The sequence below is a fragment of the Leuciscus leuciscus genome (genome assembly GCF_965113295.1).
Source record: "Leuciscus leuciscus genome assembly, chromosome: 5".
NCBI lineage: Eukaryota > Metazoa > Chordata > Actinopteri > Cypriniformes > Leuciscidae > Leuciscus > Leuciscus leuciscus.
The window spans coordinates 31,814,013-31,886,101 of record NC_138729.1 but is presented as its reverse complement, the minus strand read 5'-3'; the positions used below and the strand labels follow the sequence as shown (position 1 = coordinate 31,886,101).

Here is a 72,089-nt window from a genome sequence, read left to right as displayed (position 1 = left end):
AGAATAGCAACAACTTTAATGGAGTCAGATTAATTATATTGGAGTCAGGTAAATATTTGAATTATACACATCATCATTCAACTGCCTTTTGTTCGATTATTGGTTCAAAATAGCAGCGTAAGCTTCCAGACTTACACAATCAATGCCTAGGGCTTTTGTTTGGTTGTTGTTGTTTCAGAGCCCAGGCTATACCCTCTAGAATATCTGGTTCTTGCTTGATAGGGTCTTCATGACCAGCTGATTGGTTTGGTTGGTTACCCGTGTACAATTCCACTGTGTATTCTTGCCACCTACGTTTAATTTGGTTTTCATCCTAGAACTTCGCCATCCTGATCTTTGATGGTCACTGCTTTGCGGGGCATAAATGGAGTCCATGCCTGTTTCACAGGTAAAGAGCTTGCGAGTGTGACCTGGTTTGCACACCTCTTCCAATTTTGTGCACAGTTCATTCCAGTAATGCTCCTTATCTGCTCGTCTCCAGCAGATATTTCAGTCGTCGCATCTGATAGCCACTGCTCTTTTTGCTGAATTTTTGGCTTTCAGCTGTGTCCATTATGATTGATCATTTCAATTATTCCTCTAGAGATTTTTCAGCTGTATTTAGCAATTCAAATCTGTTCTTTACCTCAACTGCTTACTGTGTTGGGATGTTACTAGTATCAAAACTTCTCATTTCAGGTGGTCGTTTAATAGTGTTGAACCAGAGTTTGACTTTTGCAACAAGCAGCTGATGATTGGAGATGTGATCGGCACCAGGGAGAGATTTAAATATGTCAAAGCTGACCGAACACTGATGAGAATATTGCTTCTGAATAAATTATATTTACAATAAAAAAAAAATCAAATTTTTTTTCATGGATAAGTGAATGACCGATTTACTTGTTCAAAGGACAAGCACATGAAAACGCTTAATGTCAAGCCCTGAGATATATTTTATATAGCATTATGGTTTTGTGGCGAGCCTGAGTTTTACACATCAGCCCAGTCTATTCTGTAAAGTTAGTGATACGCAGGGTCAGGGTTTTTTGCACATTAATCTGACAATAAATGTGGCACACCCAGGGCCGGCGCGTGCACTTCTGCCGCTCTAGGCGAAAAACATTTGTGCCGCCCCTAGGGCTGGTCCGAATACCATTTTTTGAGCTTCGAAGCTGCGGTAGTAATGAACATCGAATATTCAAAGCTTCGAGAGGGTGCTGAACATCTCTAATAAAGGCAGGAATCTCTATGTGTCTATATGTCCGTTTGCATTTTGATTATTTCGAGAACCGTTCATCCAATCGACTTCACAAGGGAGTGCAGTGTAGCATTTGGTGGTGCAATATAGATGGACATGGACACGCGAGACACGACACGTTCAGAATTAATAAACTTTTAGTAAACTACAGAACACCGCGAGCGGGAAGCGGCGCACCTCAAGCGGGCAGGGCTTATATACTTGACGCACGCTGCACTAGCAATATAAAACGCACACACACGTCTGTTAAATTAAGCAATACTTTAAGGTAGTCTATATTTTTTTGACTAACAAATTACTGACACAGTAAAGGGTAGATTTAAATTAAGAAAAACAAAATTTCAATAAAGAAAAACAAAATTTCAATAAAGAAAAAAACTAAATGTAAAATTTAAATAAAGAAAAAACGAAATTTAAATAAAGAAAAAAAAATTTAAATAAAGAAAAAACAAAATGTAAAATTTAAATAAAGAAAAAACGAAATTTAAATAAAGTAAAACGAAATTTAAATAAAGAAAAACGAAATGTACATAAAGAAAAACGAAATTAAGTTAAATTAAAATCGAGATTAATTTAGATTGATAATAATGGGTAAAAAGGCTAATAGCCTATATTTTGTTTCTATTGTTATATTTTCCACAATGTCAAAGCAACGCAGCTTAACCCAAAACACAAGCTCAGGCATGCACTTCTGTCCATACAAACTCCGCTCTTCTGCGCTCTAGCCAGAGAACACTCCCGTTGCAGGAACACTTTAGGCCAAGAGGAAGCAAATATATACATATACTATATGCGTAGGTGGATGTGATCGGGGATTTTGGCTGTGTAACATTTAAAGCCACTTAAATTAACGAAATGACTCAAATAAAGATTCGTTCATTTTTATGAACGAGATCGAACAAGAGAGTCAGTAAAATTATCCGAACTTCCCATCACTCAGTCATGAGTCATGACTCGTGAGAGCAGGGGGCGGGGCGGCGCAGGGCGGCGCAGCGGCAGCTCAGCAAATCATATAGCCTATTTTGTGAATTGTTCATTCCCGATTGGCACACATTTTGCCGCCCTTACAAAAGTGCCGCTCTAGGCAATTGCCTAGTTCGCCTATATGGACGCGCCGGCCCTGGGCACACCCAGTTTTTCTGATGCACACCCAACACCCAGATAGGCTACGCTATAGTTCGTTAAAACATTGCACGGCCTAGAGATTTTCTTTTTTGCAATGAAAACAACACCATTGCGTCTGATGTTTTCATTCCCAAAGTAACATATTGTGCAATCTGCCTACGCTGCCTCTCCAGTGGAGCTCGCTGATACCAAGGATATCAATGTTAAGCTGTTTCATTTCAGTTTTTATGATGTCGAGTTTCCTGAAATTTATGCCACGGACGTTCAAGGTTCCAATGTTGTAAACCTTCGTAAACTGCAGACACAGATTTCACGTGGGGCTGCATCCTAATTGATTTGTCAGACCTGCGTCATAATTATCCAAGCTATTCAAAGTTCGTCCTTGCTCTTCCCTGGTTGCTTGTAGGATACTTTCCAGCAAAAAATAGTGTAGTTTGCAATGTTTTCTCCACCCCTCCCCATGTATCCAGGCTTGAGACCGGAATGCAGCTATTACCATCTACACAGTTGGGTCATTACTATTGAGCCAAACACGAGACTTCCTGATTCCTTGTTCTCTGTACAAATGGAGTACACACACACACACACACACATACACACACACACACACACACACACCACATGATGTTTCTCTGTCTCTGCATTCACTCTAAAATGCAGTTTAAATGAGTGCAATGACAGAGTGCTGTCCGTCACTGCTTCTGTCCCTAGTCATTTCCGCGCATGTCTGCTTGTTTATGCAAAGCCACAATCTACATTAATCCTTTTAATTCAGTCCTTTTAATTAAAACATTCAGTTTTCAAAGGAAAATAGCATTAAGATTGTTTTCTTAAGTATGCCTTTATTTAGAGTAAAGGCCCGTAAAGGGTCTAGAATTGCCCTGGGGAACATTAAGAGCTTATGAATTACAATAAAATCGTATGTAATCTATACAAATAATGCCTTGTATATGTCGGTGTACTGTTGCACTGCTGTAAATAATTACAGATCTTGCCTTCATCATGGTACAGAAATAACTGTGTCAGGCCATGTTAACAGGTTAGAGCAGACTTGCTCTGACTCTGCACTGAAAACAACACTGCTATTCTTGTCACCTCTCAAGAATTGTTAAAAAGTTCTTCTCAATATTCTATTAACGTGGCCGTGTTTTACTTCTTACATTAATTGCCCCATTAAAGGAACACTCCACCGATTTTTCATATTAAACTATGTTATTCCCTTAACTAAGACGAGTTGATACATACCTCTCTCGTCTCAGTGCGTGCACTCAATCGCTGTCTTGCGGCGAAACTTTGTTAGCACTTAGCTTAGCCCAGTTCATTCAATATGGGCCAAGCAGAGAAGCTACCAAACACCTCCACGTTTTCCCTATTTAAATACAGTTACTCGCGTAGTGTAACTCGACCTAGGACGGTGACACAAAACAAAACGTTGCGCTTTTCTAAGCGTGTAAAATGGATAACTATATTGTATGGCGGAATACCATAGCAAGTGCTTGTAAGCACTTCGACTTGGCGCAGTAATATCTTCACTCGTGAAAAATCCTCTCACCGGCCCCCGCTCCCTCTAGTGAAGATATTACTCCCTATGTTATAAGGGAATAACATAGTTTAATATGAAAAAACGGTGGAGTATCCCTTTAAGCCCCTGAAGCCTCTGGGGCTTCAACTTGTTCAGAATTGTGAAATAGGTGAGCTTATAAAACTGCTAATTTAAAGTGTGTCCAAAGTTTTAAACTGTTTTCAGACTTTAGACAAAGTGCAGTGAATGCGAAAAAGATCTGAAATAACATAGCCTAAGCCTTTCTGGTGTGTCTATTCCTGACTGCAACCCTGTTTCTGTTCAGATGGTCTTTTTGTGACACACAGATTTTGACAAAATGTGATTTCTCTTCCAATTAGCAATTTAGTGAGTGGTATTATTTTAACAATTTTGAAGAAAGCATTTAACCAATTTAACCATTTTTATGATACCATTTTGTCAGTTTAAACTATTTCTTTAAGGCACATTTAATTCTAGCGCTTCTTTAAACCAAGGACCTATTTTTCTTTCTGAAGATGTGTGCGACAGCATATTTCTTGTCTGAGAGCACTAGTGTTCTGTCTTGTCTTTTGAAAAGTTAACTTTGCACATATGCTGGTCATGGGGTAGAAAATAAACTTAAGAATTAAACTTGTGGCAATTTGCATTGTGCAGCATACTACATGTATTTTCCCATAAAAGTCGAAATGCCATTATTATAAAATGGTTTGTTGAAATATGGACCAAAGGATTATGTAAATGTTTTCTCTTGACATAATTGTGTGGTTTTAAATATGTACCAGAAGTCTAAAGAAATGCATGGCCCAATTATCCAAGTTTAAACAGTTTTAGTGTAACGGTCACCAGCTGGAGTGCCCTTGAGAGCCACCAGAGGGCACTCCACACCAGACTATTATCACTCCCTCATAAACTACATTTCCCATAACTCACATGCCCGGACTCATCATCACTGATTGCATTCACCTGTGTCTCATCACCCTGTTAGTCTCAGCCTATTTATTCCATGTTCACTCATTCACTCACTGTAAAGTTTTGTATGTTGTTGCACTGCATTTCTGAGCGTTTTCCCTGGTTTCATGTCTCTTGGTTTTTGGATTTTTTGCCTGTTCTGTGGATTACTCTTTTGCCTCTGACCCGAGCCTGTTTTGTTTGTTTGTTTGTTTGTTTGTTTGGACGGCCTACCTGTGTTTTGACCTATTGCCTGTATATTGGATTACGTGTCTGGATTGGCCCTTAATTAAAGCTGCATTTGGATCTCAACCTTCGTGTCTCGGAGCAGATCATAACAGAAAACTTTGCCCCACCAAGCTCCAGCAGTGACGACCGACCAAAAGATGAATCCAGCAGCACAAATTATGTGTCTCCGTCAGGGAGACCGGTCCATAGAGGAATATATCATGGACTTTCAGCTGGCACATTTGGCATTTTTCGATGAACTATGCCCAATTATATTTTTCCGTGGAGGGCTATCCGAGCCGTTCAGCTACCTTATGCCACTTCATCACCCTAGCTGGACTCTGAAACATTATATTGACTTGGCCCTGCAACTGAGCGGCTCAACTTTTTTCTGTGAGTTTGGCGTCTGCCGAGCCTGAGCCACTTCATGTCACGCCTCTGCCGAGCCAGAGACCGTTCGCGTCACGCCTCTGCCGAGCCAGAGACCGTTCGCGTCACGCCTCTGCCGAGCCAGAGACCGTTCGCGTCACGCCTCTGCCGAGCCAGAGACCGTTCGCGTCACGCCTGCCGAGCCAGAGTCTCTGGACAAGATGGCCACCGCCACGCTTCCTGTTCCTGAGCCGGTGTCTGTTCCTGAGCATAACCCCATAGCCGCCCCGAAGGGTCGTCTCCTCCCTGGCCGCCTGAAGGGTCATCTCCTCCCTGGCCGCCTGAAGGGTCATCTCCTCCCTGGCCGCCTGCACTGCCTGCTCCGCCCTGGCCTCCGTCTTGCCGCAGTCTCCAGGTCCTCTTCCGCTCCACGGGCCTGGCCCTGCTTTTGTTTGTTTGTTTGGACGGCCTACCTGTGTTTTGACCTATTGCCTGTATGTTAGATTACGTGACTGGATTGTCCCCAGAGGGGATAACCCTCTGGGGACGGATTGGGCGGTACCGCCCAAAATGGCATACTTTTACAAATGTGTAATTATCTTAAAAACTATTAATGATAGAGAGATGCGGTCTTTTTTGCCGTCTTCCTCAGACTCCGCTGAAAACATTGGTATATGGTATACACACTTCCTTGTTGCGCAATACCACTGCGTATAAGGCCAATGAAATCGATGTTGTTAGGAATATTCCACGCACAAAGACCAATGGAAAAATTGCCGCTGGGAGGAATTTTTTTCTTGCCCAATCAGAGGAAGGTTACCATGACGTATTCTAGCTAATCAGAGGACTCTGTAGCCTTGCAAGGGGTGGTACAATAGTAAATGATATGAAGCAAACAGCGTCGAGTGGAGAAGGAGACAGAGAGCGAACGGAGCGTAGAATTACACACACAGATTTGTATGAGAGAGACAGAACAATTATAATGTTTATATATATAGCATATTAGCAATTATAGCATTATTATTTTATTGTTTTAGCACTTTTATGATGGCAAGCAGTAAAAGATTTACCTCAGAACAAGCTCTGGAACAATTAACAGTTACTGGAAAGTGACGAGGAGAAATTCGAATCACTGGCATGCCTGAGAAAAAACGCCTGGGACTGTTTGTATATAAAGTTCATTATTTAATTGTTCTTTACACTTTTGATTGAACAATTACAAATGTCTGTCAAGTAAAGGGTTTGAAAAATATATATTTTGTTCAAAAACTGTTCACTATTGTGTAAGGTGTGATTTTCAGTAATAAATTACTAAAATAAAATTTTCGTTTTTGAAATTATCTAGTTTATTTAATTTTTTTTACTCATACTTCCTTTATAAACACATTACATGCATTCTTATGTTAGCTTAGGGTCTTCTGAATCCATAGATACCAAACACATGATGTTCCATCTCCATTACTTGGTTTATAAGCCCAAATGTAAAAATAGAGAAAACTGACCAAAAAGGGCTTAGTCCCCAGAGGGTTAATTTAAAGCTGCATTTGGATCTCAACCTTTGTGTCTCAGAGCAGTTCGTAACATTTAGGCCAGTGTTTGTATTTTTCTATATTTTTAATTTATTATTTTATTCTTTATCATGCAGTTTATTTACATAGTTTGAGCAATTTTGCATTGTCATGCCAATAAAGAGGAAAAAATACATTAAATAAAATACTGTAATTAAAGCCATGCACATTTGTTTCCAATTGTCCAATCAGTCACCCCTGAAACAAAACAATTGCTTTAAAAAAAAATCTCTAGACTAGCAAACTAAATATATTTATATTCTTACTGGTGTATTTTTGAACCGAGACCACCAACTGACATTTGTGGAGGAGGCTAGGTTATTTTAGCTATCAAATCCCTGATTGTGGTCATGTACAGTAATGTAGCTTTCTGCACACATAGAATGTTTTTCAGTCCTCTCTTGCCAGTCTACCTGCTTTAGAAAAAATTTGACAGCTCTCAACAATCACAGCCTTCACATAGGCTAGACCATTTTTGGTACACCCATTGAAGTCTTCCCTTGTCTGCATGACTAACTGTTCCGCTGTCAGCCAACCACCCCCTTCACAAGGAGCATGTTATAGTTATTACTGCTACCACCTGCCAGATAGAAGCATATTCGGGTTTAAAAAAGCTTTCTGATACGGTCAATGGCAGGTATCTTTATAATGGAATATGGCTAGTCAAGAGCAGAAGTCAGTCAATTTTCTTTTTCTTCAAAATCGTGTTGAAAGATCAAAAGTAGCTTGTGAAGGTTAGATTTTGAACTATGTGGCAGCACTTTTCTCCCGACAATAGGCAAGCATAATATACCCTTTGTAATTTTGATCTGATAACGTTTCTATAATGGTGACCAACCACTGATAAACAGTTTATTTGTTTTCTTTTTTTTAATGGATGAATCTAGATTCAATCTACTGTCTTGTGACAATGAAATAATTTTGAATTAAATTTCTCATTTTAATCACTGCTGCAGGGATGTGAAGTATATCCAGGGCTGACAATAATTCGTTACATTTAAATAGCGCTTTTTCTGAGACCTCAAAGCGCTTTACATAGAAGGGGGGAATCTCCTCCACCACCACCAATGTGCAGCATCCACTTGGATGATGCGACGGCAGCCATATTGCGCCAGAACGCCCACCACACACCAGCTTACTGGTGGAGAGGAGACCATGAGGAGACGATGAAGCCAATCAGTATATGAGGATGATTAGGAGGCCATGATAGACAGAGGCCAAGAGGCAAATTTGGCCAGGATGCCGGGGTTACACCCCTACTCTTTTTCGAAGGACATCCGGGGATTTTTAATGACCACAGAGAGTCAGGACCTCGGTTTAACGTCTCATCCGAAGGACGGGTGTAAACAACAATAAAGTGTAAACATGGTTAGAAATCAGTACTTATATTTTGTTCTTAAGACAGCCCAGTTTTAATTTAATTAATATCTAACATTACTCTAGAGATTGGAAATAGATATGATTTCAACTTAATGGAAAATAAACATTTATAGATCATATTTTAATAATTTGTTTTGTCTTTAGTATAAGTGACAGTGTACAGTGCTTAACTCATTTATTAGACCACCACCCAATGTAAGGTTTGTGCCACAGCTGCCCAATTGGTTATTACCAAAATAATTTTTTATGTTTCTGTAATAGTTAATCCACCATATGTGTAAGCTCTTTAGTCACAGTTGGCCAAGTCAATTCTGGACTTTTTGTCCTATTGAACAAATTTGGGGTTTAGTGGATTAAAATATAGATTGCATAAAAGTTTAATCAAAAGCAAGTCTTTGAGAACAACTAAACTATTTGGAAGTCAATAACAACAGAGATTGTACATAAAAACAATGCCAGTAAGATGGAAGCTGTTATCAAGGCCAAAGGATGGCATCCAAAATATTAAGTTTTTTGGTTATTATGTGTGAATAAAGACTATTTAGTAGTTTCAGTTCGTAATTTACATAATAAATGGCAATCATTTTTTTATATATAGTCTATATGGGAACGCTATCTTTAGTTTATAAAATAACCTGCAGGGAACTTTCTGACATTCTCTTTAGGTTATAAAATAAAAAACCCAAATAACCTGCATTCCTCTTCATCTACACATGTTGCCTCAAGTTGCTGTCTGAAATATTAACTGTGTTCATAGATGTTTTATATTCCGACTTGGATGGTTGGCGTTTGGATGATAAGAGGTTTTAAAAAGATTTCCTCATTTGGCCAGCAGAAGGGAATATAACATTATACCAAATATATACCAAATATACAACATTATATATAACATTATACCAAATATATAACAAATAACATTGTCTTGAAAGATGGCGTCATCTTTGCAGTTTTTTTTCTTTCTTAAATTTGGTCTCTAGTTTTGCCCTCTGGAGGGCCACTGAATTCCCGATGGAGATAGTAGAGACATGTGGGTGGCATTGACTTACAAGCTTTTCTGGAATCGATCCTGGCTGTGCTCAAGTTGATTTTGGAGATATAACAGCTCAGCTTGCTAAATCTTCTTTTCTCAATCGCCATAGCTGTGCCAAAAAGTGATTTGTAGTTGCAAACAGAGCAATGTAAACACTGTGAAAAAAAAAGAAGAAAAAAAAGAAGAAAGAAAAGTAAGACCAACCATTATGAAAACAACACCAGAGCCACTTTTTGAAGCCCAAAACATTCACTCAGCAACACTAAGAGAATGAATACCTTGGCTTATTGTAGTTTATATGATACTACTTTTTGTGTATATAATGTAAGTAGGCTATGCGTGCGTGTTCTTCGGAGAGCAGTCTGGTTCTATTTTCATAGTTCCCCTTTGAATATTGAAACATATCCCAGATATAGAACAGTGAGGAAAAAGGGAAATGTTTCTGATTCAGATAATTAAACACAACATTCCAGGCACATGCACGCATTACTCCATACTGCTGTCTAGAATTAGCATAGTTTTATGTTGGTATGGAAGTGAATTTTACATGTTGTGTTCCTGAGTGTGTGGTATATATTGTGTGAATAAGTAAATCGGAAGAGAAAAATTAATTTGTGCATTTGAGACATTGTGCATAACAGGTTCTGTGTTAAGTCTTAACAAGAATATTTGTCCTTAGATGTCAATTTTGTCAGCCCAATCTCAAAGTTCTTTAAAAATGACAAAGGAAGTTTTTGATGGCCTGTCAGTAGATGTATAAACAAATTTTTATTCCAAAGCTCATGAATAGCACATCAAACATAATACATTGTCACTCTCAGAGAATAACAGCATCCAGCTGCTTCTGGTACATGATGCTAGAGTATTCATATGTTAACAAAATACGTAATTTATTAAGTTTGTCACTGTCACCATTCTGTTCTGTTTGTTTTAGTTTTCATGGACCTTCTGTTTGTTTTTGATGGTCACATGTGTTCCTTATTCTAGTTTCCCCACTCATCAGTTACACTAACACTAATCATCACAGCTGTTTGTCATTGTCTCATTATCACCGTGTCTCGCATGTTGGCTGTTTACTCTGAGAATTATATTAATTATGTTAGTGTATCATTGTCTTTATCTTCCTGTAACTAAGCGTTACAGTCACACTCTTAATTTTCAACCTCTCTCTGGGAAAGCATTGAGCAATCCAGGAAAAGCTTGCATCTTGGAGGCAAAATGTTGAAATTAGAATCCATTTAAAGCTTTGCATGGGATTATAGGATAAATCAATATAATCTGATATACACCAGGTCGAAATTTCATCTGCTCAGAAGGATATACTAGTAAGGAGTCGAAGGTGGCCTAATCAGCAGAGACAAATGCAAGCGTATAAGAACATTGGGTTATTTAAATGATTTAGACAAGACATTGATGAATACATGACGATGTGCTTGAACTTCCTAAAAACACCTAAAGGCACCTTATGGCAAAAATAAACAGTGAATCATGCTGTAAATTAATGTAACTTCATCCCACATAATCAGCTCTTTGAAGCTGATGTTTGAGTATACTTATCACTATGAAACATGTAAATGTATTTTTGAAAAGGTGCTCAAAAACCACTCCATTATATAATCTAATGAAGCTATGGGAATAATTGGTTGAAATTTGTCGGTCTGTTCATGAAGAAAGCTTTTGATTTCAATTATTTATCACCATGGCACTTAGATCTCCAAGCAGCTTCCATTAAAATGGGTTGCATGAGAGAGCAGCTCAACAAGAACATCACAAGCTATTCAAAAGGCATGTGTTATCACACAGTATTCTATAAATCTATTTAGATACAATTCTTGAGTCATAGGTTAATGTGGCATCTTTATACCATTCAGCCCGTGTTGTTTCTCCTCCTCTTTTCCTCTCAGGAGCGGCAGGGCGGGAATCTCTCCATCAGGTCTTATAGTAGAGCGCAGCGCGTGCAATAGCAGTTGTTTACTAATCCGCGCGCGCAGCAACTTTACTCAGAAAAAATATCTGTTGATCTTTTATGGATCTTTCCTCGCTTTGATCTAATACCTTCTCAAAGAGAGCAGAGAGGTTCTTCTGAATCAGGAGTGGGAACGTTTATCTCACAAAAGGTGAGACGTTTTTATATTGTCTGTGGTTAGGAAAATGTTATTTCTAAAGATCACGTGGTTTGATTGAAATTGGCTCTATTTCAGATTAATGGCCATGTATTTATTTACTTTAGGCTATGTGGATTTTAATATGAAATCATATTGACTAAATTATAGGCAACAGCAATACAAAATATCAATGTAGGCTATATTTAATAGTGATAATATCAAGTTTATATATATTCTTTTTTTTATATACTTTGCTAAACACTTAGCAGCCCACTATTAAAAATATGAATTACTATTTATTACTGTAATCTTTAAAGCATGTTCCTGTCGCTTCATCTTGCCACGCGTCTACTTTCATCTCTCTGAAGCGCGCTCTTGATGAAATAAGTGAGGTAAACTCAACACACATCTATTTGAATTTTAAGTTCGTTCCTTCATCAGTAACTGTAACTGAGCATCGCGTTCACCTTCAGTTAACATTCAGCATGTGGTCATTGTTCCTCATGCCAGCAGAGGACAGTAATGTGCCAACTGCCAAGTCATAAAGGTATAGGCTATACGGGTTATAGGTCAAAACAGATCAGATCAGTCAATCAATTTAATGATTGTAAAGGAAATATATGGGAAAGATAAGCTTTCTGTTGTGGTTGCCCTATTGAAAAAAACTAAAAATAAAATAAATTTATTTAAAATAGGGCTACATTTATTACTAAGTATACAACAAATCCATTATTTACTGACAGATCACTTGAGACTTACTAAAATAATTATAAATATTATAATACAATTTTATTTGGCATATATTGCACAATGCACATTTCTTAATACTAAGCCTAAACTGTGTTTTATAGTAAGGATAGTATGATCTCTGTATAATATCAGTCTTTAAATGCAAGTAATTCAAAGTGTAGCCTATAAGTATACTTGCAATAGTTCCTTTAGCACAATCAAATCTTTAGTTGGACCTCAGCACTATTTCCGGATGACTAAAGTGCATTCTACAAAATTGGTTGTTCCAATTTAACAGACTTTAAAGGACAAATCCAGTGAAAAATGAACCTAGGCGTAATTAACACATGGTTACCGAGTCGATCGTTCCCTGAGATGCGTTTTCATGATAATCGAATATAAAGTGTTTTATCTTTAAAAACAGATTAGCTCATAACAATAGTATGGGGCACAGAGTAAGTGAAAGTGAATCGCTATTTAATACCACTAACAAGGCTCAAAATAGCCTCACACTAACACGGTAGCATAATGAGGGTCCATACATGCAAACCGAAGCATTGAGAACTTTGTAAGTGTACAGACAGTTTAATAAGAAGATACTTTATAAAGACAGTACATTACGCGTTTACATGCAGGATCCATCTTGGAAAACAGTCTCGACTAATCGAGTCACGAACGTGTTTTTGAAGATAAAACACTTTATATTCGATTATCATGAAAACGCATCTCAGGGAACGATCGACTCGGTAACCATGTGTTAATTACCCCTAGGTTCATTTTTCACTGGATTTGTCCTTTAAGTATACCAATTTAGTATACCAAAAGTACAATTGCAGGGTATTTATATTAAGTACATAAATATGTAAATGTATTTGTAGTAGGCTATACTTAGCATAAAATAAATTTATTTCAAATACATTTTAGTATTTAAATATATTTTCTCTAGGGTCTATGAAGGAAACGAAATAGACAGGTGTAAGAGCCAGGAATGGTTTTATTATTCTGAACACCTTTTTGGTCACTCACGGTAATTAAGGCACCTGGTGGTGGCGGAAGAAGGAAGAGTATATCCTGGGGCGTAGCACAAGATCCCGAGCCCTATGCACAGGCAGTCCTGATGGGCCCCCATGTTCCTCAACCCTTATAGCTTATAGGCCTACATGATATGGAGTTTTCCTCCCAGTAAATGCCACTGAATGTAGCCTAATATTAATGCCATTACACTTAAGTCATCATTTCAGTCTTTCTTAACATACTCTGGTCTACAGTCACTTTACTTAAATGATTGAAAGTGAAATGTTCTGAAAGTGTATGTTCTGCTCTTTCAATGGGTTGTCTCAGTTAATTTTTAGCACTAACGATCGCGGAGATATTCAAGCAATTTAGCACTAGATTTCGTAGTTTGTGCTCACCTTTCTTTGAAAATAAGTCAGTTGTCAATTGTTTCCCCTCATTTTGTTTTCTTTCCTTCTCTTGTCTTTCCTTTTTGTTTTGGTGGCCTGATATGGCTTTCTTTGAGAAAGACTGCAGAAGTTTGAGAAGTTCTCCACGACTCCACCAGATGCTCAACTAACTAACATAAACAAAATGCGAGCAGATGGACTAAACCATTTGGCGCATTAGCAAGGGGTGGGTGAGACCTTAAATAGTCTTTACTTTTTTCTATTCAAAATGTAGTCAGTCAATCAACCGAGTTATTCAGCCAATACACTAACGTTAACTTTGGTGCTCGAGCCCCTGTCCTTTTTCAAAATTAATCAAAAGTGCCCTTGTCAAAAAAAAAGCATTTAATTATAATTAACATGACAATGTGTACAAAACTAAAGTAGCCTAAATTCATGTTTATTTTTACGTTTCTGTCAGTATGAGGTGTTGTTGCCATAACGCGTTGCTATGGGTTGCGTCATTTTGCGTGTGACTGTCTTGCTTCGAACTTGACTGAAGAGGTCAGTCTCCGTTTTCAAGGGTCTAAAACTCTGGAGTAGTGTGTGTGGACGCCAGGTGCAACCCCGTAGTGAAGGTTATGCGTTTTAAAATGAAAATTCACTGGTGTAAAAAATTATCCAACATATTTTTTGGAGCAAGTGCTAATCAGCTAGTGTTCAAAACTATCTGCTTGCCGTTGCTCGATTCAAAATGGTAAGCTTGTAATAATGTTTTTAATTCCAGTGGTACTGGTGGATTTCCGCGGGAAATTTGAGCATGTCTTTGCGTCATTACGTCACATCTGTCCAAAGGAGTCTCGGCTAGTACCTAGTAGGCTATGAGTGTGAGGATGTTGGAGGTGGAGATTTATAGCCTTTTCTCACAGCACTTGATATAATTAAACTTATCAATTTGATGGCCGATCCAGAAAGGTTCAAACGACAATCACCAGTGACAACTGGAGATTCACCCGTTGTAAAACGTGAAAGACTTCGGACTTGGGAGAAAAAAAGAGACTGCAACCGGCCCATGCAAAAACAAGGACAAATATAGCTGCAAGCAGCAATTACCGGGGCCAAGCAGAATAAGACGACAAGACATTTCGACGTGTCTGAAAGTGTCAGACCAACTGCAACAATGAGCAATTAAAGACATTTAAAGAGGATTTTAGGCAAAATGGCTGAAAAATCATAGAAACAATAATTAAAAATATGATTTAATGCATTATCACTTTCGACCAATAGGTGGCGCAGTTATAAAACTGATGTGATGTAGTCAGAGTGAAGTGACAATGACACATACAAAGTTTGGTGTCAATATGTCAAGGCATTGCAGAGATAAAGCCTGAATAATGCTTTTAGCATCATGCCTCAACTTTGATGCTGCGCTATACAAAAACGGTTTCGTCAATCGACACGAAATCCATAAATTTTAGTCGGCACAGTCTGGAGATGATACGATTCGATTTTGGTGAAAATCGGACAAACGGTGTAGGAGGAGTTCGAAAAAGTAGGTTTTGAATGAAAATAGCATTTTATTTCACAAAACTGTATTGAAGTCAATGGGAATTTCATGTTTTGTTCTATTATAGCGCCACCAAGAGGCTCAGTCCCACAATTATTTTTTTACGTGTCCTCAGAGTGAGCCCATACATATGTGTGTCAGTTTTGGTGAAAATATCTCAATTGACTTCAGAGTTATAGACATTTATATGAAAAAACACGTAAAAAATGACTGACACATGACTTTGATTGAATTTTACTACCCCTTACTATCAATATTTTCACATTTGGGCATTGGCATTTAGCTATCGACCTATGTTTCCAAACTTCTGACGGAGGTTTCGTCTCGATCGGACAAGCGGTTTCGGAGATATAGCCAAATGTTTTTTAAGCGCTAAATCACAACGCTACACAAACCGTAAGGCGAAACCTAGCATGTTTGGTATTGTAGGACTCGGCAAGGATTCAGGAGTCTAATTAGATGAGTCTCGTGAAAATAAGTCGGCCACACCCAAAGTTATAAGCACTTGAAAAAAAATTTCACCACTAGTTGGCGCTGTTTCGAAACTTCTCATGCTCCTTCAGGGCATCGTGCTGATGACCCATACCAAGTTTCGTAACAATCCGTTTATGCATTCTTAAAATACAGCATTTTAGCACAAAATTCAAAATGGCCGACAGTCAAAATGGCCGATATAGTAAAATTGGATATCAGTCGACTCAGCATGTTGCCCTGAATTTAACAAGACCAATTTTATGATTTTTGGACAAACTGTTCAGAAGTTATAAGCAAAAATAGCCATTTTTCATATCTCCGGACTAGTAGGTGGTGCTGTGCCGAAACGCAGCATGTTGCCTCAGGTCATGCTTGGGATGACATGTACCAAGTTTGGTTTGAATACGACAAACCGTTGCGGAGATACAGCCTTACGTCTGTTTTTGCAAGCGCTACGTAAAATTTGTTTGTGCGTTTATCGAAAACGGTTTGACAAATCAACTTGAATTCCATAACTTTTGGTCAGCACTGCCTGAAGATGATCTGGTCCAATTTTCGTGCAAATCGGACAAACCGTCCAGGACGAGTTTGAAAAAGTAGGTTTTGAGAATAATTCAAAATGGCGGCCATATTTTAATGAAGGAAAATGACGTCATAGGGTGCAATCGAATCGTCATGAGCTCAGGAATCAGAGGAAAAAATAATTTTGTTGTTTGACTTTACGGTTAAAAAGTTATTAGCAAAACAAAAGTGAAACTTTGGACAGGTGGTGGCGCTAGAGGGAATGACTTAGAAACACCAAAATTGGTGTATTTAATGTTGGGACTGTCCTCTATCAGAATGTCAAACCAAAACAACTTTCCCGCAATCGGTTCTATGGGCTGCCATAGACGCCCAGTCGGAAGAAATAACAGAATAATAACTAGATGTACCGCATCGCGGTACAAAATATGACCGCCGCTCAGGCCTGCACTGGCTTTCCACAAAAATAAATGACGTGGAGTAATTTGGCTGTATTGCGTGTTTATGTATATACCTAAAAAAAGTAATAGTATGTGCATGTCTGTCTGTGTGTGTGTGTGTGTGTGTGTGTGTGTGTATGTGTGTGTATTTGTGTATGTGTGTGTCTGTGTGTGTGTGTGTGTGTGTGTGTGTGTCTGTGCGTGTATGTATGTGTGCGTACATGTGTGCGCGTGTGTGTTTGTGTGTGTGTGTGTCTGTGCATGTGGATTTGTATGTGTGTGTATGGGTGTGTGTCTGTGCGTGTGGATGTCAGTGTGTGTGCATGCTTGCGTTTGTTTGTATTCCTGCATGTGTGTGTGTGACAGTATCATCCTAAACCAGCAACCCTTCGCTCAACAGCACCATCTACAGGCCGATGAGTGTACAGTCACTAAATGTGCACATAAATTAATTTATTTTATACCCCCCCATGGATGAAATTCTACAAAACTTAGCAGAGGATACCCCCAGAGGTTGTCAAGTTAATCATACACATGAAATATGGTGCAATTCTGAACATCTCCACTGAAGATAGGGGCGATTAAAGCAGAATAATATTGCATTTTCATTTTTTATGGGAGGGGCGCAAATCACAAATGAGTGATTATGGGCTAGGTTGATGTGCCATAAAAATTTCTTCATCCTCGGTGCCACGGTTCAGGTAGTTATTTAGGAAAAACTGCATTTTTGGGGGTTTGGGGGGGCCCAGCGCGGGGGGGAGTGGCCCCCGGGGACCAAACGAAATTTTTCCGTAGAAGTCTAGTGGGGCTACATGCCCACCAAATTTCATGTTCCCCGGTGCTTCGGTGTCCCTGGTATCGTTGACGAAAAATTTACGGGGGCCCCAGCGCGGGGGGGGAAGTGGCCCCGGGGACCAAACGAAATTTTTCCGTAAAAGTCTAGTAGACCAACATACCATAAAAATGTCTTCATCCTCGGTGCCACGGTTCAGGTAGTTATTTAGGAAAAACTGCATTTTTTGGGGTTTGGGGGGGCCCAGCGCGGGGGGGGAGTGGCCCCCGGGGACCAAACGAAATTTTTCCTTAGAAGTCTAGTGGGGCTACATGCCCACCAAATTTCATGTTCCCCGGTGTTTCGGTGTCCCTGGTATGGTTGACGAAAAATTTACGGGGGCCCCAGCGCGGGGGGGGGGAAGTGGCCCCCGGGGACCAAATGAAATTTTTCCGTAAAAGTCTAGTAGACCAACATACCACAAAAATTTCTTCATCCTCGGTGCCACGGTTCAGGTAGTTATTTAGGAAAAACGGCATTTTTTGGGGTTTGGGGGGGCCCAGCGCGGGGGGGGAGTGGCCCCCAGGGACCAAATGAAATTTTTCCTTAGAAGTCTAGTGGGGCTACATGCCCACCAAATTTCATGTTCCCCGGTGTTTCGGTGTCCCTGGTATCGTTGACGAAAAATTTAAGGGGGCCCCAGCGCGGGGGGGGCAAGTGGCCCCCGGGGACCAAACTAAATTTTTCCGTAAAAGTCTAGTAGACCAACATACCATAAAAATGTCTTCATCCTCGGTGCCACGGTTCAGGTAGTTATTTAGGAAAAACTGAATTTTTTGGGGTTTGGGGGGGCCCAGCGCGGGGGGGGGAGTGGCCCCCGGGGACCAAACGAAATTTTTCCTTAGAAGTCTAGTGGGGCTACATGCCCACCAAATTTCATGTTCCCCGGTGTTTCGGTGTCCCTGGTATGGTTGACGAAAAATTTACGGGGGCCCCAGCGCGGGGGGGGGAAGTGGCCCCCGGGGACCAAATGAAATTTTTCCGTAAAAGTCTAGTAGACCAACATACCACAAAAATTTCTTCATCCTCGGTGCCACGGTTCAGGTAGTTATTTAGGAAAAACTGCATTTTTTTGGGTTTGGGGGGGCCCAGCGCGGGGGTGGAGTGGCCCCCGGGGACCAAACGAAATTTTTCCTTAGAAGTCTAGTGGGGCTACATGCCCACCAAATTTCATGTTCCCCGGTGTTTCAGTGTCCCTGGTATCGTTGACGAAAAATTTACGGGGGCCCCAGCGCGGGGGGGGAAGTGGCCCCCGCGGACCAAACGAAATTTTTCCGTAAAAGTCTAGTAGACCAACATACCATAAAAATTTCTTCATCCTCGGTGCCACGGTTCAGGTAGTTATTTAGGAAAAACTGAATTTTTTTGGGTTTGGGGGGGCCCAGCGCAGGGGGGGAGTGGCCCCCGGGGACCAAACGAAATTTTTCCTTAGAAGTCTAGTGGGGCTACATGCCCACCAAATTTCATGTTCCCCGGTGTTTCGGTGTCCCTGGTATCGTTGACGAAAAATTTAAGGGGGCCCCAGCGCGGGGGGGGGAAGTGGCCCCCGGGGACCAAACGAAATTTTTCCGTAAAAGTCTAGTAGACCAACATACGATAAAAATTTCTTCATCCTCGGTGCCACGGTTCAGGTAGTTATTTAGGAAAAACTGCATTTTTTTGGGTTTGGGGGGGCCCAGCGCGGGGGGGGGAGTGGCCCCCGGGGACCAAACGAAATTTTTCCTTAGAAGTCTAGTGGGGCTACATGCCCACCAAATTTCATGTTCCCCGGTGTTTCGGTGTCCCTGGTATCGTTGACGAAAAATTTAAGGGGGCCCCAGCGCGGGGGGGGAAGTGGCCCCCAGGGACCAAACGAAATTTTTCCGTAAAAGTCTAGTAGACCAACATACCATAAAAATGTCTTCATCCTCGGTGCCACGGTTCAGTAGTTATTTAGGAAAAACTGCATTTTTGGGGGTTTGGGGGGGCCCAGCGCGGGGGGGGAGTGGCCCCCGGGGACCAAACGAAATTTTTCCTTAGAAGTCTAGTGGGGCTACATGCCCACCAAATTTCATGTTCCCCGGTGCTTCGGTGTCCCTGGTATCGTTGACGAAAAATTCAGTAAGGTGACGAAAAAAAAAAAAGAAAAAAAACTTTGACAATCCCTATATGACCGGCTAGCTACGCTAGCGGCGGTCATAATAAGAACCGGAACAGATACAATAGGTGCCTCCGCACCTTCGGTGCTTGGCCCCTAAATATCGGAAGGGCATTAAATGTAGTCACGCAATGCTGATGTTGTTAACATTAATCACCGTGATTTACAGCAATGCTTTTTCCCCCTTACTTGGTCAGAACAAAAGTGGATGTTACTTACTTGTTCAGACGTCATTTTCCGGTGAAAATTATTATGTTGGTCATACTTCCAAAAAGTAGAATCTGTGATTGCGAATGCCAGTATCCACATTCAACACCGGCGCGGTGACTGACAGCTGCACATTGGATCAAAACAAAAACATTGAATTCATCTGCGCTGTGCCATGCAGAGGCACAACCCACGTTAAGTTGATAATTCCGCGAATAACTGCAATTGCAGATTTCGAACAGAGATGGCGACAAAGAGGAAAAACTGCGGACTGCAGCTTTAAAATATTAAATAATTCATTGAAGCCTGTTTGTCATCTATAATACACCGACCAATCGTCATCTGGCACAACTAGTTCAAATTTCATTGGACAATGTGAAGTGGAGCGGTAATTTTCTGGTAATTTATAAATCGTTTGAAAATTACATGGACAGACGAATTTACATTTATGAAGCGATCTGAATCTCGTTGAAACAATGGATGTTAATTGACTACAAAGCATTGCACAAAAGCAGCACCAAAAGTAGCATTAATGGTAAGTTGTGTTCAAGTCACTTGTATTTTGTCTATGTATATTGATACACCGTTTACTATGCAGTAAAGATAATTATGCTAGCATAGATAATTATGCAGCAATAGTAGTGTACTTCTGGTCAAAAAATGTTGACACTACTATTTTTATGGTTTTTTTTTTTTTTTAAGAAGTTTCTTATGCGCATCAAGCCTGCATTTATTTGATCAAAAATACATCTTTTTTTTCTTTTTTCTTTTTTCTTTTTTTTTTTACAATTTAAAATAATAGTTTTCTATTTTAGAAATATTATATTTCTATTTTAATATACTTTAATATATTTTATTTCTGTGATGCAAAGCTGGATCTTCAAGAGCCTTTAGTCTTTAGTGTCACATGATTCTTCAGAAATCATTCTAATATGATGATTTATTATCAATGTTGGAAACAGTTTTTTTTTTATTGAACCTGTGATACTTTTTTTCAGGATTCATTGATGAATAAAAGGTTAAATAGAACAACATTAAATTAAAATAGAAATTGTTTTGTAAGTCTTTACTGTCACTTAAAAAAAAAATCAATTTAGCAAGTCCTTGCTGAATAAAAGTATTCATTTCTTTAAAAAAAAAAAAAGAAAGAAAGAAAGAAAGAAAGAAAGAAAATTACTGACCCCAAACTTTTGAATGGTAGTTTTATATTGGTACAAAATATCTCTATTTTAAATAGATTTTGTTCTTTTTTTTAACTAGGAATCCTGAAAAAAGTATATGGTTATAAGTATTATAAGTATTGTAGTAATATTTCACAATTATTACTGGGTTTTTTTAAATGTATTTTAGATCAAATAAATGCAGCCTTGATGAGCATAAAAGGCTTTTTTCAAAAACATTCAAAATAGTAGTGTCCAAACTTTTGGCCGGTAGGCTATATACTATTCTACTTATATACTTCTACTTATAATACTACTAAATATATATGCCCCTTTTTTACATTTGAGCCCCTGCCCCTGAGGAACTCTCTGCACGTCCCTGCCCCTGAGTATATCATCTGTTCACCTGTGTGGTTCATGAGTGGAGAGAGGGATTGACGGGGGAAGTCTTATTTTTGTTGACCGCTGTAGAACGCATTTCTAACGCTGTTTAATGCTGTTTGGACACCATATTGTATGTCAGTGAAACAATTATGGAATGTATTGGATACATAACCTTGTTTGTTTCTCACGCAAATAAATCTACAAAACACAGTCTTTGGATTGATCATTGAGCAAGCGCGTCTGGCAAATTAGTTTCCCCTACTCAGCCTCTCGGCTGACAAATCTTTTGGCTTTCAGTTTGTCGCCCACGACAGGTCAGGTGTAGCACTTTTAACCAGCACTTCTGAGTGCATAATTTGCTACATTTACATTCATCTACCTGCGCCCAACTTTTAGGCTGTGATAAACTGCAATCTATAATCCATGGTGGCTGGATCATTGATCTGAATGAGTGTTTTTTACTAAAAAGCTAGCTTTTTAATCTTTATGAAATCATTAGTTCATGATGATTGAATTGTGGAGACAGTATCTTGTTTTAAGCGATCTTTAAAAGTGTTAAATTGGGAAAAAGATTTCAAACTTCTTCAGTTAACTTGAATCTATCAGTGGCATCTGTTGGACTTGCCAAACTTCATACTCATTAAAAAAAAAGTGGCACCATCCTATTGTGCTGAATGTATTCGAAGGCTTGCTTGTCATTGCTGTTTGGAGTCTTAAGCCTACAGTTATGTTTACAGTTATGAAAGAGATTGGCATTTTCTAGAATAGTGACTGCCTTAAATTTCCACAACATAAATTCTGATATTATGTTGATAATATGTTGTATGAATGAAACAGCAGCCAATACATTTGTTTGTCATGCCATAAAATATAAGCAATAGGCACGTCAACCCTTATCCTATATAATACGGCAGAAAACATGGTTATTCTGATTGAAAAAGGAAATGTTTGGGGAAAAAAGTGGGAAAAAAAATTAAACCCTTAAAAATTCAACACAAATTCTTCATATTTATTCTGTAATATACTCAAGGCTGTCAGTCCTAAGAGAGGGGAATTGACTTTGGTTGATTATACTGACAATGACAAACCTGTTAGTAAACATTTTCCACAATTTTCTGTTAGATAAATTGCGAAATAAAAATTCTGCGTGTTTTTCACATCACATAAATTGTGTAATAATGTATAGTTATATAACAAAGATCAGTAGGGGTTCAAACATTTGATCAAACAGTGCTTGGAGAGTTCAAATATTTGAGGTGAAATTGCTGCTGTTTTGGATGGGGAGCTCTGAGAAGCTATAGATTTTCAAAATTCACACTCCAGAGGAGGCACAGTGTGTACAGCTGAATACGTCATTATTTAAACAACACAGTTCACCAAAGTCCACAAGACAGTTTGACCAAAGTATAGCACCATAAATGTACAAATAATACTTTGTTTAGCTAGCTGTTGTAGAGCCCTGCCAGATGTGGCAGACTGAATAATTTTTTTTCTCTCACGTAGTTGCAGATCTAAAGTGGGAGATAAAGGATATAATAAAATTGGAAGGTGCCAGGCTGATTGAAAAATAACTACCCAACACGTATTCAATCTATTCTGTATACAAAGATGAACATATATTTTGGTCTCAAGTTAAAAAGGAACATACACACTCAAATACAAAAAAATATATATTCTTTGAAAGCTTTTCACATAAGTTGACTAATTTTTCAACGGGTTTCAACTGTTATTTGAAGAAGTAGGCAGTATGATAATAACAGCTTAGTATTTCCTGTTCTCATGCGTTTACACCGCAGGGGTGGAAAAAAAACTTGATTTTGTTACATACTGTAATAATGTTTTTTTGTTTTTTTAAACAAATGTGACCCTGGATCACAAAACCAGTCTTAAGTAGCACGGGTATATTTGTGGCAACAGCCAACAAAACATTGTATGGGTAAAAATGATCAATTTTTCTTTTATGCCAAAAATCATCAGGATATTAAGTAAAGATCATGATCCATGAAGATATTTAGTAAATTTCGCACCTTAAATATATGAAAAAAATATTTTTGTGAGTGGATGCAGCACAATCGCCTATAGAAATGGACAACTTTAAAGGCGATTTTCTCAATATTTTGATTTTTCTGCACCCTCAGTTTCCAGATTTTCAAATACATTTACATTTACATTTAGTCATTTAGCAGACGCCTTTGTCCAAAGCGACTTACAAATTAGGACAAAATTCAGCGAGTCATCATAAAGAGGCAAAAGCAACAACAACGCAAGAAGTGCTCAAAATACGAAGTTCAGGTATTATTCAGAGTAGCATAAGCCTGATAAGTGATGTTTCAAAGGGAAAGGAATTTTTTTTTTTTTTTTTTTTTTTTTTCTATAAGGTTAAGTGCTCACGGAAGAGATTGGTTTTCAGCTGTCTTTTGAATGTTGTCAGGGATTCTGCATTCCGGATGAGGGTGGGGAGAGCGTTCCACCAGCATGGAACTGTGAATGAGAATGTTCTGGAAAGTGATTTTGTGGCTTTCTGTGATGGAACCACGAGACGTCGCTCGTTGACCGATCGTAGGTGTCTGGTAGGGATGTAGACTCGGAGGAGTGAGTGAAAGTAGGAGGGAGCTGAGCCTGTGATAGTTCTGTAAGCAAGCGTCAGTGCCTTGAACTTGATGCGAGCAGCGAGAGGTAGCCAGTGCAGAGAGGTGAACAGAGGAGTGACGTGGGCCCTCTTGGGCTCGTTGAAGACAAGACGAGCTGCAGCATTCTGGATCATCTGTAGGGGTTTGGTTGCACATGCTGGAAGTCCAGCCAGAAGAGCATTGCAGTAGTCAAGCCTAGAGATGACCAGGGCCTGGACGATAAGTTGTGTTGCATGCTCAGTTAGGAAAGGCCTGATTTTCCTGATGTTGTGCAGTGCAAACCTGCATGATCGAGCTGTCTTTGAAATGTGATCTGTGAAGGTCAGCTGGTCATCAAACGTTACTCCAAGATTTCTGACCGATCTTGATGGGGTGATTAATGATGACTCTAGCTGGATGGTGAAGTCGTGCTGTAGAGACGGATTGGCAGGGAGGACGAGAAGCTCAGTCTTTGCCAGGTTGAGCTGCAGGTGATGTTCCTTCATCCATGTGGAGATGTCCGCCAGACAGCTTGAGACCCGTGCAGCTACTGTGGGATCATCTGGTTGAAAGGAGAGGAAGAGCTGCGTGTCATCAGCATAGCAGTGGTAGGAAAAACCGTGTGCCTGTATGATGTGTCCCAGTGATGTGGTGTAGATGGAGAAGAGGAGGGGACCAAGAACTGAACCCTGGGGAACACCTGTGGTCAGCTGATGTGCTCTGGATACCTCACCTCTCCATGCGACCTTGAAGGACCTACCTGTGAGATAGGACTCAAACCAGTGGAGTGAAGTTCCTGTGATGCCCAGTGATGAGAGGGTGGACATAAGGATCTGATGATTCACCGTATCGAAGGCAGCAGACAGATCCAGGAGAATGAGGACTGAAGATTTAGAAGCAGCTTTTGCGATCCGTAGGGCTTCTGTGACTGACAGTAGTGCAGTCTCAGTTGAATGTCCTTTCTTGAAGCCAGATTGGTTGACATCCAGCTGGTTGTTTAGAGACAAGAAGGATGTTAGTTGGTTGAAGACAGCTCTTTCAAGTGTCTTCGCAATGAATGGTAGGAGAGAGATAGGTCTGTAATTCTCTACAAATGATGTGTTTAGCGTGGGTTTTTTGAGCAGTGGAGTAACCCGAGCCTGCTTGAATGCTGTAGGGAAGGTGCCAGTATGGAGGGATGAGTTGATGATGTGTGTGAGTGATGGTAGAAGTGTGGGAGAGATGGCTTGTAGAAGGTGTGAGGGGATGGGGGAGGGGAAATAGTTGTATCTATGCCAAATATTGTCATATCCTAACAAACCTAATATCAATGGAAAGATTATGTATTCAGCTTTCAGATGATGTATAAATCTCAATTTAAAAAAAAATACACATAAGACTGATTTTGTGGTCCAGGGTCACAAATGTAATATCACTCACTTTATTAATGTTTTTACTCTACATTTGTGGGTTTTATGAGGGATTCATATTTTTAAATATGTTTTTAAAAAATATCCTTTAAAAATACAAATATTTCTAACTTTCATTTTGAAGATAACATGGACACGTGCCATGGTTTAGTGGAAAGTTGATGCCATCTGCTAAAGAAAAAAGCATCACTCACCGACTCTTTTGCCATTTCCATGGTATACATCTTTTCACAAGTTTTTTATATTATGTAGATTTATGTTTAGATATTATAAAATCATTGTGTGTGTTTTCTCCATCGTGGATGTGTTGTGGTTTCATCCCTTTTTTGTATATGCTCTGCATTGTAACAGACATTTTTTGACAGAAAGTAATTTTTTGTAGTCTCCCATTGATTTCTATGGGTGATTTTGTGTCTGTGTGAGAGAGAGCATGAGTGTTCCACATTGTGGATGTGTTATAGTTTTGCTGCCACTTCATTTATGAGTAGTGTTCTGCATTGTGGCAGTGATTTTGGCACATTAACATACATTCAAAGTCATGAAATGACAAAGTCATCAAGTCTCATGCCATTTTGCTGAAGGGAACATGAACATCCAGCAATGTTCATTCCGGGTCACCCTATACCCCAACAGCGCATAAGGGTTAATCATATTAACACATAGCTGCTTTAAAATCAGTTTTTCTTCCTTTTCAGAGCCACATACTCACTAAAGGCTGTTCATAATTTAGACAGCAGGGACAGATATGTACAGTACGTTACTAAAAAATTAAGTTTAATGCTCCTTATCTCAGCACTGCTCAGCAGGGTTATTAAATACAGAAGAATTTCTCCCAGCAGATGAAGTTCTGTCAAAATAGACTATAAATAACTGATGCATGGTAATTTATATGTACATATGAAATTTTGATCAAAACTTCCAAGACTTCAAGGCTATTGGTTATTGTTTGCTTCTTAGCCTATTTTTATGAGCATTTTAAGTCAGTCCTGCACTGATTCTTTTTACCAACCCTTAAAAGAATACAAAAAAATAAAGAGCTTTGTCTCTACTTTGTCCACAATTTTAGTCCGCTTGATTAAACAACTTGTAAATGCAGCCTGTCTGAAAATTCCTCCCAATCTGTATGTTCTTTTTATTTTATATTATTTTTTAATTAAATAGAGCAATTATTTTTTTAAGCTTTAAGTGTTTGTAGACTGTCATACTCTTTTTAGTTTTTTTTTAGTTTTTTTTTTTGAAGTAGCTGATGCAAGCTGGTTTCAAATTAATTTTCTTATTCATCTTTGCTAAAGTTGCTGTTTTTTTGCAACCACTATGTCTTTTACAGAGAAGCCATTGTTCTCTCACCTCAAAGAACAGTCAAGGTGAAGGTGAAAATGAGTAAATACATGGATTGAACCTTGAATTATACATGCTATCCACATCAGATTGCTGTTAAGTATGATTAGAGGTCTCTGTCAGAACATGATTCAATGCAACGTTTAATTTCTGACATAAATATATAATAAAAAAAGGAAAAAGAAAAACATCTAATGTGCTGTCATATGCCAACCCTACTTAAACTTGAGCTTTTACACCTCATGTCTCACATGTCTTTTCACACAACAAGAGCACATTCACATTGGAAGTATTTTTCAATTAGGAAGCAAAATACAAATGCAGCCATTAAACTGCTTTTAAACAATAAATTAAGAGCACTGAAGAGGCTCAATAGGATTCTTCATGTTATATATTAACCCTAAAACAGGCAACATGAACCACGAGTTAGGCCTACATAGTTTTATCATTTATCACAGCCTGGTCTGTCTTAAGTATGCTGGTCACATGATTTACTTCAAGTTTTTTGTGATAAATTGGTCAGCCTGACCTAAATCCAACATGGCTACTGGTGGTGCAGGACATTCAGATTTTGAGGAAAGTAAATATATATTAATAGTGAAGTAAACTTAGGCATCACGCTAGCGGGACGGTGACAGTCAAGGGGTTAAATTATTTTAGCGAGCTCCTCACCTACTGGGTGGTGTCAGGTTTCTTGTTCCAAAATTTCTATTTTATTCCATTTTCCATTTTATTTCTCATGGAAGTTTTGAAAACAACTGTGTGGGTTTTATCACTTTATCACAGAATCTGAAGAGTTTTCTGGTATCTGCTACTTGCATCCTCTTTTCTCTCATTCCTTCTAACGTAAAATGAGCTAGGTGTGAAGCCTTGAAAGAAAATATCCAGTTTAAAATACTAAGATATAGTCACCTAGACATGCTAATATCAGTTTAACCTGTACATTTTATAATTTGTAAAAAAAAAAATTACCTCAAAATACAAAGATGGTCAAAATTAGGATTAATCCCTTTTTTATACCCTAAACAGGCAATGTGATTCCGGAGTCACATATATTTCAAAATGTGCTAAATAACATGAACAACATATTAATACATTTTCTTCTTCAGAACCTTAAGACAATGTTCACAATTAATGTTAGCAGTATTATTATTATTTTCCAGAAGAAAAGTAAGTTTATTACAATTAAATCCTAATCTAATCATGACAAACTATATATAGTTGGAAAGGTTTAAGACTCCTAAATAGATATTTTAGCCCTGTTTTTTTTTTTTTTTTGTTACAAATTAAGTAGGAACAGTAATAGATGAATTTATGACAAGAGTGCACCTCAAAAAATTTACATCATAACAGGAGTTCTGGCGTTTGTCACAAAAAGTCGACACACACACTTTTAATAATTGAAACTTTGGTTTTCATGCTAAAAGTTCATAATAAAACATATAATCTAGTATTTGTCAATAAAAAATTATAAAATAATTTTATCCTCTAAAAAGTATATAAATTATCCTCTAAAATATAATATTATCTTTTTTTATCACCTTTTTTAATTACGTCACATAAATTAGGTATCATTTGAAAGCTTACGAACTCAGAATTCATCCTGTGAAAACCGTTTTGAAATTGGACGTTGCGTTACCATAGAAACGGTACTCTAAATTCTTATATCTGGCTCCACCCCTTGGGCGTCATCATGTTTCATAATTTATGATCAAAACCTTTTCTAATCTTAACAAAATAGTGTCAGAAAGGTCTGAGTCTCAAGGTTCCATATTTTGTGACAGAAGTGATATTTGGACAGAAATGTATTAATTTGTTACGGCAGAATGCATACAATTAAATTCCATGGAATGTATGTCACCGGGTGGCTATTTATGGTATTACGCCTAAACAAAATCTCATGGGAACTTCAAGTTTTGTGATAACTTCAAATTTGGAACTCAACTTGGTTAGATATATGGCTTTGATTTTATATTAATTTTAGAGAAAAAAATATTTTGTAAAATACATTTTATATAAAAGAAAAATATTAAGTACAGTAAATTTGATTTACTGTAAATTTAAACTTCCATAACTTTTTCATACTTATTTTTTTTTGAAGTGCTTTCACTTCAACAATAATCTGCTGAGTGTTTTCTTTAAAACAAGACTTAGGTCTTAGATCTATATCCAAAAGCATTCTTGAATTACAACCATTTAAGTTTGAATAGTGCATTTTAATGTCCATTCTCAAAAAGGGGGGTGAGAGTTAAGGGGTTAAAGTACCATTTTTATGGTAACGCAAGTTTTCACAGACTGAATCTTGAGTTTGTAAGCTTTCGAATGATATATTTGTCAACATTAGATGAAGTATAGGATTTAATTGTTTTAAATATGCAGTGGCAAGTGAGCCAGTAACAGTTAACAGATTAATGACTTGGTCCTTTTTTTTATTACCCTAATCAGGCAACGTGAGTCACAACATAACTCATAAAATCCAAAATAATTCAAATATTAAAAAAAATATTTTGGATATGTTTTACTTAAGTCCAGATTATATAAAAAATGACATGAAATGATTTTTTGCTTATCATTTTCCACTCTTGCCTGTTTAAGGGTTAAATGTCACACTTGTTTATCCTGCATACGTGGCCTCGCCTTAAGATTTCACGAGGAAAGGAGCTTGCTTGCAAGATGTGACTACCGTTTAAATTATGCATGACCTCCCAATTTTAGCCATATAAAACACATACAACACACAACTATTTGGTTAGAGAATGGAATAGAATTTATAATATTGAAAGCACTGCATGTTAATGCACGGTAATGTGCATAAAACTGAGAGTGTATTCGTGCACATCTCATTTAAAAAATGAAATTTAATTATACCATGTGGGAATATGACATATCGAAGTTGCGGAAATATTCTTCTCAATATGATGTGAAAGATATGAGGGTTCCAGCATCATACAACAGGGCTAAAGCCACGCCTTAAGAAAAAATGTGCTTCCACTACTCCCATAGTGTATGATTGCAGAAAAAAAATTGATGTTTGTATTGAACATTTATGGAGCAATTTAAAAAAAAAAATCGTATACATTTATGAGGAGGGGGAGGAGGGGGGGGGGGCATAAATAGTATTTAGCATAAATACTTTAGCTAAAATAATATTTTTTTTTATTAATTATTATTATTATTTTTTTAATAATGTCTAAGTTAATACTTGTTCAAAACAATCACTTTAGCAAAGTTTGTACTATTCTCTGTTTATTTAAAAAAATTAAAGAATTCATTTTTGTTCAATAAATATACTGTCATTAAAATGTTAAAATAAAAATATGTTTAAAAAAATACAGAAACAAAATTACTTTAAAAAGTAATGATTCGGAAAGCATTGAAGGAGATCCCATAATTTAATATAGATTTACAGTAGTAACAATAAATTATATTTTATTATACGATATGATTAATGTCATATTTTAAAAAATATTATGGTTTCATTATAAATATGGTGATTATCTCTAAGTTGGACACCCAACTTAATAGCTAAATGAAATTTCCCATCTGAATGTAACCATGTCATGTCAACAAATGGAAAGGTCAGCCAGTTATTTATTATCATGTTAATTATTGTGCCTTTAGCCCCGACAGCATTTTTGTGCCATCTGGTTTAGAGGAAATTATATCAAAGGTGCCTTTTACCCCGGCGTGCCTTGTACCTTACTGAATAGCTACTTGAATATTTTAAAAAGGTATGAAATCTTTTTTAGCCTAATCACCTTTTGTGTCATATTTTTGTCTGAATTATCTCACACTCCTGCTTTGAAATGTAGGAAAGGTCAATCATTTTTTAATTAGTTCATTCATGAATTAATTAATTATTTTTCTCTCTTCAGAAAGATGGCGATGACACTGTTGGACCCCAACTCCACTACATCATCTCTATTTTTCTCTCCTGTGGAGGACGGCCACAATGTCTCAGTGAACCGTACCTCCTCTCGTCAATATCATTATCCAAACATCATCTATGTGGACTTCTATCTGCACGAGCCCTTGGTGTCTGCTATCTTCATTGTATCCTACCTCCTCATCTTTATCGTGTGCATGGTGGGAAATGGAGTGGTGTGCTTTATCGTGCTAAGGAGCAAGAACATGCGTACGGTCACCAATCTCTTCATTCTCAACCTGGCCATCAGTGACCTGTTGGTTGGAATCTTCTGCATGCCCACAACATTGGTGGACAACATCATCACAGGTAAGGCCCTTCTTGCTATTGTGATCAAATGTTTTCTTTGTTTACTTGAATTCAATTTAAACAAACAAAACAATTGTTGTTATCTAATTAGTTACAGTAAATATTATTTTGCACAGTTCACCGTCTAGGCATAATTACCTCCAAATATTAGTCATTCTGTTGCTGCTATGACCACCATGGTAGATAGTTTCCATCCCAATACAATTGCTTTGAAATGATACTATAGTTAACGTTTAATTGTTTATTATGTATTATTATATAGGTATAATTATTCAAAAAATATATAATGTCACAGGAAACACAGGACAGATGAACTCACAACAGTAGAGACATAAAACAAGCTTAAACGTCACAACAGCACACCATTAAATTCACTACACAGGAATGTTAGACCAAAACAGCACATTCCCATGATGCTTTGCAAAATAAACAAGCCAATTAGATCTATTCAAAGATAGTTTGATAAAGCCAAAGGCACCACTGTTCAGTCAGTGGTGACATCAAAAGTGTCAAGGCAAGTCAAGCCACCTTTATTTATATGGCATTTTATACAATACAGATTGTTTCAAAGCAGTTTCACAGTGAATATAGGAAAATTATGCCTTTCGGGCTGTTGTACAGCTGCAGTCAGTTTGGTGTTGATTCAGTTCTGTTGTTAAAATCATCAATTAATAAATAAGGTAATTTCATCTATAAAGCAGTTCTGCAAAAAAATATGTCATCGACCAGCTCAGTTCAGTTCATTCATACAACAGCGTCAGTACAGTAAGATCAATAATACTTTTGAATATCAAGTGTCCCCAACTAAGTAAGCCAGAGGCAACAGTGGCAAGGAACCCAGACTCCATCAGGTGACAGAATGGAGAAAAAAACCTTGGGAGAAATCAGGCAATGTGTTTAAATGTGTTAAATTTTCATTGAAGGTTGACAAACATGGTAACACCAGGCAGTCTAAAACAGCCACATTTGAGAAATTATATGAGTAGGCCTATGATATAATAGTCTTGTCTTGTATATTTTTTTGTGTGCTGCTTGCACAGCCACTAAATTTACATTTAATTTATCAGCATATCAAGAGGATGCATTATATAACCATTAGAGCATTATAGAACTCAGTGAATTCTTGAGAGAGGAATGACATTTTTCATTGGCCGCATCCTCATTTCTTTCATCTGGTTAACATGCAATTATTAAAAACCTCGAAGCCCACCAAGTGTGCTTATCCATCAGAGAATCTACAGTCATAATCACTATGGACCTCATGGAGCTGTCATGAATCATAGTTCTCACAAATTTTGCCCACCGAGATGTGTTCCCAGCTGGAGCTTAATAAGCATCTGAATGCAGAAATGAATTGAAGAAATTATACTGCAAAGACAGTAGCAGGAAAGCAGTTTAATATTGTTACTTTTAAAATAATGAGAAATTATTTTGGGATTTTGGTCCTCACTGCAGAACACGAAATCCAGGGGGAGGAGTTGGATCCAGATCCAACTCCTCCCACCTTACATATACCTAAAGTCTTGTTCGACTTCATGCAGCTCTGCGCAGACCGATCGGCGGCTGACTTGAAGCAGTGCATGCCGGTTCGAAATTTTGTCCGACTTGATACAGCACCGACGCCACGTGACTGTGACGTATGCCATCAAAGTACCACGAGAGCGATTCGAGAGTAGCCGGAGAACTCAGCCAGCGCAGCTTCTCAAGAGCGGCTGCACTGGGCTGCTCGAGCTCTGATGACGACACAGCTGTTCCACGATTGGCCGGATTCACCGCATGACAACGATCACATGTGTTTCGTGTTTTTCGAACACCTTTAGTTCCTCTAAAGCTCACAAATCAGTTTTTTATAACAGTAAACATTCTTTTCATGTCGTTGCGATGTTATATTGTGTCATGTTTATCAAATTAAAACTGATTAAAAAACGTAGACTCCACTTCATTGATAGTAGCTTATGTTGAACTTTATTCTTGTTCAAACAGACGCTGTATGAAGCAGTACATAAAGTATTGAATGAAAATGTCTCTGAAACATCTGTGTATTATTTGGCAAATATTGCATTTATTTCACTTCAGCTGTGGTAAAGCGGTCCCTACGGGAACCAGAGAGTGTCCGACTTCACGCCTCAGTTTGCAGCTCCTCCCCGCCTGCACGCGGCTACTCTCGCCGATCGGTTACATCCAGCCGCAGCCGATGTCGAACACACCTTAAACCTACCCATCTCCACCCCCTGATCCCTAAACCCACCCCTAAACCTACCCATCTCCACCCCCTGATCCCTAAACCCACCCCTAAACCTACCAATCTCCACCCCTTAGATCTGGATCCAACTCCGCCCCCTGGATCTCGTGAACTGCAGTGAGGTGCTACTGGGATTTTGAGCCTTTGATGTTTTCTGTACAATAGAAAGAACTGGAGATGACATGAGAACTAAAACAACTTTCAATTATCAGTTATGATGCAATGTAAACAGTACATAGAGATACTGTACATAAAATATGTAAGAAGTGACTCAAGTGATTTTTAAAAAAATATTTAGATTACCTTTGCTATCATCTAACGCTTATTTGGAACTCATCTTTAACACTAATAATTTAGTAACACTGTTAAATGTATTTTTTAGCATTCATTCTGTCAGTATTCAGCATTCTGTCAGACCTCAACAATTATGTGACTGCATTGAATATCAGTGTTGACTCAAAGCATTTCTCCTGCAAATGGCAGAAGAGAAGGTTCATGACAGTTACATTTACGACATTTAACAGATGTTCTTTTTACTAAGCGACTGAGAAAAGTGCCTTAGCATCTCAGAAATGCTACTACAATGATTAAATACAACCCAGTGTAAAATAAGCCAATGATTATTTTATTTATCTTTATTGGAGCTAGGCTAGCCCAAGTATTATTCTGCATGTCTTGACTGGTCAATAAAATGAGGGGTGTAAATGACAGGTTAGTGTCCACTGTCCAGTGTGACTGTCATAATTCCTGTCTTGTGTTCCCCTTGTCTTGTGTGGACCTTTTGTCATTTCCTGTCCTGTGCCATGTTTTGTAGTCCTTTGTAGTTTTTCTTGTTTATTAGGGCCCGTCCACACGGAGAAGCGTTTCGCTGTATACGTATAAATGTTTTATCGTATTGGCGTTTCGTCCACACGGATCCGGCGTTATCGGAGACTGAAACCGCTATTTTTTTAAACCGGGTCCCAAGGTGGATAAATCTGAAAACGCCGCCCTTGCATTTTCGTGTGTACGGCCAATCCGTATATTTTGTGAAACGATGATGTCATCATCACACCAAGCGTCAACTAGTCAGACACCGTTAAGTCACAGCAACTACATTTATGGTTTTTCATATTGTTCAACAAAGTTCTTGATTAAAAAAGAAAAAAGAAAAAAAGAAGCTACTGTGCCTAATATTATTGTTGTATACAGCGCGCAAGGTTTATGCAAGTCTTCTTCTCCGTTTTTAGTGTATGTCTGTGGCAGAATTACAGCGCCACATACTGGTCTGGCATGTATACTACATCGTTTTGAGTCGGTTTCAGTGGTTTCGTGTGTACGCAGATATTTCTTGAGACGACGCCGTGTTTCCGGAATTTTTTTTTTGAACGGGGAAAAAAAATATCGGATAGGGAAAGCTCTGGCTTCGTGTGGATGTGGCCTTAGTCTCCCCAGGTGTCTCTGATTAACCACGCCCCCTTGTTATCTTGTTTAGCTTGTTTGCCTGTGTATTTAAGCCCCATGTCTAGTTCAGTCTTTGTGAGTTCTTGATGTTTTTCTGTTCCCTAGTCTGTGTCTGTGTCTGTGTCTGTGTCTGTGTCTGTGTCTGTGTCTGTGTCTGTGTCTGTGTCTGTGTCTGTGTCTGTGTCTGAGTCTGTGTCTGAGTCTGTGTCTGAGTCTGAGTCTGAGTCTGAGTCTGAGTCCTGCTTCGTGGATCGTGGATCCTGCTTCCTCCTATGTTTCAACCACATCGTTACAGTGACACCAATATTCTTGGCGTTTTGTGTGGATAAAATGGTTCAAAATTGAAATGACTTGAAAAATCCTAGAAAGGGTGGTTCTTGGCTGAAGTGAACAGCACAGTTTTTGCTAAAAACAGCTTAAAATGATGGCTGTTATTGTGCTGTGTGTAAAATACTTAAAGTTTTAAAGATTGTCTGCCATAACTTTTTTTGCAAAGTATTTGCAGAGAAAGAGCACTGAAGGTTTAAATCTATCTTGAATTTATTTAGTTTATAGTTGAAAAGTAATAATACTATAATACAAATGTTATGTGTATAAAAAAAGATGGGGCAGGGGAGAATTGATTTGGAGTGGAGGGTGGCCTTGGAGTAGCCTGGAAATCCAAACCTATATCTAAAAGATGTCGACTAATGAAAATCTGCCAGCTCGAGGTCCGGCACGAAGCATGCATTTGAAAATCTCACTGCACGCAATTGGATAACACTACGACCAATCACAACAAGTTATCGCTTAGCTACCAGCGGAGCTAACTGGTAGATTAGACTCTTACCATATCCGGTCGGCAAAACAGCAAAAACGCCCTTTCTGCAAAGGAACGATTCGAGGACCGTCTTCTGTTCCTCTTTTAGAGAAAAAGTCTAAATCTTTCATTGTAACGGCCAAAGCCGTTTCAAACAACTGGTGTTCATCCATAGCCATCTTGCAATGATTACTAATGACTTCGATGTCGCAGCGCTGTCGTCATCTCGCCTCTGGCTCGCCTATATCAGATAACCCGATGTGATTGGTGCAGCTCAGATAGAGGGGCATATTTAAAGAGCATCATTACTCAACACCAGAGTAACTCGCTGAGCAAATTCAACTTGTGCTCTCGCGAGAACTCTGGATTGCCAGGGAAGCCTTGGAGTAAAAAAAAGGTTAAGAACCACTGTCCTAGCACATAGTAGACCTTTTGAAATTTCACAATTGCAACCATCTGGCATATTGCTTGTCTGTGTTTTGTAATGTGGACTCTTAGCTTGTAGTTTTGCTTTGTTTCATGATTCCCTTTTTATCCCCTAATTGTCCTTAGCTACGTATTGTTTAGCTATTTATTGTAGTTCTCTTGTAGATACATTTGAAATCTTTTTCTTTACATTTCAGCCTTCCTTCCACACTGAGACAGTGTTTTTGTCCTGCAAAAACTGAGCTTTTGAAGATGCTCTCTGTGGATGAATTTGAAAATGCTGTTTTCATGCTGTAGTGTGGACTGTGAAAACAGAGGCATTTGAAAACAATGACAAACGATGCGTAGTTATGTGACACATATTTTACCCATAGCTATCTTTAGGTACGGCAGCCATGCGCCTGCTGTTTTCTTTCATGGTGTTGTTAAAAATAAATATTACAATCTTCCTGCAACTTTCCTGCAAGCATGACAGAAAACATGATCACAAAAATAAGTTTTACACCTGTGCAGTAAGATGATTTATGTGTTTTCAGACATTTTAGTGTGGAAAATGCTAATGTGGACAGAGTGTTTTGAAACAAAAATGCCATTTTCAAATGATGTTTTATTAACAAGGTTCGGGAGGAACACGTTCTTATGATCAAGAAATCAAGTCATTCCAACCAGCTGTCATCGATCAGTAATCAACAGGTCCACTCAGTCAGCATGAGTTAAACCGATAAATATACGCAGTTGACTCACCCATATTCCTTGACAGTTTTCAGCATCCCTCCACCACCCCATCTCCTCACACTTGCATGGTTATCTTCCTAACCAGAGATTGGGGGAGAACTCTGGGTTCGGGCCCAATTTCCGAGCTCGGAGCCCTCCCCCCCGGACAGCACGCCAAATACGCATAACCGTTTACTCTCTGATCATTCGTAAGTGTGAACTTGTGAAATGTATCCTAATGTAGACGTAGCCTGGGTTTCTTGTACTTAAACATGATAATGTGTATGTTTATGTTGTTAAAATCTTGAATAACCAATGGACAAATGTCCACTGCCTTCCCCCTTAGCAGATCGAGCAGACAAGGGTGTCCATTATCCCCCGGGCTTTTCGTTATAGCTATTGAACCTCTGGCCGAGACAATCAGACAAGATTCAGAGATAAAAGGTGTGAAAGTGGACCAGACGATACATAAAATCAATCTTATGGCAGATGATATAATTCTGTATTTAACAAAGCCATCTGACTCCCTTGCTAAATTAAAAACCGTTTTGCATGCATTTGGATCTGTCTCTGGATATAAGGTAAATTACGACAAATGTGAAATTCTCCCACTCTCGAATTTTGACTACACTGAACATCAGCAAAGAGGTCCATTTAAATGGTCTCCAAGCGGGATAAGATACCTTGGAATTATGGTGGATAACAATCTTAAAAATGTGTATAAACTCAATTACTTACCACTAGTTAGTAGAATAATAGAGGATTTACAGAAATGGATAAATTTACCGATTACTTTGATCGGCCGAATAAATTGCATTAAAATGAATATATTACCAAGGCTGCAGTACCTCTTTCAGTCCTTACCGATTCCAGTGGCATCCAGTTTTTAAAAAAATCTGAACAAACATATTAGACAATTCATATGGAATGGTAAGACTCCAAGGATTTCAATGGAAAAACTTACATGGGACTACAAACTCGGAGGTCTTCAACTGCCTAACCTTGAAAAGCATTATCTGGCTGCCCAAATGCGACTTCTCTCTTTTTTATTTGAAAAGGAAAATGTCCCACCTTGGGTTTCAATTGGAATGTATGCTCTTAAAGAAAATGTTCCTGCAGACTTTATCTATAAATGGACACCTTTAACTATCTCCAGAAGAACTGACAACCCTGTCTTGACTCATATCATCAAAACATGGCATGAAGTCCGGGAAAATATTGGACAAAAAAATATATTTTCTCCCAGAACACCATTGAAACAGAATGAACTCGTACCTATGTCAGTGGATAATAAGATCCTGGAAACGTGGCACCAAAAAGGGATTCATCATTTGGAGGACTGTTATAAGGATGGATGCCTAATGTCTTTTGAGGACCTAAGGAGGAAATATGATCTGTCCAGCAGAAACTTCTTTTGTTATTTACAGTTAAGATCATTTCTTAAATCTGTTTTGGGACCTGAAATGACTTTACCCACGCTCAGCGATCTGGAAAAACTGCTTCATGAGGGTAACACACCTCGTCTTATCTCAAAAGTGTACTCCCTCTTGATGGATGATGCTTTAAAACCAGGTTTACATAAATCAAGGGAGAAATGGGAGTCTGACTTGGGTGTGACAATGGGTACAGAGCTCTGGGCTGAATTGTGTCAAAAAAGTTTAACTGCCACTCTTAATTCCAGACACAGGCTGACTTATTATAACTTTCTTCATCAAACCTATCTTACGCCACAGAAATGACATAAATACAAATCTGAGATACCTAACCTGTGTTTTATATGTAGTTTAGAAGAGGGTTCATTCCTACATTGCACTTGGTCATGCACAAAACTTAACACATTCTGGCACGACTTCTCTGACATCATGACCAAACTCCAAGGACTACATCTCCCATTAGATCCTCAAATCTGCTTATTAGGAGATACTACAAATATTGATACACGATTAAGAAAAGCTCAAAAGAGATTCCTCTCACTGGCCCTGTGCGTTGCAAGGAAGTGCATCGCTATCACATGGAAGTCGGACTCTCAACTTTCCATAGGACGATGGATTTCAGAAATGAATAGCTGTCTTCCACTTGAAAAAATTACATATATACTCAGGAATGACTATAATACTTTTACAGAGATGTGGCAGCCCTATTTAGCATATATAGACACGTTGTCAGCTCCTGATGATGGACGGGTTGTAGTCTTTACAAGCTCTTTGTTGTCAGTGCTTACTGTTGTCTTCCCTGCCTCTCGATTTAAAAAAAAAAATTTTTTTTTAAATTGATTAATTCATTTTATCATTATTAGTATTAGTATTATTTTCGTTATTTATTAATTTTATTTATCTATTTACTTTTTCTCTTCCTCTCTTTCCAGTTCGTGGGTGAGTTGGGGAAGGGGTTTGGAGTTGTGTGTTTGTGTTTTCATGTATATTCTGGAATTGAAAACTGAAAAATAAAATACTCAAAAAAAAAAAAACTTGAATATCTAATACTGCAAACACTGAAATTAAACAAACCAATTCCGATTTTTTTGCCCCTATGCGACCTGTATCTGATCTTTTCATGGCAGTCTGAACGACACAGATCCGATCTTTTCAAATGCGACCCAGGCCACTTGGGTATGTGGTCCCAAATCCGATACATATCCGATCTTTTGAAATGCGACTTCAGTCTGAACGGCCAGGTCGCATGTATCCGACCCGCACGTCATTGATACGCGAAAAATGTCATCATTCTGCGTTGAAGTAGTCGTCGGTTTGAAAACGGACTGCATATTCGTCGAGCTGAGGTAAATCTGCCGAACGGGTCGACCTCGACGAGCCCGTTAATTAAAAAAAATAATAATAAAAGCCCACGGCCATTATATATACGTTATGTTAACTTATTTGTGCTGAATCTGATATTAGATAGGTCAGCGGCTGCTGTCTGGCTCTTGTGTAACGGTCGCTGCGCGCGCTCGTGTGTGTGTGTGTGTGTGTGTGTGTGTGTGTGTGTGTGAGAGAGAGAATCACAGTTAAAGTTTAGCTACTTCCGCAAACAACAAGTGACGTCGTTGACCGTTGAGTACTCTTCTGCGCATGCGGGTCACTTCTGGGTCATTTCACGTTCACACAGGAGATCACAAAAGGTCGCATTTAATTGGAAATGTGAACGGCCTTGCAAAAAAATCGATTTTTTTTCATAAAATCGGAATTGAGCATTAAGCCCTGCAGTGTGAACGTAGCCTAATAGTCATTGATTTGGGAGCTGCTGTGTGAATCCTCAGTAACAATCATCAACCATCAGAACTACGGCCAACCAGCAATATTCTCTTACGGTTCCAAGCACACACTTCCTACCCTGGGTGCATTTAGCTGTTACATAGCAACATGATACCTTCTGACGGCTGCTCTTTGCTTGGCTACAGCAGACAGAGAGGCGGATATCATTAAAACACTGAACTCCCTCAGTTTTGTCTCCACCAACAAGACTACAGCAGGCGGGCTGCTAAAGAGTTTTTTTCCAGGGTAATGACAACACATCATGATGTACAACCAACATTTCACCCTCTCCAGAGGTGCTTTTATTGCCCCAAATGTAACAACTCCATGTAATTGACTCCACACTTCACACCTCCCAAACCCATGCCAAGTAAGAGTAAGTGTTGACATATGGCAGGAAGATTTTCCTATTTTGTGTGAGCGGGCCTTACACCAACAACAGATTGCATAAATTAAATTGGGCTCTGAGTTCTCTGCTTTAAAGGCCCTGATAAACTCACGGCAAAGTCTTTTTTCGTTCTTTGCTTAGGAGAAAGAGATGTTTGAAATACCTTTGTATTGATATACTGTTAGCAACCATCCCGGCGTCGCCCACGTTTGCTGGAAGCCGTGCAAATTCAATTTCTACTATAAGCAGCTCTTTTTGTGCAGCTCTCAAGTGCCTCAACTTTGGTATTTCATCTGCTGCTCAGGTGTTGGAAAATGCAATCCACCAAACACTCTGTCACGTACTGCTCTGAGACACAAAGGTTGAGGATCCAGATGCAATTATTTGAAAGGGTAATCCAGAGACGTTATCCAAATCCAGGCAAGCGTCATACACAAACAAGCAATCCAAACAATAACAGAAAAGGCCTGAGGCAAGGAGAGAAATCCAAGGGAACAGGCAGAGAATCAAGGTAACTAGGACACAGGGGAAACAGGATACAAACACGCTCAGTGTAAGTGTAAGTGTGTTTGGTCATTTAAAAACCTTTAAAAATAATCTTGATCTTGATCTATAACGTGAGATAATAATAATAATAATATATTTTATTTGTAACACACTTTTCATAGTTAAAAACAATCCCAAAGTGTTACAGAGTATAAACAAAGTAAAAAAGTTAGCAAAAAGTAAAAAATGCTTGCTTAAAAAGATAGGTTTTTAGTCGTTTCTTAAAAGAGTCTATGGCTTGAGGAGCCCTTAGGTTTTCTGGAAGGGAATTCCAAAGATGCGGTGCGGCTGAGCAGAAGGCTCGATCCCCCATAGTGTGGAGCTTAGTTCTGGGTGGTTGAAGAACGGCTTTGTTTCCAGAGCGGAGGTTGCGTGAAGAGTTTTGTTTTGTGAGTAGTTCCTTTAAGTAGGAGGGTGCGTTGCTGTGAATGCATTGATGGGTAAGTAGGATGATTTTATAGTTAATCCTGTATGAGACAGGAAGCCAGTGGAGTGAGTGAAGGATGGGAATGATATGGTCATATTTCCTTATCCTCATTAGGATCCTTGCAGCACTGTTCTGAATGTATTGTAGTTTTTGAAGGCTTTTTCCAGGAATCCCAAAGAGGAGAGTGTTGCTGTAGTCCAGCCTCGAGGATACAAAAGCATGGACAAGTTTTTCAGCATCTGACAGACCAAGTGTGGGACGGAGTTTAGCAATGTTCCTTAGGTGATAGAAGGAGGTCTTACACAGATGTTTTATGTGGGCGTCAAATGTGAGTTGAACATCAAATCTTACGCCCAGGTTGGTGACTGTCGATGATAGTGGAATGTTTTGACCAGAGAAAGTGATGTGGGTTATGGGTGATGACTGGACCTGGTGTGGTGTACCAACTAAAATAGCTTCTGTTTTGGAGCTATTTAGCTGTAGGAAGTTTGCCTTCATCCATGCCTCAATCTCCTCAAGGCAGGAGCTCAATGATGACAGAGTGGCTGTAGATGGGATGAGGTTGGTTTTTAAGATGGGCGCCACCATGTTTCTTTGCGCTGCAGAGAGTTCTGTCAGTCATCAGATTCTCCCTATACTGATTGGCTTCATCACTGTCTCCTCTCCACCAGTAAGCTGGTGTGTGGTGGGCGTTCTGGCGCAATATGGCTGCCGTCGCATCATCCAAGTGGATGCTGCACACTGGTGGTGGTTGAGGAGATTCCCCCTTCTATGTAAAGCGCTTTGAGGGCTCAGAAAAAGCGCTATATAAATGTAACAAATTATTATTATAATTATGTTTGTCTGACATGAATAATACATGTCGGCAAATTATATTTGAATAGATTGTTATTGCTGCTTCCACAGACATCAGTGTGTATTTTACAAACTCCAAATGTATTGTTTTACTAGTGCTTATGTATATTTAAATGTCTGAAACCTAAAATAAACATTATGAGGTTAGAAACACTGCATATTGGTGATATATGACAGCGCTGAGCTCGTCCGTCTCTGGCTCAGTGCCAACCAACGTGCAAAAGCACAGTTTGAATCTGGCAGTTATGTGACGCCGCGGAACATTCTAAATTCCATATGTGGGACCGTACTCTCAGGGGCACCAAAATAAAAATCCCATATATGGGACCGTATCGCTCAAAAGGTTAAACATTTAATTTGTAACCATGAATACAAAAATGAAACTGAGGGGGCACAAATCAGATCTGAGGGGGCAATGCCCCCTTTTGCCCCCTTGTGGCGCCGGGCCTGTGTCTCACAATCTCTGCCTTATTCCTTTTCTCTCTTATTTCACCTATTCTTCTTATTCCATCTGTCTTTTAAAACCCTCCTTGTCTATCACATCATTATTCATATCCACATGTCGACCAGCTGCTGCACAATATCTCCAAATTTAATCAGCCTCTTAAAAGGATCTTCTGGGTTTACTCTTACAGGAGGTGAACAAAGACAATAATGTCCCCGAGTGATTGAGCTGTGTTCTTTTCTTCAGTCTTCTCTATAATCCCCTCAGTTAACACCACTCCTCACACAAAAAAGTGCCGGCTTTAAGTGGTGTCAGTTAGTGAAAAAGGAAGTAAATAAGGAGAGAAAACTGAATGGGAGAGAGAAAAAGAGAGATCAGAGCCTGAAAAATTATAATGAAAACCACATTTTATATAAAAAAAATTGTGATTTCTTAAGATGTTTTAAGCTATGTAATTCAAAGTCATTTCTGTCCTGTTGTTCATATTTCACTTTTCTCCTGCAGGCTGGCCTTTTGGCAGTTTGGTGTGTAAGCTGAGTGGGATGGTGCAGGGAATATCGGTATCCGCCTCTGTCTTCACTTTAGTGGCCATCGCTGTGGACAGGTGGGCAAAAAAGTATTGTTGTCAAAATATTTTTTTTTTCTGTTTTTTTTTTTCTGTTTTTTTTTTTTTTTTTTTTTGGACAATTATTATATATACACTACCATTCAAAATTTGGGGATAAAAAAAAAAATGTTTTTGAAAGATGTCACTCACATAAAAAAAAAATACTGTAAAATAAATAAATAAATAAAAAAGTTTATTTGTATATACTGTTACTGTGGAATATTATTACAATTTAAAATAACTGTTTTCTTGTTTTAAATATATTTTTAAATATAATTTGTTTCTGTGATGGAAAGCTATTACTTCAGTCTTCAGTGTCAAATGATCTTTCAGAAATCAATCTGTGCTTGTTTGGTGTTCAAGACAACATTTGAAAACAATTGTGCAGAAGAATGACATTTAAGTAGGCCTATTAATTTATTATATATATAATAAAAATCTTACAGACCCCTAACTTCTGAATGATAGTTTTAAAATGGTAAACTTTTAAAATGCTTATTTTTTTATTTATTGTATGCCTTTTTCTTAAAAAACACTTTCTTGAAACACTTATTTTCTGTTTCTGACTCAATTACCTCTGCTCTGTTTTCTGTCATCCATCTCTTTTCTTTTCTCCTTTTAATATGTCCTTCCTTTTCCTTGTTTTCTATTAATGTGTCAGATTCCGCTGCATTGTCTATCCCTTCAAACAGAAGCTCACTATTTCCACCTCCACCCTCATCATTGTCATCATCTGGGTTCTGGCTATCTCCATCATGTGTCCGTCTGGTGTTATGCTACAGGTCACCAAAGAGCACAGGGTCTCCATCTTGCTAAGTGATGGCAACACCACGCAACCCTTCTACTGGTGCCGTGAAAACTGGCCAAACCAGGAGATGCGCAAGATTTACACCACAGTTCTCTTCGCTAACATTTATTTGGCACCTTTGACCCTGATTGTCATTATGTACGCTCGGATTGGAATCACACTCTTCAAAACATCAATGCCTGCCGCTGTGAGCCAAGTTGGGACCTCAGGCTCCGGTTCTGGCTCTGGAAAACATAGCAGATATGAAAGTCGTCAACTGGTGTCCCGGAAAAAGAAGCGGGTCATTAAAATGTTGCTAGTGGTGGCCCTGCTCTTCGTCCTGTCATGGTTACCATTGTGGGCTCTCATGATGCTGAGCGACTACGCAAGCTTGAGTGAGCATCAGCATCGCGTCATTAATATCTATTTTTATCCTCTGGCTCACTGGCTGGCGTTCTGTAACAGCAGCGTCAATCCCATAGTCTATGGGTTTTTCAATGAGAACTTCCGTAAAGGTTTCAAGGCGGCCTTTAAGCTTCAGCTCTGCTCAGCCCTGTCGGGGAAGAGGAGAAGCTACTCTCACCGACTGCAGGGGAATGCTGTATTGCCTGCCAGCTTGCCCATCATCAAGGAGTGTGCACTGGAGGCTGGGGGTCCCAGACCAAGACAAGGGCTCATCCAAGAACTGGTGTCTGTGGGCAATGGTGACAGAAGCCAGTCTTCAGGCAAGGAGAACATAAAAGAACAGGATCTGATCATGGAAGATCTGGAGAAGGTGTGTGTGTGTGTGTGTGTGTGTGTGTGTGTGTGTGTGTGCGCGCGTGTGTGTGTGCGTGCGTGCGTGCATGCGCGTGTGTGTGTGTGTGTGTGTGTGTGTGTGTTTGTTAGAGAAAATTGTGTGTCTGTTTGTTTGACATTTTTTATTCATCAAAGAATCTGGAAGAAAATCATGATTTCTACAAAAATATTAAGCAAGCACAACTGTTTTCAACGTTGATAATAATAAGGAATGTTTCTTGAGCAGCAAATCGGTAGCCTAGAAATCTAGACGCACCCTAGCGGCAGCAAAATGTATTTTGCAGCCAGGGTAGTCTAGTGGTGCGTTCACGCGAGTGATTTCAATGTTAAAGCCGCTTGTCCACCAGCGTCTCGATTTCTGACGCGACGCCAAAGCCCATTCATTTCCTATGGAACTACGTCAGGCAGCAAAAACGCCCCCGCAAAGCATGATGGGTCGCGTCGCGTCGATTTGGTCAACAGCGGCGCTGCAAAAAAGTATTTCGGTGGATATTTTATGCAAATGAGAGCGTCAATACGCGGGGCAGCAGCCAATGGAAACTCGGCAGCGATAATTTGTGTATGGGCGTTGCTATGGTTTCATATTTAAAGTACATTTTTCCCGGCGCGAAAAGCAGCGAAAACGTCACAGGCGTCGGAACAAAAATTGATCGGACCCTGGTGGACAAGCGGCTTAAGTCAATGCAAAGATGCGTTACGCGCGTAAAAAATTCCTGCGGCGCGAATGAGGCGTAGAGCGCGGCGCGGTAGACGCGAATACGCCTCATTCGCGCGTCAAGTTTGCGCGAATAGCGCGAATTGAGCGTCTGGCGCGTTAAGCGCAAATTATTTTATTCGTGCTTTTTGTGCATTCACGCGTTTGACGCGAATTCGCGTCTGCCGCCCGAGTTGAAAAATCGGAACTTCTGCGTCAATTCGCGCCGCGTTAACCAATCAGGAGCCTGCTTGCTGCTGTCACGTGGTGAAGTGACAGTTTATAATGTTATTTTATGTTTGGCCTCAATAAATTATTTTGTAATATGACTAAAATGCACAACAAAGCAAATCTTTCACATAAAAACTCGATTTCAATATATGAGCGATACTCATTTTGTATTGAATGCAATTTATTCCATATCTATATGAAACATTATTAATCTAATGTAAAGACAACAAACACAATTTAGTGTATACAAACCAAAAAAAAAATCACAGGACAGGTTTCACTTTTGGAGGCTGGCTCCATTTATTATCAAAACAAAAATAAATGACAGATTAGGTGGGTGCGGGCGAGGGTGAACCTCGCTCCGGCTGTACAGCGCGGGCTCGTCAGGCAGCGACCACTCGAGGCCGAGGCCTTATACGGCCTACGCTGTCCTCGTCAGCATCCTCACCGTTAGGTCCACTACACCTAGCTCCTGGACCAAATTGTGAAACTCCTGAAACCCTCCGGAGGGTCTGGTGGACCCGAGTACAGCGACGATGTCCCCTACGCAGCTGTTTCTGCTGTCCAGAGCATATACAAGCGCAGACTCTCTCGATGAATGCTAACGCTAATGTTCGATAAACATCTAAAAAAGATGGCCGCCAACGGGTTTCGAAACTTTCGCCTCTGACGCGCGAAAATTTTGCTTCAAACTACGCGCGAATTAACACAAAGTGGTCAAGCGTATAACTAGACGCGGCAGGCGTGAATTTTACGCGCTATTCGCGTCCGGTGTGAACGCACAGTAGCAACTCTCCGTTGACTTTCGGAGCTGTAAAACCTAAATTGGGTCAGGCCAATCACATCATGTATAGAGTAGGCGGGGCGGGCTTAACATAATGACGACAGAGTTGCGACGGTTCCCTGCTACTTGAAAACAAAGAATTGCTGCTGCTGCTGGAGAACAGTCTTTCGAATCGGCTTTGGCCGCGACTCTGGAGGACTTGGAGTTAAGTTTTTCTTTGAGAAAAGAGCAAAGAACGGCACTTAAGTCATTCTTAAAAAAGGAAGATGTGTTCGCAATAAATCACAGCAATAAATTACATTTTAAAGTATAATAAAATATATGGAAGTAAAATAATGTCAAATGTTTTTGAAATAAAAAAGCCTGTTGAATTGCACTACTTGAAAAAAATAGGCATTGCATTAACCATGCTTGCATTTTAATGCATTTAAAAATTCATTAATCCATATTCACCTTTCATATTTCACCTCCAAACTATTCAAACTGTTTAAAAATACTATTCAACAGGTAATTTTCGGTCCATTTTATTTCGCTTTGCAAATTCGCTTCCACAAATTAAGTGGTTCAAATTCGACAGTAAATTCAACATTGACATCCAGGAACTGCAGGAAAAGCAGTAGATTTCCGAGCATACTCTCCATCTGCTGTTAGTCGACCTCACCAGCAGGGGGTGCAAGAGCGCGTGTTGTTGACGAAGACCAGCAACAGTTAGGGTGTACTCACACTAGGCACGGTTGCCATGAACCGGGCCCGAGTACGATTGTCCCCCCTCCCCACTCCCCCTCTGGCCTGCACTCACATAGGGTTTCAGCATTCGTGCCGGAGCACGCTTACTTCATTATGGTGCGACGGTTTCGGGATAAACAGGAAGAGCGGCGCTCTCACTGAACACAATGGAGTCCAGCACGGTTAGCGCTCACACTGCATGCGAACCGCGCCCGAGTCCAACTGAACCGTGCTCTGGCCCACCTCTTCCAAGCGGGCCAGGGCCGGCTAATCGAGCCGCGCCCGGGCACGGTTCGGAGCACTCACACTAGTCCAACGAACCGCGCTTTGGTGGTCAAACGCACTCGGGCACGGTTCAAACTGGCTAGTGTGAGTACACCCTTAGAGCAAGCCATTCATTCATAAAACTTATTTACAGCAATGTAAGTGTATTTGTGATTATTATGACGGCTGTTTTATGTTAAATTCAGTGTCTTCACGGTTACTTTTCCTGTGTAGCCTATGCATCTTTCTCTACCGTGAACGAGATTATAATGTTATTCCCCGATGCGGATCTACAGATCCAATGTTACATTTTTGAGGCTGACATATATTTCTCTTGGTTGTTTAGTTGCCTTAACTTGCATGCAGGCTATTAGGGTTTCCCCCAATACTTCAGGATTCCCCTGCTGGACATATAAAATGCTTAATGTAGCTTAATGGACTAATACAGTGATATAAAAGACCAAACTCGCAGGCAAGCAGATGGACTCAGAATAACGCGGAAAGTTTAAAGGGGTCGTGACATGAGAAACCAAATTTGCCTTGATCTTTTGGTATATAAGAGGTCTTTGTACCATTAAAACGTCCTGCAAGTTTCATAGCTTAAGACGTCCTCCCCATTATAAACGAATCATTTATTTAATCCAGCTCTAAATACAGCTCGTTCTGGATCCATGGTATGAAGTGACGTCACGGTACGAAGTGACGTAGCAGTCGTTTGCATATGACCGCCTCCAGCGTAGACAACTACGCTACAAGCGCAAGATAACTACGCCTCATTTCATCATCGCATCTGTCACGCGCTTCACATGTGTTCAGTCGATGTGCAGCGAGTGGGTCTGTTTACAAGAAGATTGCGATGTCAGGACACGCAGATGTGCTGTTCCTGGCTGTGGACAAACAACATGTTTGAATAATATGTACGCTGCTGAAAGATCCAGACGTCAGGGGAAGATGGATGCAGTTTATTTTTCGCGGACGTCCCAGTCAAGGCAGTGTGTGTTTTAAGCGTGTGTTCTCCACATTTAAAGGATGAGTGACAGTTGAGAACAATCGCAGTATGAGGCTGGCTTTGCCAGAAAACTTTTGTACAAGATAAGGCCGTGTGGACTATTCTGGGCTCAACGACGATGACGCAAACTGTAAGTAATGTAAGTTAGGCTATTTAAAACTTTAAACTTTTTTAAAACGTTAATTGCAGTTTAATTCATTATGAATAATCACCGTGTTTTTACTTAGTTTAGCCTACTTATATTTTTCATGACCGTCATATTTATGCCCCGTAGGCTATTAAAAGATGTAGGCTGTCAAACTGACAAAATAGTTTCACACTTTCTATGTGGACGGGCTGATGCAAGTTGTGTTGATGGTTAATTTCCTGTGATTCCGACTCAAACATCATTGCAATCGCCTCGCACGCATCACCCGTATCACCCGTCACTATGGTAACGGTAAACACAGCTCCGCAAAATCTCAGTAGGGGTTCAGCGAAAAATCGGCAGCTGGCAGCAGGAAGTAGCTGCCACTGGCAGCTGACGTCAGCTGCCGCTAATAACCGGAAGTCGGAGGTGGATGCCGCTTTTAGCAAGGCAAATAAATTATTATATCAATGTATATATATCATTTTAGTACTTATTTAAATAAATTACTTAAATTTGTAATTATTTTGTAATTGGTTTAAAAAGGTTTATCAAATATAAATTAAGTAACGAAGATCATAGACAGTACAAAAAAACAAACATTAAGCTACACTTGAAATTATGAATTTGTACGTGTATAAATATAATTTGTGTACATGTTTGTCAAATACTGAAATATATACATAAATGAATGCCTATATAATAATATTGTATATTTATTAAACGTACACAAACATTCATTAAACAAATAATGAAAGTCATGTCTAAAAGAAGAGAAAAAAAAACATTTTCTCAATGACCTTTATTTAAAAATCATATTTTGCTATCATTTAAGTTCAGTTTTACATTTGTAGTATTTCAATACATTCTTGTCTTTGTTTTATAAAACAGCTGTAACTTTGAAAACAGGCTTGATATTTGTTGTTCTGAAATCAGAATGAACAATTCTGAACTAGATGTTAAAGTTCATAAAAAACTAAGTTGGCTTGAAAAAGAAAGTTTGAAAACGTTTTACAATGTTCTAGCATGGTTTAACATGATTTACAATGTTTCTAGTGTTAGGGGATAACAGCTTAAAGACCCAGGACCAGATATGATGAAAGAAGACCAGGAGTCGTGAGGTTCAATCAAATAAGTAAAAATTTACTGAAGAATAGTTTCATCGGTAGAGCCAGGCGTCAAAGTCTCACGGGGTCGCAAGCCAGAGACTCTACTGTACACAAAATCTCACACCAGTTATACCATTTCCAAGGGCATGATTGACATCAGTAAATACAGGTTGGCTACTTCTCATTGGCAAAAGAACAAAGTTAAAACAATTCTACACTTATGGATAGATAGGAGGGTAAGTCGACATTGTCATCCGAGCCCAAGATGGTCCGGTGATGACCTCGGAGGTCGTAGAAAGGCGTCTTGGGGTCAGCTGCTGCATATCACAAGACCTGCACAGAGCATTCAACACACACACACAAAAACACAATGGAATCGCAGTTCCTCCAAAAGTAGTACAGATAATGTTCACTTTAAAGAAATACACATAAAAGTACAATTCTGTGAATCAGATCACATAGTGTTTAACCCCTGTAACCTTAAGATTAGTAAGAAAGACAGATGTTAGAAAAAGATAGATAAGTTAGAAAGAAAGAAAAGAAATACAGACAGACGTTAGAAAAAGAAAGAAAATAAAGAAAGACAGATGTTAGAAAAAGAAAGAAAGAAAGAAACTTTAGAGTAATGTTGCTGTCAGAGCATAAACAATATCTGCAATATGAATAAGCTACGACGATAAAAGTTCAAAGCAAAGGGAGACTTTTTTTTATTTATTTTTTACAGAAATCACTTTAAGGACTACAACAAACAACTGGTGGGGACTACACAAGCTTCCTCCTGGGCTAGTGACATCACTAACCTTAACACACACCTGAAAAACAAAATTCATTGGGATCAGCCTGATGATAATTATTATGGATGTTGGGTTATCCGTAAAATAAATGTTATGGGGAAACAAAACCACCATAATAACTTACCATTAGCATGAATACACTGCAGTCCACAGATCCCAACTGAGCTGGAACATCCTGGAAAAAAAAATCTCAATGGAAAAACTAAAATTTTTTTTATACACTAAAGATAGTAAAGAAATCAAAATTGTTGTAACATGAAATCAATACCTTATTTTTAACAAGCTTCCAAGATCCCGGATCCATCTTTATTGCAATTGAGCTTAAAAAGAAGGGGGAAAAAGTTAGTTATTTTATACACACGAGAGAAAGAGAGAGATGAACTCCGTGTTGAACCACCTAGCCATGTTGCAGCAGTAGACAGTAGCATACCTGAACTAGGGAGCAGGTGTAATTTATTTTTTAAATGCCACTGTCTATGCCTATCTAAAGCCAGAGAACAAAGCGTTGAACTGAACCACTGGACTAATATGTAAAACTTTGAAGCCCGGTTTCACAGATAGGGTTTAGATTATGCCAGAATTAGGCCTTAGTGCAATTAGGACTTTTATAAATATGCCTTAGAAAAAACATTACTGTTGTGAATCTTAAAAGAAACAATGGCACTGATATTTTAAGATACACAAGTGTAATTTGCTTTCAGTTAAACATGCATTTTAGTCTGGGACTAGTTTGAGCCTTGTCTGTGAAACTGGGGGTGAAAGTTATATGGAAAAAGTGAACAGTTCCAGTATATTTTGAATAGATATATATAAAATAATTATATATACATATATATATATTCTGGTCTCATCTGGTGATTGGGTCCCCATCCAAAACATGATAAAACTAAGAAAATAAACAGACACTGAAATGTCAAATTTTAGATACAATCTAGAATTTGTATAAAAAAATAAAAAAAAGATAAAAAACAGAATGCCTTTTGCCTGCTTTGATCAAGACAGGATATAATACATTTGAACATTATGTTCATAATGTGAAAACATACCAGTGAGTTTGGTTGGTTTTGCAACTGGAAATCTGGGGTTTCCTTCCTGGCACATATGTTTGTCCATCCCCAGCAATCTGTGACAGGCTGTGGTGAACTTGGTGAAACTACAAAAAAACAGAAGTTTAGAATATGGTGAAGTAATGTTGATTAAAATGGTGTTTTGTATTAAAACATAAGTTAGATAATTTGGGATATGTTTTGTTAGCGTTGCACGTGTATCATCAAGGCTGAGCTTGTCAATTCCAATAAATCAGCATGACCTTTATTCTAATCAATAGATTAAGTTAACATGTTAACAAACGCTAATATTTAATGATAATGGTAACGTAAGTTAGTATTTGAAGTTAATGATAGCCCCTCACAAACCAGGAGCACACGGTGCACAAGCTGCGTTTCTACAAATGATTAAATTAACCAATTCAACTTAAGTAGACACAGATACACTGTCTCTAACATAAAAGGTAAACTCCAACGTACAGAGCAACAATTATTTATTAATCTGATAATATACGAACTTACCCTGCCAAATACCGCCGCCATTACTGAAGATTCGCCGGCGCTGCTCTCGCTTGACTTCCAGGTAAATGTGATTGGTTGCTACTACGTTGGACGATACTGATTGGCTGCCAAGAAATGGCAGGTCCCTCCTAATATGGCAGGGCTTCCGGCTGTCAACGGCAGCTACTTCCTGCTGCCAGTGGCAGCTACTTCCTGCTGCCAGCTGCCGATTTTTCGCTGAACCCCCTCTCCAAAATCTGCACGTTTTGACAAGGGGGCGTTAACAATTGATGCATAGGGACTGACGTTAGCCAATCATAACAGTAGGCGTTAACACTGAACTCTTAAAGGGGAAACACCCCCAAAACAGACTGTTTGAATCAGAGCATGAGAAACAGGGTGGGAAAAGGTCATAAAACACTCAATTTTAAACGTTTTTTGTCCAAAAAACTATAGTAATACTATAATTGCACCTAAGGGAACATAATAAAAGAAAAGAAAAAACAATGTCATGACCCCTTTAATGCTGAGCGTTTCCCAGATAGACTGGCATAAAGTTGGCTTGACGTTGGACATTCGCACATTTAGGGACCGTCTCTAAAGTGTATACGACATTGGTATACACGTTTCTAACTTCGATAGCATTTGAATAGAACGACTTACAGTCATAAAACCAACTGTAAAGTGTTCATGTAGTGTCAGGCATAATGCGCACCCTTTGGTTTTTTGGTATTTATTCAAATAAATTTAAGTTTGCTATTTAAGTTAGAAACGTGTATGCCAATTTGTTATGCAACATAGTGACGGTCCCTAAATGTGCGAATGTCCAATGTCAAGCCAATTTTACATTTAGTCATTTCACGAGTTCACATCTACATATAATTAGTAGATAAAATAAGTTTATGCGTATTTGGCGTGCTGTCCGGGGGGAGGGCTCCGAGCTCGGAGTTAGGCCCGAACCCAGAGTACTCCCCCCAGTTGGTAAGTGTAGATGGAACTGGAAGTGAGGAGATGGGGTGGAGGAGGGATGCTGACAAACTTTCAATTAACAGAGATAGGTCTGCTGTGAATTTATACTCTGTCATTGAGTTGATTACTGATTAATCTCCAGCTGTGCATAATTTGGTTAATTATCTGAACCTGCTCCTCCCGAACTTTGTTAATAAAACATCATTTAGCAGACGCTTTTGTCCAAAGCGATTTACAGTTAAACTAACAATAGGAGGAGAACAATATGCAAGTGCTATGACACTTCCCAGTTTAAGCTAATGCAATACACGTAGACATACTATATATATATATATATATATATATATATATATATATATATATATATATATATATATATATATAGAGAGAGAGAGAGAGAGAGAGAGAGAGAGAGAGAGAGAGAGAGAGAGAGAGGGAGAGAGAATAGAACAGAACAGAACAGAACAGAACAGAACAGAAGAGAAGGTGTTAGTATTAATTGATCAAGTGTTGATTTTATGCCAGTATATCACGAAACGCTCAGCATGAAACTTTGCGCGTTAAGATCATATTCTGAGTCTGCTTACCTGTAGCCTATATAGTATTCAACAGCCTACATCTCCAATAAGGTGCGAGATTGGTCTTTTATATCACTGTATTAGTCCATTAAGCGTTTTGTCCCGACGGAAGGGGAATCCTTGAGTATGAGGTATTGAGGGAAACCGATTATAATCCCTTTCATAGAGAAAGCTGATAACATGTAGGCTACACCAATAGTAGGGAAAGTAACAATGAAGTTATTGAATGAAACATAAACACAGCTTTTGTGTGTTTATCATCTTTTCCGCATATATACTGACACAGATAATCATTTTCATTTTATGAATGAATGGCTTGTTCTTCTAACTGTTGCTGGTCTTCGTCAACAACACGCGCTTTTGCACCCCCTGCTGGTGAGATCGACTAACAGCAGATGGAGAGTATGCTCGGCAATCTACTGCATTTCCTGCAGTTCCTGGATGTCAATGTTGAATTTACTGTTGAATTTGAACCACTGAATTTGTGGAAGCGAATTTGCAAAGCGAAATAAAATGGACCGAAAATTGCCTGTTGAATATTATAGGTTGTATTTTTAAACAGTTTGAATATTTTGGAAGTGAAATATGAAAGGTGAATATGGATTATTGCATTTTTAATAATGAAAATGTGTTTGAAATGTTTTTAATTGAAATATTCACAGCTTAAATATTCAACCATGTTGAATTTCAGCCCATAGATACAGATGGTTGGTCTGGGAACGCCCCCGGGAACGCCCCGTCACGTGATGTGAATTTAGCCCATGATCACTGTAAAAAAAAATTTGTTCACTCAACTTACATTTTTTAGTTATTTTTTTGCTTTGACTCAGTTAAGTTTTATTGACTTAATCTACTAAGTATGTTCAACTTAAAAAGTTTAGTTGACATAGTTAAAATAGTTGAGCCAACAACTTATTTCAAGTTACCTGGACTTGTAAAGATTAGTTGAAATACAATAACTTACATTTTCAAGTTACCTGGATTTGTAAAGATTAGTTGAAATACGATAACTTACATTTTCAAGTTACCTGGACTTGTAAAGATTAGTTGAAATACGATAACTTACATTTTCAAGTTACCTGGACTTGTAAAGATTAGTTGAAATACGATAACTTACATGTTCAAGTTACCTGGACTTCTAAATATTAGTTGAAATACGATAACTTACATTTTCAAGTTATCTGTACTAAAGTGTATGTTCATTGAACTTAATTTAGCATATTTTCTCAACTTGCAATATAGCACACTCAACCAAATAAATAACAGATTTTTCCAAATGGTTTTATTGTTCCTTACAAATCAATAAATGTTAAGAATAAACAACATATTCAAAGGAATACAATTATATCACAATTGCATGAAGTTTAAAGATAAAAATGTATTTGAAAAATGCATAGAAAGTGTATTCATGTGGGATTTTTTTCATGTTTGTACAAGTTTTCAGCATTGATGACCTGACATGCATTCTCATTGCTTAATTTTTTAAAATTTTACTTGGCTAAAACATATATTAAGATTTCATGTGTTTTAAAGTTATTTCACAAGGGGGTATATTTATGTGAAAAATCTTAAAGTCTCAGTTCACACAAAAAAAGTTGCTCACCTGTTAATACCTGTTAATACTTTCCATTGTTGGTAGACAAATGAAGATCTTTTTAATAAAATCGGTGAGCTTTCTGTCCCTCCTTTGACAGCCTAAGCAACTAGCACTTTCAAGGTCCAGAAAAGACATCCTTAAAGTAATCCAAGTGACTCCAGTGGTTTAACCTAGGTTTTATGAAGCATTGTCAGTGTTTCATTCCATTTTATTTATTAAATAGTTTTCTCCATCAAATGTTTACAAGAACATAGCAGCACATGATTCTTGTGTCGACGCGAAAGCTGACACTGCTGCATGTAAACAAATATATAAACCACTGACGTCACTTGGATTACTTTAAGGATGTCTTTTCTGGACCTTGAAAGTATTAGTTGAATAGGATGTCAAAGGAGGGACAGAAAGATCAAAGATTTCATTTAAAAAAATATCTTAATTTATGTTTCAAAGATAAACAAAGGTCTTTTAGGTTTGGAGCAACTTGAGATCTAACATTTAACAAAATAATTTTAATAACACTTTAAGATTTTTCACATTAATAATACCTCTTTAACTGTGAAATAACTTTAAACCACATGAAATCTTAATATATGTTTTAGCCAAGTAAAATTAAACAAAGTTAAACAATGAAAATGATGTCAGGCCCTTGATGCAGAGAACTTGTAAAAACATGGGTAAACAAAAAAATACAGATGAAAACACAGGCTCTTTGTAGAAATACATACCTTACCTCAACAACATCTTTAATTCAACAATGTATTTTTAAGAGAGTGCACTCTTGCACTGCAGGTATCAGCTCCAATGTTCATGAATCACCCCGAAAGTGTATCTGAGGTGTTTTCTGGGGTAGTTTATGTTGAGAGCATAAAGCAATGTCATTTGTATGTCACCAAATCCTCGCAGAACAACTGCTTCCTCGATTACAAGGGCCACATCACTAGAGTTGCATGGAATTGGGTCTATCACATCTTCCACCACTGCGATGATTCCTAGAGTCATGCCCCGATCATATCTTCTTCGGAATCTGTGTGCTGTATTAAAAAATGACAAACTTCAAAATGTGCTTTCACACATACAACACTGAAGCTCAACCACTTAAACACAACATGAGTACACCAAGTCTTATTTAGTGTTCCGAAGAAGATTAAAGGTCTTACAGGCTTGGAACAATATGAGGGCGAGTAATTGATGAGAGAACTTTCATTTTTGAATGAACTATCCTGTAAAAAACCTTTAAACTGAGAGACTTAGGTCAAATACTATACACTGTGAATAAACGGAGGCATTTTGCATCTGTACACTAAATGAAGCATTATAAAATGTTACAATCAAGCTACAATATTTTAAGGCCTAAAGAAATTGATTTCACAGGGGACTTTTTTCTTCCAAAATGTAATTTTGATTATCAAAGATAAAACTTAAAGGTGGTATCAGCGATTTCAGGCCCAAACATAAATGATCACATTCATCTAATATTTCCTAACGATCCACACAAAAACAGTTGGTATCAACATCACTCAAAACCAAAATAAATAGTGTTCCAACCAATCATCGACAGGGGCGGGTGTTGTGAGGTTTTCGCGTGCAGCCGTCATAGGCAGCCGTGCACGAGCGCAAAACCTCACAACACCCGCCCCTGTCGATGATTGGTTGGAACACTATTTATTTTGGTTTTGAGTGATGTTGATACCAACTGTTTTTGTGTGCAGATCTCAGAGCCTAGGCTACCTAGAGAGACGCGGTTTTTTGACAGCATGCTTATGGGGCGGGCAGCTAGCGGATCGTTAGGAAATATTAGATGAATGTGATAATTTATGTTTGGGCCTGAAATCGCTGATACCACCTTTAATATGTCATTATAAAATGATTGACTAGAAGGTGACTAATTTTAATTTATTTTAAATACGCATTAACAAATGACATATTACTTTTTTCTTCAATATTTTGCAGCACTAATAAAAAATATGCACGACAACAGAAATGGCAAGAAAGGAAGTGCCCATAATGTTTATGAAAAAAGTACAGTAGAAATATATGTACTTACATTTTTATCTAGGCTGTCCATTATGGTCCTCATTTCAGCAATGTCAGCAAAGTGCTTGAACGGTAGACACAACAGTTTTGGTAGATGCCAGTCAAGACCCTCATAAAAGGACTTGCTCAGGTCCAGTGAAATTAGCATGTTGAATTCTGCACTGATCTAAACTAATATTAAATGACACAAACATAACAGCAGCATGTTAAACAACACTGCAAAATAATATATCTACATATTCATCTAAACACCATTTTCAGCAGTGTAGGACTTTACCTGTCTCTCACAAAAAAAGAACCGGCCACCTCTTTTTCCATAGCAGATACTGGAGGATCCTTTTTTAACTCTCCTGTCTGCCTGTAATGCCACAGGTCTCTGAGAAAGCATAAAGATCACAGTTCAACGTAAAAGCTGCAGCACAGAGCCGGACAGATTGTGTATGGTCCCTGGACAAATGTATTTTTTAGAGCAAACTCAGTTCTAAATGAACACACACAGTCTTTATAGATGCAGGGAAGCAGACAGTTACTTACATGATGGCAGTGCTTCAGCTTGTAGTGCCTTCTGACAATGCGTTCATTGGTTGTCTTGAATAAACAGAACTTGCTGCTCCACTTTATTGGTCAAGGGCAAAAGAAAAGAACAATTAAGTCAACTAACATTTAATAAACCGAGTACACATACACAATCAAGATCAAGACTAGATCAATAATAGTTTATCACCAAATTTGTGGATATATATTTATTGACATTACTATTAAGACCTTATTAGGACAGTATTAGCTGCTAAGCATTTCACTAGTTCTGGGGAAAACACTGCGATGGTTAAGCGGTTGCTATAGTTACATAATCTCCCACAATAAACTAAACATAACTGACCACAGTCTTTTAAGTTCGACATTTAATAAGTAAAACTAGACAGTTGTACAACAACTTTTCAGTTATGGAGCGTCCATCTCGAACACCGGAGGATTCTGATAATCCTGCCGCACCACTCACACAGTTTTACATTAAATTAACGTTACATTATTTGTCAGCTCGTTGTTGTCGTACTCACGCGTCGACGCTGCTTTGCCTGAATGGTGATTAGACTTGGTGATTTTGGCGCAAATAACTTGAACATGAGAGTGAACAAACATGGTAGAAATGCGTTATTTTTCACGACATGCTTTTCCCGCTCTCTAGGCTATTTTATCATTCATCCATATATCAGTCTCTCTCACATAATTAATATATATATATATATATATATATATATATATTAGCCTATGTAACGTTAAACTGGTAAAACTGGATTAGCAACAGTCCAATGTGATCTAGAAACGTTGATATTGAACAATACATGGATGATTACTTCATATGTCATTTTACAAGTTATTACATCATATTAACGAATATTTACTTACCATATTTGATGATAGTGGAAGAATTAAATCATCTGCCGATAAACTCTCCAGCAATGGCCGATGAAGGAGTCATGGCGAGAGACCTGTTTGTTTCGCGCTTCACGTGATCTCATCTCGCGATAAAAAATGAGAACTAACCTTACTGGTTCAGCATATGTTTTTAAGTTGAGGCGGCAAATACTCTAGTTATGTCAACTTGCAGACTAGTTGAGACAGTGAAAACTTAACATGTTAAGTTGAATTAACAAATTCAGAAACCACAAGTTGTATAAACTTACAAAATTACATTGAAACAACTAAAATGCGGAATCATTTTTTACAGTGTGGGGGAAAACATTGCCTTGGCGCTCATTGAAATACACGGGGCAATCATGCCGAAGAGTTGCTGTGTCGTTTTCTGTACCGCCAATAAACAAACAAATTATGAATTGATGTTCTACATCCTTCCTATAAACACACAGAACCGGAAATGAGGACAAAATGGCTTTTGAGCTTTCTTTTTTGAGATTACTGTGTGAGTAGATCCCTGTGTGATATAGTAGTGGGTGTTAAACTCGTATTAGGCAGTGGTGGGCTAGTTTTGTCTACATCCCTTACGAAAAAGAACTATAGTAATCCTATAAGATTTCTATAGTAGCCTAGTGTATAATACTTATGTGATGTTCTGTAATACCTCTATAGTATGTCCCAAAATACTATAGTATTCCTATAGGCTAGTTGTTTTTCATAAGGGATGTCTCATTCGCAGTCTGCGAGTTACTAGAGGACTTTAGGGATAACTGTCAGCACAGTCCCTCGGCAACTTCGTACTACTGATCACCGTTTTACAAAAGGATTAATAGTTTGGAGTGAAGCATACGTACAATTGGTAAGTGACAAGGTTTTATGGAGTTATAGTATGCAACATAAGTTGATTGAGTTATAGGCTAATGTTACCGCTACAGCTACCGCGATGTCTTGGAGATTCAACCAGATCACAAAATGTCTGGAAACGACACCTCCGGCCATTTGGTTGGGTCATTGACCCAGTTTTTAATTAAATAAGGGCTATCATAACCTATTGCAGTTAATTTTACAATGTACCGTTGCCGGTCGGCAGGCGTCAATGACTCGCAATACCACATTTTTGTCATTCAAATACACACGATGTTCGCAGTGTTTTCCCCCACGCGACTCCACCCTCACCACGCCCCCAACTATGACTAGATGCTGACTGTATGTAAAAAAATGCAAGCCCTAAAAATACAATGCATTAAAATGCAAGCATGGTTAATGCAATGACAATTTTTTTCAAGTAGTACAATTCAACAGGCTTTTTTTATTTCAAAAACATTTGACATTATTTTACTTCCATCAAAATAGAAAACAATTATTTTAAAATGTAAAAATATTTCAAAATATTACTGTTCTTGCTGTTCTGTAATCAAATAAATGCAACCTTGGTGTAAGACACTTCTTTTAAAAACAAAAAACATCTTACCAACTACAAACTTTTGAATAGTCGCGTTTATAAAATACAGAATTACATATTTTATTTAAAATATGTGTGCATGGCAAATTCCCTATAGTTTCATACTGAAATTCCACACTTTTAAACTGGCATGTACTTGAGCAGGTCACCATTACAACACACTAAAACTTACCTTTAGGTGTACAACAGCTGTCCAACCTACCTTTAGGGTTACAAAAGCTGTACAACGTCACTGCGGCAGTACCCTTAAAGGGACAACTTTGTACCATATTCAGGATACTCCGTCTGGCGCGTGCAATGATGACGCAGTGAATAGTGACGATTTTCTCTGACCAGTCAGCAGTCTGCCGTGTTTTCACGTCACATTTTAGTATCGCCTCAGCTCGCTTCAGCCTGCTCAGAACCTCGCCGGAGGCAGAGACAATTTGCCGGAGGTGATATGAAAAAAAGTACCTGGAAGCAGTCACAGGTACAACTTTTACACATTGGAAAACCAAACAAAGTTGAGGCGAGGCGAGCTGGTACTGTGTAGTGGAAAAGCGCCATAAGGTACTTTTCTGACAGCGCAGAAGCTGTAACAAACATCATCTTTTTTTTATTGCCATCCAAGGCAATTTTACAGCTGTTTTTCTCTAAATTGAAAATGTTCACCCTTCATCTCCTTCTGGCATCAGCAGATTTTTTTCTAATAGACCCTGTTTGATCCATTTTGAATACAGAAAGTTTTAGTGAGAAAATTCAGGGTGTTAAACGATTTAAATGTAACCACTGTTTGTCTGTTTTTCTTCACAGGTAATGTATGATTTATAGGTGCTTATGATCTTCATGGAACCTGTTCAAAGGTACTGTGCACTCAGATGATTTTTCCCTTCTCTTTGACTCTTTTACTGCTGGGGGGGCACCATGAGTTCGTCTTTCATCTTATTTCATCTCTTTCATCTTCTAGGCAAGGATGTGCTCTGCCTTTTCTCACATGAAATTTTAAGACAATAATCATTCCAGAAAGGCAGTCTGATCTGGAGGGTTTAATATTCAGCAATTGTGTGTGACAAACACAAACAAGGCCATTTTGTGGACCTAGCTTTGACTTAATAAGATGAGAAATGAAATTACATCTTACTGGATGCCAAATTATGCACAATGTCATTCATGGATGTTTGCGCTTACACCCAGTTTAACCTGAGGAATACACCCTGAGGTTCATAAAAAATTACACCAAATTTCAAGACCACAACTAATACAGATATTCCCATGGAAAAGGTTTTGATTCTAAGCCACATCTGAAACTGACTGAAGTACCTGAACAGGGGATATTTGAGGGGGATTTCTATTGCATCTCTAGATCTGGATGGTAAAATTACTCCATTTTGTCAAAATGGCCTGTTCAATTTCTTCTCTTTGAGTTACCTTTTATATTATTTTTTTATTGCCTGCTCAACATGTTCACTTATTAACCAACATTGAATAAATGCCAGCAGCAAAACTTGCAGGTCTCTTGCTGGCGTGTTTACAGGGTGAATGTAATAGGTCTTGGTCTGTGAGAAGCATCTTAACTGTAACAGGAAGGCCATTTTTCCAGTTATTTTCACAAACACTCAACAGTTTGTGCCCTAACATGGGGGACAGTGCCTGAGGATCTTTTTAGTCTCAAAAACATGTAAATGAGCTGCTGAACAAGAGCTGTGCCTTCAAAAATGGCATTAGCGGTCAGAAACCATGAGAACTTGAACGGTCTTATATGTGGAATGAGTCAACACATCCATGAGGGAATGGCAAGTATTCAAACTGTCTCTGGTTATTGCATCTGACATTTATGCATATTTCACAGTTTTGCTTTTGGCGAATGAGAATCTACGCTGTCAATGTTGTATGTGTAGAAAAAAGACCTCACTTTAAAATGAAATTTTATTGTCTGTGTTTCTAATGTAAACCTGGCTGTTGATTACAAAGTGATATACTTGGCACACAATGTATTGATGCTATAAGTCTTTTTCTTGGTGTGAAACTTAATAGTTTGGTAATCCTCTTGGATGCAATTCTGCATCTTACTATGATTTGCAATGATGTGTAAACAATGAATAATCATACGAACAATCTGTTCAGAAAATAGTCACAAATTGCTGTGTATTTTGTCTGTGAGATGTTCTATGAGAGTAAAGCATATACATAATGAATGTTACGTTATCTAATGCTCAAATTACAAAAGGAATAATTATCATTATACCGCCACAGCTTGTTGCATAATGTGCATCAGACAGAGAACAATAGTTAGAGAGAGAAGCAGGTCCTTGTTGAAATGTGTTGCTTGTTGATGGTCATTATGAGCAACTTTATTTTTTGTAAAAGTGAAAAGCAGTGTGGGGTGTCAGCCTACTTGTCATGTCAGTGTGTTGTGACAGCATAATCATGTCTTTAAAGCCCGATTATTGGGGACATATTTGACAGTATATTTGTTGGATGTTGCAATGTTGCAATGTTACCTTTGGAACATATTCATCTCAACAAAGAAAGATGCTATAGGATAATGTAGGCCTATAAACAACATTATTTTGACATACTGTCACACAGTGGACAGGAAAATTATACAGAAAGAAAAACATCTAATTTTGTCTCTCTCTATTTCAAAGTTGTTAAATGTCTCCAGTGCTGGCATTCGCACAACTTTCTACATTGACATTCAGTTTATTCTTCTTTAGAATCTGGAAACAGTCCCAACATCGATGGAGTGAGTTGATATGCGATGCATTTATACATGATTCCCACATGTCATCCACAGTAGCATCAAAAACCTTCAGGTCTATCATCCTTTTTCTGAACACGGAATTCTCGCCTGACTTATACCAGCCTCACTTCTACATTTCCATTCTCCAGTGTTTCTGGTCAAATTAGCATATTTTCCTAGAAGATAATGTAACATTAAACCTATTAAAATGGCTAGAAAAAGCATATGGTTCCGTAGTGCTGACACTTTGTTAAAGACAGTCATTCTGACACTGCAGAGTCTCAACAGAGAATGACCTCAAACAGTTAAATGAGTGGGTATATGACATGAAGTGGCCCAAAGTTATGTTGATAACATATCCTACATACAGCTCCGAATCACAGTGAAGTTCAGAGGGCTATTTGTCCACATTATAGGAGCACTCCTATACCTTACTCACATACAGTAAGTGCTGCCATGCTCATTTTCTCTCATAAGTCATTGACATGTGATGCATATCGTGACAGAAACAGATATTTTTTTTCCGGTTTTGTGGTGCACAAATCAATTAATTTCAGGAATTATTTTAGTTTATTGCTGTTGTTGTGGCAGCTATTAAACTGAGCTAGTTTTTATTCATTTATAATTAGTTTTCAAAAAGTTGAATTAATTCAGTCGCTCTATTTACCCAGTATTAACACGGGTTCATATGGAGACCGGAATAGGACATCAGTTCAGGGGAAATTAGAATCGGTCATGGCAGCGTTCATTGGTTGCTCAGGAAAAAGATGGATATGTTTCTACATATTCAAATTACAAGTGACAACAGGCTCAATTGAGATTTTCCTCACCTGAAATGTAGACAAGTAGATCGCTACAGTCAGATAAGGAGTGAAATATAGGCCTATGCATTCGACGGATAGTTCTCACTTCATGTAATTCTATGGATGTTGGCTAATCTAAATTCCGTTGCTTTTATATGAAAATGATGAACAAGTCATCTAAAGTAGCGGTTAGTAGGTTAGTTAATTTTCCTATACCAAAGATGCGTTCTCCATCCATTTTTAGTTTAATAAAGACATGTATTTTAGATTTCTTTTAAGAATATGTCATCAATTACTTATCTCATGCAGAGATCGCACTATCAGAGAGTTTAAGAATATTCACACATTAATTTACATAAATAAAAACATATCAGGTTTAGAAAATTAAACATTTTGGAAGAGAACAAATCATCATGGTTGTTTAACCAATGAGCATTAAGCTGTGTTGTCAGCAAGCCATTTCCCATCATCTCTTCATTCAGCGCATTCATGGGAAAGCAACTGTGCCCGAAATCTTTTGTCCCCCTGTCCCCCCCTGTCTACTACACCCCTATTTGTCCAGTTTGGGTAAAAGGGCAATGTGAGTGCTGTCTGAACTCCAAATGCAGCACAGCATCTTTAGTATTTTGATAGTGTGTAGCAGCCCATGGCACCTGGTCTGAAACCAGTTCTGTTTCTTCTGTATTGAATGGGAAATGTTCCTGTTTCAGCTCTTTGGAGCTTATTTTCATCAAGTGGCAATGATACTTGTGGTTAAAGTTAGCATGAAACAATCCTCTTTTCTTTTTTGTGACGTACTGTATATCCAAGTGAAACGGCTTCTTGATTTTGTCAGCGGGACTTGATTTTGTCCATCATGAATTGATTGGCTCACTGTTGTTTGCTAATTGCTGTGATCTCCTGTTATTGTCTCGTCCTCGCACCAGTGCACACGTCATCAGTCAGAAAAGAGATGTTTTTGCGAGGGGAAGTTATATTGATTAAAGATTACGAAGACACATTGGGCCCTATCAATGTGGCCCTATCAAAAAACTGTGATGTGCACGGATACATAATTTATTAAAAAACACTGCAATATTCCACAAAATTAAAAAATTATCAATTTTGATTTCATTGTCACTTTCATTGATTTAGTTGGTCATACAAAAAGTAAGAGTGCACTGGAGAGTTATTGAAATCTTGATATACCAACACCAGGTTACTCTGTCCGTGCAATAACTGCATTGCTAATTTTAACGACAAGTAGATAACTCAAGTAAATGGGAGAAATAATGGAAATTACACTACTGAGATATTTGCGTCAATTAACATCCTTGTACCCTTAATAAGCTATTCTAAAACTGCTGTGTGTATTGTGTTGTTTGTATATTATTTAAGACTAAGGTCTCCAAATACATCACCTTCTGTTTTAACATATTCCAAGAGTAAGCTTTTGACAATTGGCTTTGGGACCCCCTAGAAGAAGAACTATGCTGTAGGAATTTTCCTTCGAAACATACTGACAAGATCAATGTTATAGTACATTTGTTCAAGATGTTTCAGTGACTGTGAACATTTAATCTGGGCAGAGTCTGGCAAAGCAGGCTGGTCAAGAGTGAATATCTGTTATATGGTGGTGTTATCAAATGAAATTGTGTGCTATATAATCTTTGTGTTTGAACTCATGGGATGGTGTTTGTACATGGAATGTCAAATCTATGAAACCGCATGATGTCATATTTGAATACTGTCTGGGCTTACTTATTTTTGTGATTGTTTAACAGATAAGTCCTCCCTTGTGTGACAGTTTGTGTGTACAAACCTGGTATCAGAGTCAATTCACTGAACACTAATTTGCATTTTTATACTGAAAACAGCAAAAAATGTTTTATGGAATGTGGGAGTTATGTTTTTCTCCACCTTTCAAGATTTGTATGGCTTTGTGCATCACTACAAGAAGAAATACTGCTCATCTCTGTTGTTTAAAATATAGTAGACTATATGTGACTGTAAATATTGACTTAATAGCCTATATATATTAAATAAAACTAATAAATACATTTTGTCTATTGAATGTGTTGATTGTATCTGAGAAATAAAACTACTTATGCGGCATGATTTCAGAATGTTGATACCTGCTTTTGCAGTAGAAATGTTCACATGCCACTGTCTGTCTAAACTTTCTGATTTAAGACTGACGAACAGACAGACCATGAATTAAGCCTATTCAGTATTAAAAAAATTAGGTAGGTCCAGAAGAACCAACCAATTATACCAATTATAGACATATACCCTTTTAAATGCCCTTAAAACAACCATTTCTTCATTGAGTGGACACAAAACATTGTTGAAAAATTGCTCCGATTCCCTCTACTTAGAGAAACACAACACCCATGAGAAAGCAATTTGTCCACAATGGCATATGGCATTTTTGAGAGAAGAAGAGGTAAATGGTAAGCCTTCCCATGACAATGCCATGCAGCAAGCAAAAATGAGAGCCGGCACTTCAGCACTTATGACAAGGGCTTCCTGAGGGAGGACTTGATAAGAGCAACAAATCTTCCATTATTAGATTATCTCTAAAACTCTTTAGATAAGGGAGAGAAATGCCAGTTCTCCATTAGAGGATTACTTTAAGTGCTATTAATTAGAAAGAGAGAGAGACTTAACCTTCTGCTGATTCTTAAAGAGGTATTTTTTTTTTCTACTGTTAATTTTTTTGCTTCTCATTACTACTCAGAATTAATGAAATGCACATTGTGTCTGATGATTGTTATATGCTGACTGAGGTAATTTAACTTCATCAGTGACAAGGAATGTGTTTTGACAAATGACATGAATCTCTTAATGCAATCGCACAGTGAAATGGAACGCATATTATATTAAGTAAAACAACTTGTAATTGAATTCAGATTGTAGATTGAATACTGGTGAAAAGCATGTTTAGCTTGTGATTAAAATAACTAATCTTGATTGCATTAGTGTTTAAATGTAAAAAACAATGCCGATTACTATAAGAAAAGTCTCTTATTCTAAGTCTAGAAAAGTATTATTATTTTTTATCCATAAGACAATAATATATTACTATAATACAACTGCACTGTAAAATAAACAAATGAAAAATCAATTATTATAAGCATATTCAATATTTTTATAGTAAAATGACAATATTTGTGTCTTCATTTTTTCACTTTCAAAAGTTTAAACTTCAAGCTTTTTTGGTTTGATGGAAAACTGCAAAACATGCCTCATTACAAATCTAGTGAAATGCTGTAATCACCATAAATATTTTTTTTTTAGAAATAATGTGGTTGTGAAAAAAGCGTAATTCCCAAATGCACGTAAACTGACAACACATGCAGAGATTGAGGTCCAGAGAAGAACGTGTTGGACAGAGATTACAGACTGAAGTCCATGTCGTAAAACACTAGCATTCAAACATGTCTGCATGATGGGCTGTTAAAAATCTTTCAGGAAAATTTATGTCACATATTCTGGGTATATCTTCTGATGTTTCTGCTTCAAGGATACTGCAAAGAGGGTAAGAGAGAGAAAGAGAGTAATAGATTGGAAAAAAATGCAGAGTTGGTCTAGTGCTTATTTTCTTCCCAAGTGCTGGAGGAGAAGGGTTGATGGCATATGCAAACACAATAATGAAAGCATTCTAAAACTGGCAGAAATGAGTATTAAAGGGTACTGCTATGCAGTCTATTAGTCTTTTCCTTCCTCACACTTGTTTAGACATCCTCAGTATAGTCCAATGAAGAATTTAAATGAAATTTTTTTTATTTTTTATTTTTTTATTCTGCAATGTGATGTAAACTTTTGACCACAACTGTATGTGTTTGATAGAGTCAGTACTGCAGACTAACATATGTGAGATCTCATCCTGTGGAAACTGCCACTGTTGGTACAAAGGGTTCTCACTGCCGCAGTCCTTCAGATGAATGGTTGGGGCTGGGAACGGAGGATCCTGTGATTAAAATGTAAAAAAAAATATTAAGACACATTTTCTCTAAATACATTGTACAGATCTCATTGTTTAAGCACAGGTTAGAGTGATGCAACATGACATAAAATAATAAAAATGTAACAATACAAAACAATTTTGTTAGTTGGATAGCAAAAAGAATGGAAATAATCAAAGCAAGCCAAAGTGCTTTCTTGCCATTTCAGTAACTAAATAAAATACAAGATAACTGGAACCTGGATAACTAGGAAACTGAATGGTATTCAAACAAAAACTCTTCCTGTGTGCGTTACCTGATTGATGACTCTGTTCTTTGAAGAGCAGCAGTATGTGAGAAGAATGGCAGCATTTACCAACTGGCCTAAAAACAATCATATATATACACAGTAAATTACATCATAATAAAACTAAGTACATGGTAGATTTCCACACTTACTAGAACATTGAAACAAACAAAAGGAGTGAAATTTACACTGCACTTTAACAAATATGATATATTTTTAAGTACGTTGCTAAAACACACCTTTTCTGCCTTGTCTGCCTGACATGAATCAAAAGTCAGCTGCAGTTCTTCCTTCAGAGCTGTTTTTGAAGCCTCTGAGGACAGTTTTTCAAAGGAGAATACGTTAACAACTCAAGCACACTAACTAGGCTAACATTAATTAATAAACGTGAATATTAAACTAATGACTAACTTCTTAGAAATGTATGTAGCAGTTGCTAAGTAACATCAGTTAGCAGTTACTAATTTTACAACATAAACGCACTCAATTTAAATTAACAACACTTAATCTTATGTTTTGGTAAATACTCTATTTAAAAAGGTTTTATGAATTTGCACTTACCTTCGTCTGATATAAATGTCTGAAAACACAGAACTCTGTCAGCGCACGCAGTAACTGAAGGCAGTGGGCTAGAAATGTCATGATTCTGCCCTCTTGTCATTATCTTTCTCTAGTCTGAGGCAGGATCATGACAGACCCATGTTTTGTGTACAAGCACATGGCCATTTGTTTGGGCTGTGTGCTTGTGTTATCTCGTTCCTTAGCCCCGCCCCCTTGTTCTCTTCGTTTGTCATTATTGTTTTATCAGTTACACCTGTTGTCCTTGTCATTTGCTTCCCTATTTTATCCCCTTGTGTTTGCTGTCCTGTGCTGGTTCATTGTTTCTGTAACAGACATGTGAGTACCCTGTCGAGTGTTTAGTCAAGAGAAATTTAGTCGTGTATCTGTTTGCTTATTGTCACGTTCTCAGTCTAGTTATTGTTTAGTCGTGTTAGTCTATTTCCCTTACTTGTACTGTTTTGCCCCCTCGTCGGTTTTGTTTTCCCTGTTTTTTTTCTGTCTGTAAATAAACTGTGTCAAGCATCCTGTCTGCGCTTGGGTTCATCCTCAAATTCATAACAAGAAATGTCTCGGTTACTAACGTAACCTCGGTTCCCTGAGATGAGGGAACGAGTATTGTGTAAGGTTAGCTTATGCTATGGGAAAACTCCTTTTTTCTCGAGAATATTGAAGCCAAATTTAAAATGCAGTGCAGCTGCACAAACTTATGGCGAGGCGGCTCAGATGTGCAAACCAATCGGGCCGCTTCGCGCCCTGGCATGTCAGAGCCCGCCAGAATGGGCGTGGCTTATAGCTATATAAGCACTTATTCTGGCCAAGGAATTCAGGTTTAATCAACTGAAGCGATCCCTTGATCAAAGCACAGTAGCACGGCGGGTAACGCAATACTCGTTCCCTCATCTCAGTAACGTAACCGAGACGTTCCCTTTCGAGAGGTCTCTCTATGGGAACCCCCTTCAAAACGCTGTGTGTGCTTAAAACTTCGCTCCATACTGTAGCCAGTCCCGTGACGAGCTTCGTAAACAGGGCCAAGTCCTTTTATAAAGTATGTATATAAGAACCGTAGCTCGAGTTTAACCAGGAGCAGATATGTATTGTGCTTACACTTTTTATATTGAAAGAACCCTCGCTTTCAAAGCGGGAACTTCCAAGTTATAAAACCTCATAAATGTGGATGGCGAGGCCCAGCCGGCCGCCGCACAGATATCTTCAATATGCGTTCCACTTGACCAAGCCCATGAAAAGGCCATACCTCTCGTGGAATGAGCACGGACGCCTAAGGGAAAATGAAGGCCCTTAGACTCATAAGCCAGCGCAATAGCGTCCACTATCCAGCGCGATAATCTCTGCTTTGTGACGGCGAGCCCCTTGGTGCGGCCGCCAAAGCATACAAAGAGCTGTTCCGACTGTCTGAATGAGGCAGAACGCTCCAGATAAACTCTGAGAGCCCTGACAGGGCAGAGTTGATTCGCGTCTCTTTCGTCCTCTGGTGAGGGAAGAGCTGCTAGCGAAATAACCTGTGCTCTGAATGGAGTGGAGAGCACTTTAGGAACATAACCATGCCTTGGCTTAAAGACGACTCTGGAGTCGTTAGGCCCAAACCCAAGGCAGGAAGTGCTTACTGATAGCACTTGCAAATCGCCCAGTCGCTTGACTGAAGCTAGTGCCAGTAAGAGCCCGAAAGATGGGCTAAAATCAGCCAATCGTCGAGGTAGTTTAATACTCGCACTCCCCGCTGTCTCGGGGGGAGAGTGCTGCGTCCATGCACTTCGTAAATGTACGAGGAGCTAGCGATAGGCCGAACGGTAGTACTGTGTACTGGTAAGCCTGCCCCTCGAAGGCGAATCTCAGGAATGGCCTGTGATGGGGCGATATCTGGATGTGAAAATAAGCATCTTTCAGATCCACTGAGAAAAACCTAACCCCTGGGCGAATTTGCGCGAGGATTTGTTTGGTTGTCAGCATCCTGAACGGGCGCGTCATAAGCACTTTGTTCAGGTGTCTGAGGTCTAGGATGGGCCTGAGGCCGCCTTCCTTCTTTGGAACGAGGAAGTAGCGACGGTAAAAGCCCGACTCGCTTTGTGAAAGAGGGACTGGTTCGACTGCCCCTTTTTCTAACAGTTTCAAAACTTTGTGCGAAGGACGTGCGCCACATCTCTTCTTACTGTTGTCTCAACCACGGCTATAAAGCGTGGAGGTCTGCGAGCAAACTGTAGCGAGTAGCCTCGTTTTATTATGTTCAACACCCATTCTGATATACTGGGGATGGCCTCCCAGGCCTTGGCCCGCATAGCTAGGGATTGAATGAAATCTGGGGACGGGCCGCTCTGTGATAGCGACCCAGCTGCCTTGTGCTTGTAATACTGTGTGAACAGCGCTTATGTGCAGGGGTGCGTGCTTTACAACGGGCACACCTTTCATCACATCTCCAGCGTGAGCTGGAGGGAAAACTGATACTGTGGGGACAGTTTTCATGTGTTTCAAGTCCAGACTCACGGTGCATACTTTTTAGTGGGCACACAACCTACATTTATTACATCTCCCGCACAAGCTGGGGGGAGAACTGATACTGTGGTGACAGTGTTTATGTGCAGGGGTGCGTACTTCATAGTGGGCACACAAACTACATTCATTACACCTCCAGCGTGACCTGGAGGAGAGCTTGATACTGTGGGAACAGCGCTTGTGTATAGGGGTGCGTATTTTATAGTGGGCACGTGACCTACGTATGTTATATTTCCAGCGCGAGCTGGAAGGGGCACAGACAGAAAAGAGCTCTTTTCATGCTTAATTTGTGTCGCCGTAAAAACAGCGTTTGTTTGCAGGTGTGCATATTTTATAACAGACCCATTTACTGCAATATTGGTATTTCCAGACGCCTGAAAAGAGGGGACTGGGAAATGTATGAGAAGCTTTTTGGAGATTGGTCCGGCCTCGGCGGGACTCAAACTCTCTCTCTTTCTTCCTTTGGCTAGGAAGGCTTACGAGGCTCAGGGTCCAACGCAATCTTGGATCGGGGTCCCCGTCTCTCAGGGAATTGCTGACGCTTTGCAGAGCGAGAGTGGTGACGGGCCTCAGCCGAACAGACCGGTGGTGGAGATAGGGGAGTCTAGGAAAGCTGTCCTGTCTGCATCCTTCATGTCAGTCAAGTTCGCCATGCTTCGTCCAATCGCCTGGGCTGTTGACTTTGTGGCTCTGCGCAGGTCCTTGCAAGCTTCCGGTTCAGGTCCAGACTCGTCCATTGAATGGAGAAGTTTGGCCTGAAAGACCTGGAGGACAGCCATGGTGTGAAGCGTCGAAGCAGCTTGGCCAGCGGCGGCAAATGCACGGCCAGCGAGAGCTGAAGTGGCGCTGCAAGGCTTGGACGGATGCACCGCTTTGGCTTTCCATCCTGTAGCGGTGGGCAGGCAGAGGTGTGCGGCCACCGCTTCCTCGAGGGGAGGAATCGCCTCATAACCTTTCTCCACAGCGTCGTCTACAGTAGAGAGTGTCGAGGAGAAGGAAGGTTTTAGGCGAGCTGAGTGTGGCGCATTCCACGACTTCGTCAGCTCGTCTTGCACTTCTGGAAAGAAGGGGGCGGGTCTCTACTGAGGGGCCTGCCGGCGCACCTGCAGGAACCACTCGTCTAGCCACCGCAATTTGACGCAATTATAATATATTTTTTTAAATAGCCTACCATCGCGCTATCATTGATATTTATTCATATATTTTTTTCATTTATCTGAGGTGCCGGAATGCAGTTCC

The 72,089-nt window shown here is 38.8% G+C and overlaps 2 protein-coding genes across 4 annotated transcripts; one reads left to right on the top strand and one right to left on the bottom strand.

Moving 5' to 3' along the window:
- Window positions 1-30,423: 30,423 nt before the first annotated feature.
- Window positions 30,424-65,691, top strand: LOC309498839 (neuropeptide FF receptor 2). The gene is made up of 5 exons (XM_082169777.1): window positions 30,424-30,957; window positions 42,998-43,097; window positions 43,762-44,662; window positions 60,819-60,868; window positions 60,973-65,691. The coding sequence occupies exons 1-4, from the start codon at window positions 30,603-30,605 to the stop codon at window positions 60,834-60,836; spliced, it is 1,374 nt and encodes a 457-aa protein (XP_082025903.1). The 5' UTR covers window positions 30,424-30,602; the 3' UTR covers window positions 60,837-60,868; window positions 60,973-65,691.
- LOC309498841 (uncharacterized protein) lies at window positions 55,079-58,841 on the bottom strand. 3 transcript variants are annotated; one of them, XM_082169779.1, is made up of 6 exons: window positions 58,556-58,841; window positions 58,207-58,263; window positions 57,683-57,763; window positions 57,426-57,524; window positions 57,159-57,314; window positions 55,079-56,145 (listed from the first exon to the last, which is right to left on the bottom strand). In XM_082169779.1, exons 1-6 carry the CDS (start codon window positions 58,556-58,558, stop codon window positions 56,110-56,112), a joined length of 432 nt encoding a protein of 143 aa, XP_082025905.1. In that variant the 5' UTR covers window positions 58,559-58,841; the 3' UTR covers window positions 55,079-56,109. The 3 variants fall into 3 exon arrangements, 2 of the variants coding, with proteins under 2 accessions (XP_082025905.1, XP_082025906.1); XM_082169780.1 differs by lacking the exon at window positions 58,207-58,263 and having other exon boundaries at window positions 58,556-58,650; XR_014206058.1 differs by lacking the exons at window positions 58,207-58,263; window positions 58,556-58,841 and having other exon boundaries at window positions 57,159-57,319; window positions 57,683-58,196.
- Window positions 65,692-72,089: the final 6,398 nt, after the last annotated feature.

What these genes read in the sequence shown, in the direction of transcription:
- LOC309498839 (XM_082169777.1), top strand. Translation starts at nt 30,603, where the DNA reads ATGGCGATGACACTGTTGGACCCCAACTCCACTACATCATCTCTATTT. An exon ending in GGTGGACAACATCATCACAG is followed by an intron (nt 30,958 to 42,997) that starts GTAAGGCCCTTC and finishes TTTCTCCTGCAG; the next exon opens with GCTGGCCTTTTGGCAGTTTG. An exon ending in GTGGCCATCGCTGTGGACAG is followed by an intron (nt 43,098 to 43,761) that starts GTGGGCAAAAAA and finishes TTAATGTGTCAG; the next exon opens with ATTCCGCTGCATTGTCTATC.
- LOC309498841 (XM_082169779.1), bottom strand. An exon ending in AGGCAAAGCAGCGTCGACGC is followed by an intron (nt 57,764 to 58,206) that starts GTGAGTACGACA and finishes TGACCAATAAAG; the next exon opens with TGGAGCAGCAAGTTCTGTTT. An exon ending in TGGACAGCCTAGATAAAAAT is followed by an intron (nt 56,146 to 57,158) that starts GTAAGTACATAT and finishes TTTTTAATACAG; the next exon opens with CACACAGATTCCGAAGAAGA.